Genomic DNA, 72,089 nt, shown 5'->3' with positions numbered 1-72,089 from the left:
TCCTTCAGAAAGCATTGTAGTGAACTATTATCGACTAGTCATGTCAGTTACCTGTCGAACATATTGTAAGTGACAGAATACATTGAAAATATTTGATATCTCTTACCTTCTGTTGCTTTCCTAGATATCCTCAAGTGTCTGAACCTCTGGCCATGGAGCCTGTCAAGAATAATTTAAACCTTTTTGCTATCTCTTGTGCTATGTGGGGCAGAGTGGTGGCTCTGGGGCTAGGGATCTGCTTCGTCAATCAGAACATTGCCGGTTCAAAGTGACTCTTGAGCAAGGCCGGCAATTACTTCATCCTGGGTATGACGTTAATCTGCGTCCAGCCATGTATGCAGGAAAAACTTGAGGGATTGTGGTAGGACTGGCACTCCAGCCACTGTAAAAAACCTCATACAGTTCCAATGTGGTGCTGAGGTGTCACCCTCTGCACTCGGGTCCCAATCCAGGTGGTGTGGTGGGTATGGGAATGCGCTATCAGTGCATGCTCCCAACCTCTTGGCCTACATATACTTTGGGCACCTTTCCTCTGTATTTGTGTGTGTGAACATCTCTCATCTGGCGCCATGTCTTTCGAGCACGTTCCTGTAAAACCAGCTTCTCAGATTCTGTCATTTTGAGGCATCTCACTCGCCCCCTGTCTGCTTTTAGACTTGCCATCTCTGTAGGCGACTCTTAGGTGTACCTCCTACACTTTTATTTCTAAACATGTGTCTCACACTTCCAATCACACCAAAGCTTAACTGACCAATCACATTACTCAGAGGAACCAGACACACATACACACACACACACACACACACACACACACACACAAACACAGACAGTACCATTTTATTATATAGTAGATCCATTTTTAAACCTGATTATCCCATTTAGGGTCAGGTGGACATTTTGATTAGCTGGGTACAAAGTGGAAACCAACACTAGACTAGTCAACAGCCAGTCATGGGGCACACTCATGCACACATCCGCATGGGGCCAAATTAGAACCAACAATTAGTTTTTCACATACAGCTTAGGGATTCTGAAGGACAACCAGAGTACCTGAAGGAAAACCCACATGAACATGAGGAGAACTTGCAAACTGCACAAGGACAGGGACCAGACCAAGAGTTAAATGTAAGACTACGGAGCTGTAAGGAAGCTCATCCACCATGAATTAGCAGTGAAAGTTTATTTTTAAACCCACATGACCCTGAACTGGATTAAATGGATCGAATAATGAATGAATTCACTAAGTCATTCAAAAACAGAGCCATCGATTGTTCAATAAAACGTTCACAGAGTGGCGTCTTTCATAGAAGTGCCTCCATATACTCCTTATACTTCAATATACTGTACAATGAAGTAAATTCAGATTCATTGTAATGGAAGGCTGACAACACTTTGATGACTGCTCTGCCAAGAACTACTGAGATATAACAGCAAAAAAAGAAAGATTTTTCTCAGGAGTGCTGAAGTGGAAGTGTTTCTTTCAGGGCCGACCTACTTAGTATGTCCTTTAACTGAGTTTTTTCAGAGGTCTCTAAAATGTTTTTTACCTATAGCATAGGGAGGAATAGCAATTCTTAATTTTTTGCAATTGTAATGCTAAAAATAAACTACTAATAAGCCTGTGGGACTCCATGACTCTAAATTGAATTAAGCAGGTTTGAGAAATGTTACAGTGTGGATTAAAATTCCTGTTGTGTAGTTCAAACCAATGCTGACACAATTCCATGATAAGGAGACCCCAAGATGGCCACACATCCATGCAGCCAAGATATTAGGCATGGTGCTGTGACCCAGATATGCTGTCCTTGGTGAGCAGACCCTGCATGGGTGGTTTGAGAGGGTCAGGAATCATCACTGCCATTTGAAGAGCCTTTTCTAAAGTTCCCCTTATTGACTTTTCTCTCACTTGTTTATTTATTTATTTTTTTACTGACACCTTTATCCAAGGCTATTTACAATATTTGAGACACAATCGGTTATACTTCTATTGCTTTTCCAACTGGAGCACAGGATGACGAAGTGACTTGCTTGTGGTCACACAATATTAATAGCGGGGTATGAACCCACACCCTCATGGTATGTGGTTCAAACCTTTACCCACTATGCCACACTGCCCACCTATGTGGGTGGCCCCTTTAGGAGGTGTGCACATTCTACATTTGTAGTCAGTGTGACTGGCAGCCATGGCCATTACCTGGCTGGGACGCCAATGGAATGGAAAGACCGGAGGAGAGAGCATGGGTGAGGCAATAGCTCCTCTGGGACGCTAGAGGGCAGCCCTCCTGGGTGGCTGTGGCACCATGGATTCCCGCAGGGCAAGCTGGTAGCTGGAGTTTGGTACAGCATGGGGTTCCATAGGGGCTGCCAGGGGGAGCTGCAGAACACGATAGTGGAATTCCACCACACCTGGGAGTGATTCCAAGTAATACTGATGAGCCACCTGGAACACTCCCAGGACCTGAATAAACGGGCCACCTCACTCCATTCGGAAGCCTGAGTCAGGAGGAAGTGGATGAAACTTGTGAGAAGAAGTGGAGGCGGAAGGACTGGCAAAGAGAATGGATTGTGGTGCTGTATGGACTGTGCTGTACTTTGGGGAGTGAAGAAGATACACTTCCCAAACTGTAAAGAAATCGTGTGCTGTTTGGTGAAACTTGTGCCCTGCCTGTCTGTTTCGGGTTAGGGCAGCTGTACGTGCCCCGTGGTTCACATCAGCTCATCAGTCACCCTTTGGGTTTGTCGTTACAAGTGCTGGCATAGGAGTGGACTGGTGAATCCTGTGGAAGCAGGGTTGGTCCTTTGGAGTGGAGTCTTCTGCTGGTTGAGGATAAATATTTTAAAATATAAAAAGAGGGGTTTCATCTTTGAGTGGAGTAAATGTGCATAACGTTATGATATGATTAGAGCACAGAGCAGAGCCAAGTACTAGCAAATAACTGAGCATGGAATGAAACATCCTGGAAATGTGAGACATGTTGTGTGGAAAGCCACTCCTAGGCATCTGAGTGAGGGTCCATCTAAGCAGAAATGGAGGGGCAGGTTCACACAATGGCAGTTTTTACTTTTTTAGATACTAAGGACTAGTAATGAGCAAAACAATTTGCACCGAATTGATTTTTATAGTGAAACTCTATGAATCACATCAGAAAAACCTTTGTGAAGCAAATTGCAGTTTGCTTCTAGCAAGACACATGCCATTCACACAAGAGGATAGTCCTGTCTGGAAGTGTTTAGATGTATTCATTTTGCACATGTCTTGCCTGTCATTTAGTATTTGGGTAAAGACTTTAGTGAAGAGATCACGTGTAGATATTTTGTTGACCCAACAGACGTGTTGACAATTATGATGACAGTCTTGACAATCACAATAATAAAGATGCAACAGAGACAGAAATAAAAGATAAAGCTCCTCGGTGTTTGGAAAGTGCAAATCCTCAACCTCTTCTGCTGTCATTAAGGCATCGTCCTAGATAGATAGCAAGGTACTTTATTGATTTATTTATTGATTTATTGACATTCTGAAGTACATACTTGTAGTTGCTTCTTTTCCAGGTTCCCACAATCGAGCAAGTACTGAGTTGGCAAGGAAGGATCCAGCATGAGTCAAACATGTAACAAAAGAAATTCCACAGTGCAATAAAGCTTGTTTTAAAAAAATGTTGTGAAAACAAATAGCAAATATTCAGAAAAAAAAATTATTATACATGCAGAATAAAAGGCAAAAAATGGAAAAAGTTTCTTCTCTGTTTTAGCTTTCTCATGTTAAACTTCAGTTACATTCTACACTTAAGTGTTACTTTTCTACAGTGAGCTTACATAGGCTTCTCTTTAGTACGTTCCATACGTTCAGTACGTTATAAAAGAGGACACAACCAAAGATAAAGAGTTGAGGCACCTCCTTGGTGACCCAGTATAATCAGATGAAAAATAAGCAAAGAAAACACTTAGTAAATGCGGAGTAGACTTTTCACACTACAGTTCTCAAATGAACTGAAACAACATGGCTGATTTCTGGATTAGTGGCAGGAAGGGAGACTCCAGGCGGGTGGGCACAGAAGTGGCGTCAGAGATGGAGTGGCTGTCAGTCTTCCATTCGGGAGAGGGAGGTGAAGAGAAGGCAATAGCACACAGTGCCAACCCCTGGTCCTGGCAAGGAAATTACCATCAGCAAAGCCCATAAGCTGTGTCCCATGTACACACGTGTGGCAGCGGTTTGAAAACTGTTGTAAGGTACATCATAGACTGAGCTTGTCTCTAATCAGAACGAGAAGAAATAATTAGAATATTCCAATGACAAGTTAGGTTTTAGAGATTATAATAAAATCTTCCATTAACTATGCACTAATATACAGTATAAGCAAACATTTTAACATAACAAGAAAAATACTTCAAATTAATAAAACCCAAGTAACAAACAATACTTTTAATGTGTTTTATAAAAAACTGTAAAATGTCAGTGTGACTTTCAATTACATGTGAGAAAGTGAGTCAGGTTGTTTGGTCGAGATGTAGCGGAGTGGCTACCTTTTTAATTAATTTATTTTTTTTACAAAGACTTACAACTTATAAACAGCTCCCTCTCCATCTCTGTATCTCTCTTTTTATTTTTTGCTTATGAGCACATACTGTAATCCTCAATGAAGGAATGGGACCCCCTTGGTTGTTCACCAGCATCTTGCTGTTGCTAATGGGGCAGCATGAAAACTTAACCCACCCCCCCAGGTTGTGCAATTCTTGTCATGGTTTATGATTTTTATTATTATTCCTTTCCTCATGAGTTTAAATGCTTGGGATCAACAGCACAGAATAACAGGGATTGTGGAAGAGAGGTGAAAAAGAGAATACAGGAAGGGGGGAATAGGTGGAGAAGAGTGTCAGGAGTGATTTGTGATAGACGGGTACCAGCAAGAGTGAAAGGGAAGGTCTAGTATGGTCTAGTATGGTAGTGAGACCAGCTATGTTATATGGGTTGGAGACGGTGGCACTGACCAGAAAGCAGGAGACAGAGGTGGAGGTAGCAGAATTAAAGATGCTAAGATTTGCATTGGGTGTGACGAGGATGGATAGGATTAGAAATGACGACATTAGAGGGTCAGGTCAGGTTGGACGGTTGGGAGACAAAATCAGAGAGGCGAGATTACGTTGGTTTGGACATGTGCAGAGGAAAGATGCTGGGTATATTGGGAGAAGGATGCTAAGGATAGAGCTGCCAGGGAAGAGGAAGAGAGGAAGGTCTAAGCGAAGGTTTATGGATGTGGTGAGAGGGACATGAAGGTGATGGGTGTGACAGAACAAGACGCAGAGGACAGAAACATATGGAAGAAGATGATCTGCTGTGTTTCCAGGTTTTTTTTCCCCCTGTAGAAAAATGTCTGAGGTCTTTTAATATCTCTTCAATTAAAAGTTTATTTTTTATTTTTGGTAGTTTTGCAACATAGTTATGTTTTTGCATTGGGCCTAGCATATTCTTAGTTCAACACTTTCCTTTGCTATGGCGCTTCTTCCGTTAGCCTAAAGTCTTTTCATCTTATTACTTTTGCGCCTGTACTTACTGGCTTTCTGATCTTGTGCTTCATGCTTTGGAACTTTGATTTTTGGTTAGTGATTAGGACTGACCAAAGATTGGCTAGAACTTTTTAGCATTTTGCTCACATCCCTGTCTCCCATTACTTTTGTTAAAATCCCTTCCCATCTCATTTGGAAAAAACAATTCTATGTATCAGTTTGTGTTTGCCGCTAATTGGTTTTGATGTAAATAAACAGTTTATAAGTGAATCCCTAAAGCCAGCGTCTCTGTCTACTAGCAGGCCAGTGTTATTCTTTATTATTTTAAAAGTTGAACTTGTTTTACTAAATCTGTTTTATTATTTGTTAATGGAGAATCTGATTTTGCCAGTTATTATGTGTTCTGCATCATTCTTAATAACATTAATTGATGCTGGCAGGTAGACACATGACCACTCATTGTGTATAAACATGGCTGCATTTTCACACAAAGTTATCCCTTGGTTGGATCAAGAAAGCATTTCATGGGCTCTCGGTAGCCTAGTTCTAAAATCTAAGCAGAGACGTTTGTCTTGGTTTTCAGTTTTGGCTTCTTGTCAAGATAAAATCTCTTTGGTACTCATAGTTTCCACCCAAAAACACCATTAAACCTTCTGAAAAAACTCTTTTTTGTGAGTGCTTTATTTTGTAATTGTGAAATCAGTTGCAGAGCAAATTTTAATGAGAGTTTTGTGAAGCAGTATGTTATTCTTAAAATGTCCGGTTCCCTTATTACTACTAAAGACATTGTCTTAATTCTGAAATTTACAGATTCTCGAACTTAACCCTGAAGCTTCAAAATTCGACTTCAATGATCTGATGTATCTGTACTGTAGCTCCATGACATTGTGGACATAAAGTTAGATCTGGACCTCCTTCTATCTGTTTGTCCTTCCATCCTGTCCTTCTCCCTGGACCTGGGATCTGTCACAATAGAATGGGTTAACACAGCGTTTCTCAACCTTTAAGTATTTGCGACCTGAGTTTTCATAACAGTTTTAATCGCGCCCCCCCTAACATTTTTTTGAAATGTAGATACATATTTTATTATACCTACTTAACTCTTATCGACATTTATCTAACTCCATATTTATTGTTCTAGTATCAGAATGTAGTTTAACTTAATTTGTTTTGGTTTCAACAGATGTTTTTTTCATAGTTTTGATTCTTGTTTTCTTTTTTTCACATCTTCGCGTCCCCCTTTTTGTTACTTCATGCCCCCCTAGGGGGGCCTGCCCCACAGGTCAAGAACCACTGGCTTAACACCCAGGTGACAGCGCTCAAAGGCTTTCTATTGCATGGTCAGTCTTGTCTATTGACACTTCCACACCCCTCCATGCTCTGAGTCAATTTAAAGTTAAGAAAAAACTTAGCAAAATGTCTTTGGACAATGAGTGGAATCCAAAGTCCTTGGTGGGAATGGTGGGAAACATGCAGATCAGAAGTAATATCCGCTAAGGGAAAATCCTAAAATAAAGTTCAGATAGGATGTTTATTGGATTTTATTAATGAATGTTTTTTTTTAATTTTTTTTTCTGTCCTCCCACTTTATTCTTTGTTATTTAGTATTGCCTATTGCTATTTTTATGTTTAATAAATTTTTTTCTTTATCTTGTAAAGCACTTTGAGCCAGATAACTTGTATGCAAATCTGCTATAGAAATAAATGTTGTTGTTGTTGTCATTAGAAAGGGTCATTTCAAAAAATAACAAATCGTTTAGGGACAAAACCAAAATCAAAGTGGTAACAATACAAAAATCAAAATCTTTCCAAGTGTTGTTTGTGTGGATTGTACAAATATTGAAGGCCATTCCTTTAGTAAGTTTTGATGTTGTGAGGTGCTTTCAATATTTTTTTGTTATATCATTGTATTGTATGGACCAAAGCTTTAAAATTGCAGTGCCTATAAATACAAATGTACAACATAATGTATACATAAGAACACAAATGCAACAGCAAAAAATAACACATGGAAATAAAAATGAATGATACACACACAATAAACAGAATGCACAAATCAAGACACCTACCTGCTACACCACCTTGATGCCCTCAGTTACACACATCAGCATGAGTTATGAAAACAAAGGAAGCAGCCTTACGCGCTTCTTGCCCTTTCCGGTGCCTCCTTAAACCTACTTAAACAAAGCCATTGCCTTTTTGTTTATGCTTGTCTTTGTGGATTGAAAAATCAAAGGGTCTTAATGTCTGCACACCTACTCACTTTGTTCATCCAGAGATTAAGCCTTTTAAGCAGTCAGATGAGAAACTGTTCATCATCATTTGCATAACATTTGAGGCATGTCTGGATATTTTACCTGTATTTACCTTTTTTACAGAAATGTATCAGGCTGGACAAGCCTCCTAATTCTGTAGGGGGTTCTCCTAAAACTGAGACACATATCCCAAAGCCAGAGCAAAAAAAAAAAAAAAAAATCCAAATTAGTACTTAGAAAAGCTCCAAATTCTCCAACACTCAATGACTCTGTGAGGGTCCTGAGTCATCAGTCTCAGTATAAAAGCTGTGGGACAGACCCTCAGTAATAATGTCACAGTGGCCCTCCCTCCTGGGGTTTCAACCATAAGGCATAAGGACAATAACCATACAACAAATACATAAATACTAAAGAACATTTAAACTATGCAAGATGAACAAAACATACAAAATAACAGTGAATATAAGAGAAAGAATAATTAAAAAACAACATAAATGGCAACAAAAAGGAAAATATACAGGGACATTCACTCGAGACACCTTGAATATTATGTTGTAACTCCCGTTAGGAGGAAGCAATCTGAACCAAAAAAATACGCTCTATACCTTGACTTACGTGTAATCGATTGCATTACATGCGATGATGGAAGTGGTTTCCGTTTTCTGCCAGACACATTTTAACGCGGCGCTCCATGTTCCTGAACGTATTGGTAAGCGTCTTGGGAATAGCAGCAATTTCACGTTGGATATTTTTCTTCAGATATTCCACTATGTGAGGCTTGTTCTGACAGACTTTTCCTTTGAGTATACCCCAAAAGAAGAAGTCTGGTGGTGTCAGATCCGGTGACCGTGGTGGCCAAAGCTCCTTTGAAATTACCCTCTTGCTGAAGAAGGACTGTTTCTGCCATGCTTCTTGGTGTGTGTGACACGTTGCTCCATCTTGGTTGAAGTAACCTTCCGTTAACTCACAATCCTCTAGTTGATTCTGACATCACTTAAACGAATTGGTGACCCAATAGGTTCACACCATGAAGACATGCTGCTCAATACTGTACACCACCATCCTGATGAAAAGTTGAGTGACTGAGTTAAGGGGTACATGCAGTATGCTGGTATGCACCCAGAAGTTGCAAATGGAGGGTAAATGTTGCGACGGCTGTCCAGCACCTACCTCATTGCTCTGATGCAGGGGCATCCTGACTTGTTTGAAGCTCCATATACTGAAGGGCACATTGTTTCATTGAGATTGCTTCATTAGGGTTATTACAGAGAGTTATTACAGAATATTCGGGGCCTCTTTCATGTGAATCTCACTGTAGTTACAACAGGGAACAAACCCTGGCTGAAACATAACAGGGTAGACTTCTTCCAATTCAGGATTGTGGTTGAAAAGACATATGGCAGGTTGGCCGGAGATTCCAATGAGAATTTTACTGTACTCTGAACATGTGCTGACAAACTTGGATTTGAAAATGGCAATGGGTGGGTGCGTAGTGTGCTATGGGGCCACTAGGGCCAATATTGTGTGCTAAATTGTGAACTTTCAAGGGAACGGACTAAAGCCTCACTACAGAAAACATTTGGTATTTACAGTTTAGCAGGAACTTGAAGGTGTTTAGAAAGGCGCCTACTGATGCAGGGTAAGGATGACACCACCATTGCATTGGAAGCCACTAAATTACTTTTTGACTGTAACACTGCTTTAATTCTTATGGTGAGTGTCATTTAAATAAACCTATTTATTATTCATGAAATGCCACTCTGTCACCAGTTTTAGTAGCTCTCTTCCTCGGCTTGTCTATTATAACGCATTTTGTGTCAAGACTAGCTGCGATAGTAATCCACCTGCTTCATTATGAATAGTGTTAATTGTTTCCAGACGAATGGAAATTGACCCCCAAATACAGATCCCAAGGGAGGATACATTAATTTACTCTTTTTCGCTGGAAATTGGGATCATAACACGCTCAGTGCAATGGTGAGTGCGCTGTATTTTAAACACACTGTGCTGCAATGGGTCATGATTGGAAGACAAAATAAATCGAAAGAATCTGCACTCTGTATACCACAGCGTTTGGGTGTTGTCATTTTGGCAAAATATACAGTAGGCTATCATTGGTAGAGCAGTCTTTTGTATCCATTGCTCACAAAATAGGTAGAAATTCTAATTAACATAAAGAATCGCTTTATTAGCAAAAGGACCATTTAAACTAAAATAAAGATCTGTTTAGCATTGTTATAATAACACTGGCAGAGATCAATTAAGGGTTCAAACCAACAAATCCATTATTTTTGGTATAAAGCGTTTAATTTGTGTGAATTGGGTGTCTAATTCCTCCATCTCTAAAGAAGGTACAGACTGGAAGGTACAGCATCATTCCCAATATAAATGACCATGGCCATCTTTCCACCTGCTATAGATTTGTCTTCCATGACCCACCTTTCCAATGTTGTTATTTTAATCCAAGTAAGCACTTCAATTAAATTTCTACTATTAAGGTGACAAAAATACCCACTTCCAAGGATGTGTTATTAGTAATTTTGATAATGAGGCACCTTCACAATTGATATGTACAGGAGATAGAATCTAGCATCTAAGTAAGCTTCATAACACTCTGTCAGGCTAGAGATCAGGACCAAGAATGTCCCACCTGGTGTATTGTGCTTTTCTGGCCCAGTGGCCCATGTATGGATTCTCTGAGGGGCATACCCCCTACACATCTGAAATGAAATATACACAAATGTCAAACTTGAGATGCTGTCAATTACTGCACCGGGTGGATGAGTGTAGGCTGCCTCCTCTTATGTTCCTTGGTGCCATCTTTCTGACGCTTGCATCAGCAGGGAAAGGCCTCAGAAGAGCACCATTCATGCTGAGTTGGCAACGGGAGCAGTATGAGCTGCCATCCCATATGAAAATGAACAGCTTCAGTGCCATCAACAGGGGAGACTAAAAAAAAAGGACCAACTGGTCACTGGCGCAAAGTCACTAACCTAATGTGGAAAAAGCCAGGACAGTGAACAACCTAAAAGAGCAACAGTAATCAGCAGAAAAAAGTAAGTAAACTTTATTTATAAAGCGTTTTTCTCAGACAGGCCTCACAAAGTGCTGTACATCCATCCATCCATTATCCAACTCGCTATATCCTAACTACAGGGTCACGGGGGTCTGTCGGAGACAATCCCAGCCAACGCAGGGCACAAGGCAGAAAACAAAACCCAGGCAGGGTGCCAGCCCACCACAGGGCACACACACATCAAGGCCAATTTAGAATCAGCAATGCACCTAACCTGCATGTCTTCGGACTGTGGGAGGAAACCAGACTACCCTGAGAAAACCCACACAGACAAGGGGAGAACATGCAAACTCCACGCAGGGAGGACCCGGGAAGCGAACCAGGTGCTCCTAACTGCGAGGCAGCAGCGCTACCCACTGTGCCACCATGCCGCCCAAGTGCTGTACAATGAAATTAAAGAACAAAAATGTTTTTATAAAAATATATAAAAAAATATACTAACAAAAACTACCCAAAAGCTTGTCTAAACAAGAAAGTCTTAAGCTGCACTTTAAACTGTTCAACCGATTGCACCAAACTCAGAGCAGAAGGAAGACCTCAGGGCTTGACTAGTGGTGTAGTGGTGCAGGAGATCCACAATGCATTGAGGAGCCTGACCATGCATGGCTCTATAAATGAGTATGAGAATTTTATACTGTATCCTGAATTCTACTGGAAGCCAATGCAAAGAGAATACAAAAGGAGTATAATGAGTCCATTTATGTGAGTGTGTTAAAAGCCTGGCAGCTACGTTATGAATGTTCTGAAGGCGAGTTAAACCAAATTTGCTTAGGTATAAAAAGATCAATATGTGATGAGATAAAAGCAAAAGCAAAATTCCAAGAGTTCTTAAAATTAACTTTTGTTATATAACTTTGAGTAATTTATTTTTATGCACCTTTAAAATACTGTCCTTGAGTTGCAGTACACTCCTTTTAGCTCTTCTTCCATTCTTGTTAACATTTCTGGTACTCATCTTTTTTTTTTTATAATGTCTAGAGCCTCCTGTATTTTGCTGTATTCCTAACATTGTAGCTGCTTTGTCTTTTATGTAGTGTGGAGACCAAAACTGCACACAGTACTCCAGATGAGACCTCACCAGTGTGTTACAAAGCTTGAGAATAACCTTCTTGGACTTGTACTCCACACACCAGGGCGAAATGTAACCTGACATTCTGTTAGCCTTCTTAATGGCTCCTGAACACTGACTGGAATTTGATAGTGACAAGTCCATGAGGACTCCTACATCTTCCTCATAAGGTGAACTTTTGATTTTGAGACCTCCCGTTGTGTATTCAAACCCCACATTTTTACTTCATATGTGTAATACTTTACATTTACTGACGTTAAATTTCATCTGTCACAAATCTGCCCAAGCCTATATGTTGTCCAAGTCCCTCCGTAATGATTCAACAGACTCTAGATCCAACTAGCTTGGTATCATCTACAAACATAACCACCTTCTTTTTATATTCCTATCCAAATCAATTATAAAAATGACAGCAGATCCAGCAGTGCCATCTAAGAGACAGAGAGACACCACTCTTGACATCACCCAATTTTCACTAGGGTCTCCTCATACCATAACCCTCTGCTTCCTCTGTTTCAGCCAAGTCTGTGCCCATCTACACACAACACAATGAACTTCCACCTCTTTTATCATATCATATGCTCCACTTTGTTCATATCCTTTTGTTGCTTCCTTATAGAATTCCAGCATGTTAGTAAAACATGACCTCCCTCTTCTGAACTCATGCTGACTGTTCAGTAAAACCCCTGCTCTTGCCATGTGTTTTTCAGTCTGCTCCTTAATAATTCCTTCCTTTAATTTACCTGTGATGCACATTAAGCTTACTGGCCTAAAGTTATTTGGATCTGCCTGATCGCCCTTTTTATATAACAGAATAATACTGGCTGTTTTCTAGTCCTCTGAATTTTCCCCAGTGTGAATTGACTTCCTAAAAAATATGCATCAAAGGTTTATATTTGCAACTTCCTTAAGCACTAAAAGATAAATATTATCTGGTCCTTGTGATTTGTTAGATTTCAGCCTATTTAATCTAAGCAGCACTTCTCCCTCTACTATTTCCAAATCACTAAGTAGTCCCTGTAGTTGCAGAGAGGTTATTCACTTCCTGACATGTTAAATCTTCAGAGAAATGCAAGTTTACAACATTTTCTGTTTGATGGCTTATAATATTAATTCCAATTTACTAATTCCTTATACTCTTCATCTCCTGATTGACTGTTCGTTTACTACTAAAATACTTCAAACAGGCTCCTAAAGCTACCTGCTGGCTTCAGCTGGAACAGGCCCAAAAATATGGAGATGGCAAAATAGATCTAACTATTTAAAAAATAAACTGAAAACCCCACAAGTAGGAAGATAACCTCCAGCTTGGGTTCAAATAGGGCAAGAAAGAATCTTTATTAACAAAAAATAGATAATTTAGCACAAAAGCTTAACAGAGCAAAATTAGGCAAAAAAGAAGCTGCCTAAAAGGCAATCCACAGCAAGCAAAGTTTTAATCACAGTCACACTAATCAGAATCTTTAATATATATACAAAACAATGAATCGAAAAACAGGAAATCATCCAACAAAAACACAGAGATGTTTAAAGAAACTCTTCCAACAAATGATTCCCACTTCCGAGCCTTCTCAGCCAGTTTAAATAGCCTGAGGAAGGTTTCAGAAGCTGTGATGTCAGGGTGGTTCTGCATCTTAGGATACCACTTACAAAGAACACAAGTAAGTTTAAATAAAATACAGTACACAAGAATAGACAACAAAAAATACATAAGAATAAAACACATAATTACTCAAAAACAGCAAAAATAATGAAATCATATAAACATACATTAATACGTGACATTGTTCATCCTTTGATCCTTTGGTTGCTCTCCCTGAACTCCTGGAATGTCACTTTTTGCCGGGTGGAGACCTAAACTTCAGCCATGATTTCAGATGCTGTCTCACTTGAACATTATGCAGTTTGAGTAGAATGTCTCATGGTTTCATTTCCTCCAGTTTTATTATTTGACCCCGTTAACCTCATTCATTACCTGCAAACTGAGAAGGCTGATATTAATATAAATGTTTAAATCCTTTTCATAGCTGATTTCTTCTAGATTGCTGCCACCTATCTTGTATTTATAATTAATGTTCCAATTACCTGCATCTCATCTACACTGCATTACAATGCTAAGTGTTTGCCCAGTTTTGAAGATTGGTCTTTCAGGTCTTTCTGAATTGCTTTTGCTGCCTCCTTTGTATAGTCTCAATGTAAAATCTACACGCTGCATGCCAGCATTCTGTGCAATGCTATAAAAGCCAACCAATAACTATTATACTCTGCTTATAGCTTATCTGAAACTCTGTGAGGTCCTGACCCTACACTTGGCAGCCTGTGCTGCAGAGTAAATGTAAAAAGTCCCATTAATTACTGTGTGTCAGCTGGGAGATACTAGATAAATTCTTACAAAGACGTGGGGAGTCTCCGTTTCTTTGAATTCTCTACATGTTTTTACTCACAAAGAAAAATCTCGCCTACTCAACAGAAGAATTTTAATTATCGTTTGAAGCGTTAACCAGCATAATCAATGTGAAAGGATGCATGACAAAATATTTCTTAGTTTTCTTACAATTCCTTTGTCTAAACATTAATTAACCTCTACCTGTGCTGAAACAGCATTCCTCCCTTAGTGCAAGTTGCGTCTTAAAGAGGTCTACCGAAATTGAATGCATAATAACTACAAATCAAAAGGCCTCCTATAGGGTGTGCTCGTGTTCATTATAACAGCAGCAGGGCGGATAATCAGACACTCCAATGAATGACTCTGAATTTCAACTGAAGTGTTTTAGTCAGGAAATAACAGTGCAAATGGAGACATTCATCCGTTTATTTTATAAATCCTTTAATTACAGTACTTAATCATGGATACCGGCTTACAGAATGTGGCTACAGTCCCCGTGAGACCCCCTCAAGGCCCCCATCATGAAGCCAGTCACAATAATATATGTAAGACCCATTTGCCAGTTATTTAGGTCATGTTATGTTATGATAGAAGTATTTTCTCAGTTATGTTAAATGTTTGCCTATATATTAGTGCATAGTCAATAGGAAGTTCTTATAAACCCCATAAGCTGAACTGAAATGGAATACTTTATTGTATTTCTTGTCCCTCTGATTGCAGATTTGTCTTAGTTAGTGACTTGTCTTGCCATGTGTAAGGCATGAAGGGCACACAGTTTCAAACCGCGCTTTGACGTGCTCAGTTGAATGAGCAGAGCCATAGGATTAGAACGTACTGAATGTGAAGTAGACCATAGAGAAGTAACCCACCCTTAAGTATACAAACAGTTCAGGTTTAATATGAAGAAACTTTTTTCCTTTTTTTTGACTTTTATTCCACATGTGTAACAACCTTTCTCTATCCTTGTGTGGACTGTTTGCTTTGAAATTTCACTAAACCTTTTTAAAACAAACATCTTTGGACTGAGAGATTACTTTAGTATACGTTTGGCTCATGCTTGATCCTGCCGTACCCTCTAGCTGCTACAATATATATTATTTTTTGAAAACAGAAATAAATACTGTATTGTGTGCATTTATAGGCTAACAAAAACAGGAAGAAACTGGATTGTCATATCATGTGACTTTATAAATCACTCAGTTCCCATTACTGTGTTTGCAAATGCACAGAGCGCTTTACAGGTGGGAGTGAAAGGAAGCATGGCCATCTTCATGAACAGAGTGAGATGGTTTTTCCTTTGCAAGTCTCAGTTCTCTCTGTTTATAAAGGACCTTGTCACTCCTCTTGCACCAGTGGGTGTAAAGTTTCCACTGACTCTGCTCATCCAGACTCGGACCCCATTTCACTCCTGCTGCTGGCCAGTTCTGATTGGATATTCCCAGCTCCAGGTTAAAGAAGTCTTACTGTGTCTTGATCTGGTAAGTCAGTGGTTCTCAACCTGTGGGGCGGTCCCTCCTAGGGGGGCACAAAGTAACAAAAAGGGGGGCGCGAAGATGTGAAACAAAGAAAACAAGAATCAAAAATATGAGAAAAAATCTGTTGAAACCAAAACTACATTCTGATACTAGAACAATAAATATAGAGTTAGATAAATGTCAATAAAAGTTAAGTAGGTATAATAAAATATGCATCTACATTTCAAAAAATGTTGGGGAGTGCGATTAAAACTGTTATGAAAACTCGGGTCGCAAATACTTAAAGGCTGAGAAACGCTGTGGTAAGTCATAATTGTTCCTAATACAGCTTCCTTGCATTTTAGCATTAGATAGTTAGAAATTAATTTCGCCACCAGGTTATATATGTTAAAATTTAATATTGTTAGAAATCATTAGAAAAAAATAAAAACATTATCAACCTACTGTATATGGTATTACTCTCCATTACAATGTGAATTGTTTTGGTTCTCTGTACTGTTCAGTGAATAGATGGATAGACTTTGAGGACCGCTGTAAGACATTGTACAAAATTAACCAATGCACTTATTATAAAGCATAACCAGACAGTAAAGTTCAAAAATAACAACAAAAATATATGTCTGAAAGAGCTACAAAAATACACTGTGGGTGTTATAGAATCATGTTGGCATAAAAAGGCTGGCATATTCCTTGAAGTTAATTAACAGGCCGCCTAAACTGACAGAACAGCAGCGTCCTTGTCTGCATGAACTGGTTGTAGAAGAAGTGCTGTGTATTCTAAGGCAGTACCAAGGTGAGGTAAAACATAAAGGTTACATAAGGATCTAGCATCCTGACAAGCAATGTGTGCAGCACATCATTATTATTAACAATCTTAGCGTAGCATCTTATTCCAAAAAAATATATATAAAAAGTGTTATAGTAATAGTAATTTTAATGATGACTTAAAATAATAATATGAAATGAACAATAATAACAACAATAATAATAACAGTAATAATAATAATACTACTAATGATGCCATATAGTATATGCCATATAGTATATATATATAATCTCAAAATGAGTCCTTTGTGTGGAAAATCTTAAAGCACAGTGAAAGACACAATCCAACGTCACAGTCAGGACAATAATAGCCTGTTTCCTTTCGGATTTTCTTTCCAGATTTATCAGTTTTTGCATAGCACACTGCAGAGGTATGAATTGGATTCTGCCCTGCAGTGTTCTTCATACCTGTGTATGTGTGTGCAATCTGAATTTTTCAGTTTAGCTGTGGGACTTCAAGTTTATTCCCTACATTAAAATAAGGACTGCCTGTTAATATTTTTATTTATGTACAGTACCTCTATTTTGAGCTTTTCCCAATCAAGGCCTTATAGTACATATAATACAATGCAATTTATTTTTCTATAGCCCAAAATCACACAAGAAGTGCCGCAATGGGCTTTAACAGGCCCTGCCTCTTGACATCCCCCAGTCTTGACTCTCTAAGAAGACAAGGAAAAACTGCCAAAAAAAAACCCCAGTACGGAAAAAATGGTAGAAACCTTGAGAAAGGCAGTTCAAAGAGAGACCCCTTTCCAGGTAGGTTGGGCGTGCAGTGGGTGTCAAAAACAAGGGGGTCAATACAATACAATACAATACAATATAATACACATAGTATACAAATAAAAATTTTAGAAGTACGCAGCAGAATTTAACAGTAGATGATATCACATAATATGCCAGCAAAGCGGTATAAACATCCCTTAAAGGCAATTACAGTAATTTCAAAAAAAGAAAATCTCTCAATTTGAGGAATATATCTTGATTTTCACTAACTGTTAAGAAAGAGGACCACATTAAATTTGGTAAAGGCAGCAATAAAGTCTGCATTCTACATGCATATTTTTGCCAAAAGGGCAAATGAGAGGACCGGGAGATAATCAAGAGTCAAAGCAAAGCAAACATCTTCAACAGAAGATCCTGAGAGTAAAGCATCAAAACTCAAACATATAGTCAAAAACTGAAGCGAGAAAAAGATCAGAGAAACCAGGAAACACAAACAAATTTTGAAATGACTTGTTTTTGTTTGAGAAATCCACGGACTCGGACAATTGATAACATTTTCAAGTCTAGTTTGTTTGGTACATTTTTTTTAAAGTCCTTTGTGATTTCCTTGAAAGTCTGGCTCTTTTGGGTAGATGTGAACGTGCCTATCACAGTCTGGAGTGGATCATAACAACTGGAAAAGGTGGTCTTGGTGCAGTACCAACTGAACTCTTCTCCATTCTGGGACTCTGGAGCGATACACATGAACTATGAATGTGATCAAACACAGAACCGATCTAACTACATGAAATGCTGCGCATCGTGGGTGAAATTCTGTGTGCTGTGGTAGTCATGCTAGGCATCTACTGTTTTGGAATTAGGGAATCTCCTTCACAGCATAATGGCTCAAGGGTTAACATGGAACAGTAAGAAGGCACAATGTCTTCTCAATGTTTGGGGTGACAAACAGAAATGCCAGCTACCAGAAAAAACATCTTAAAGTACCAAATGTTTTGTAAATTCTTAGTGACTACATGTAAGAGATGGGATTTAACTGGTGCATAGGACCGTGTGGTGAGAAAGTAAAAAAGCTTTGACAGAAGTACTGTACATCAAAGTGAAAGATTTGTTTGACCAAGGAGAACAACACATTTCCCTGGTTTAATGATCTTGACAGTATGCTAGGAAGAAGTCCACCAGTTTCTGCTGTGGATATTGTCGACTCCTATGAAGACACCTGTTTGTAACAAGCTTCCACTAGCTACTCTGCGGATGTGGAATCAGATGACAATGGTTGCTGTTCATATTTACTACAACTGCAAAGGTAATGCTGGCTCTCTCTGTTGTGCATAGTGACCCTGAAGGGTAAAATGCACAGCAGAAAGTGAGTAAATGAAGTTAAACAAAAAAATTGAGTTCATGAAATTAATAGAAAAAAGTGAGTGCTTGCATGAAATAATAATAGAAATAAATGGAGCTAAAGAAAAAAAATGAGTGTGTGAAATTAAGAAAAAAGTGGATTAAATTAGATGAATTGAATTGCATGAATTTACCAAACAAGTGCCCTCTCCTTTTAATGTTAATTTCACACTTTTTCTTCTGTCACATCCTTTCATGAACTCACATTTGAAGTTTATTTTGCTTTTGGTAAAGAATTATTGCTAATGAATGTTCGAGCTACTGAACCCTGTTGGCTATTCACATTCAAGCAATACATCTCTAAAATAATAATGAAGTGAAGTTTGAGAACATTTTTCATTTCTACTAACAGGGGATAAGACATCCACTGAAACAGAGAGAAGCCCCCACACAGATCACGTACAGCACAAGTCCACTGACACAGATCACAGTGAGCAAGAGCCATATTTGGGAGAAAGAAGGCAGCAAAGTGAGACCAGCCATTTAGGGGCTCAAGCTAGAAAATGGAAAGGCTGAATCTTATCTGGATGAGAGGCGGCTAGAGGACTTCATGGCTCAGCAGAGGAGGCAGCTGGAGAAAATGAAAGAAACTGAACAAAATATATGGTACCTTTATAAGTTATTTAAATGCACAACAGGAGACAAAGGAAAAGAAATTTCAGGTCATACAAGCCCAGCAACAGGCAAATAATCCACATTTTTTTCAGCTAATGGGCACTGATATCAGTGTTATCTGACCTGGTCAACCACACCATTCATCATCTGTATTTTGGATTTCTACTGCTACAAGTTCAGCATCTAATTAATGGTCCACAGCTCGGCTACCTGTGTCACAACAGCCCACATCATCACACACACCTCAACTAATGATGCCACAACAGCAGATGGGCAGCACGGGTGGAATTTGACATTCAGGCTTGGGTGTTTCCAAGAATCATAAAAGATAATTGCATTCTCAACTGTACTGGTACATGTTTACATCACATCCCATGTCAAATATGGTAAATTGTTTTTCTTCCTCTTCATCTTTTCCCACTTCTATGTGGTTAACCTTCTCCATACAACTTGGTCCTGAACCTCCTTGCAATCAGGCCCTTTTCCTTCAGATCTTCTTTTACTTTGTCCATCCATGTCCACTTTGGCCTCCCCGGCTTTCTCCTCTCCCATCACATATTTATTGCCTGTCATCATCACATGTCCACACCATGTTCCACTACTTTCCTAGATATCTCTCTGACATTTGTTGTACCTCTGACTGTCTCATTTCTTATTCTGTCATTTTCTGTAACTCCATACATCAATCTCCACATGGTCATTTCTGCCACATCGTCTTGTCCAGCATGTCTCAGCCCTATACATCATTGCCGGTCTTGCCCCAATCTTTAAAACTTCACCTTTAACTTTCACTTTAATTCTTCAATCACACAACACTCCTGATACCTTCTTCTACTTGTTGCACTCTGCATCTAATTATCCATCTCAGGCTATCACTGATCTTTTATATTTACACTTATCCACTCTTTTCAGTGGCTTCCCCTGCAGGCTATCCTGATCATCATTAAACCTCAGATATTCTGTCTTCTTCCTGTTTATCTACAACTCTCTATCTTCCAAAGCCCTTCTCCATTCTCCCAACTTTCTCCTCACTTCCTCTTTCCTGGTGCTACACAGCACCATATCATCATGTAAAAGCTTGCACTGGGGGACTGGACTTTAATTCCACAAGTCAACTCATCCATAGTCAGATAAAAGAGGTCAGGACTTCAAGAAGATCCCTGGTGAAGACCGATTTGAACTGGGATCTTGTCTGTTACCCCAAATCTGCTTTTATCCCAAGTCCTCACTCCCTCATGCATATCCTGGACAATCCTCACACACTTCTGTGGTCCTCCTTTCTGTCTCATGCTCCTCCAAACCTCTTAACGTGATGCTCTGTCATAAACCTTCTCCAAATCAATAAACACACAGTAATTTTGTTCATAATATAAATTTAGAATATGAAGTAAGTCTCACTTACATTACCACATTTAAAATTTTGAAATTATGTATCAGAGGTGGCTGGGGTGGCGACCCGGCTGGGACGCCCAGGAGGACCGTAGGAGGGCTTGCATCTTCCCCAGACCATCTGGGGGCGACCGCCCTGGTTCCTTTGGGGGCCACGGGTACAGAGCTTGGAAGCTCAACCCTGTAGGGGCCTGTGGTCACCACCAGGGGGCACCCCGATGCCATTGGAGCCCTGGACCTCAGCACTTCCACCACACCAGGAAGTGCTGGGGGGAAGAAGAGCAGGGACACCGGGGATGCAGCCGGCACTTCCGCCACACAGTGGTGTGTCGGCGGGTGATTGCCAGGGAACGCCTGGAGCATATCCGGGTGAGGATAAAAGGGGCCGCCTCCCTTCATTCGAGGCTGGAGTTGGGTGGAAGAAGGACTAAATAGAGGAGAGTGGAGGCGGCCTGAAGAGTGGAGGCATTGTGTGTTGGCCAGGACTTTGGGGACTTGGGGTTTGTGTGCACTTTTGAACATTGTAAATAATTGTAAATAAATGTGTGGTGGTGGAAAACAACATGTCCTCCTGTCTGTGCCCGGGTGACGTTCACAATGAAATCATACAGAAATACCATTAACAATATTTAAATGACTGAAAATGTTGTTTTTTTTAGTACATATCATAATTGCGGCAAAACAAGCCCTTTCTTATTTCAACAACTTGGAAAAGCACACACAGCATACCATTGGGGTGAGACTTAATGAACTGAGTTGAACGTTGATCCTTTTCTGTTATTGATTTGCTTCATCAAGGAGGCAGATACTACATGTTTGTTTTTTAAATATTTTGTAATGGGATGAGTGTGACATGTGATCGACATTTGCTCAGCATGCCATGCCATGGTTCTTACTGGTAGGCTTATGTACCTGGCACGCATACATGAATATACAGCTGTTTTTGTAAAGCATGGGCACATTTGCAGCTGTTGGAACCGGGCGTGCTACTATGTGTGCAGGCTGGAGAGACTGGCATACAGTCCATGAAATACAGAAGTGAAAAAGGATGCTTCTGGACTGTGCACGTTACATTGTAAGTAGCTCCACTTCCAATTTTATTTCCTCAAGAAAGTATTTGGCAACTATTGTATAATAATAGTGATAAGTAATTATTTTGTTTTTCATTTTTGAGCTTCCTAGACACCCCAAACGTAGAATATCTCACAAAATAATTTTTCCCATAAAAACAGAAAATCCAGGGCTGAAAGGGTTACTTGCTGTCTGTTGAAGCTCTGTATGCCAACAAGGGGCAGCTATCAGAGGTGCAAAAGAGTAAAATAATGTATTCAATATATTTAGGTTGAAATAACCACTCTCAAGTTAAATGTGAAACACTAAACGAATAAAGAATGTTTCTGTTTGTTTTAAAGATGGGTGGCATGCAAGAGAGAGTTGCTTTGACAGGAGAGAATTTGGTATTCATTGATCCATCCATCCTCCTAAACCGTCATATCCAGGCCAGGGCACAGTTGGAGCCTACCACAGCAAACAATGGGCACAGGTAAGGGAAAGAAAAATCAGTGGACAGCTGCCAGCCCATCACATGGTGTGCACACACACACACACACACGCACACACAGTGCCAGTGCTAGGTTATTTTGCACTCTAGGCCAAGCTTATTAGTGCACCAACTGACTGCTTGATAGCTAACCCATATGGCTGGGTTTCTGCCCCCCTTATGATCTGTGCCCTAGGTGAATGCTTAATTCACCTTAATGGTGGCGCCGGCACTGCACACATGCACACACACACACACACGGGCCAATTTAGCATCATTACTGCATGTCTTTGGACTATGGGAGCAACGTGGAGCAAACCCACACGGACCCTCATTCAGACTCCACACTGGGAGCACCTGGGGGATAAACCCCAGACTCCTTACTTGAAGGCACCGTGATCCTCAGTTGTTCATTATTAATATATTTACATTCACGGTGGCCTTAAAAAATCGAGGAAAAAATACCCATTATTTGAGATTATGCTAGTGTAATACTGCATTGGTTGGGGGGATTGACCTCCCAAAGCCAACCCTTTAATCCCATAGCTCACATAAGGTGAAGAAATTACAAATTCATCTGATGACTGTCATGGCAATGCTGTTCTTTCCCGTTTCTTTCTGTGATTTGTAGATAATGGCCCAGCTAAGTACACTTTGTAGTGCATTGTGTTCCGGGTGCGCTCTTTCGGTAATGTTCATAATTTATAATACATTTTCTTTGTATTTTGTAATGTGGTTAAGGTGATAATGCAGCAAAAATATTTCCCGTTGCACTTTTTTTGTATCAAGTACGGACAAAAACCATGCACTTTAAAAAAAAAACTGGTTACTATTCTATGAAAAAAAGACAAATGTTTCACTTCAAACGTTTTATTACATCAGCAGTAAACACTTAACAAGCTGACTTGTCTTGTTCTAATTTGTAAGCAGATCTTCAAGATATTAATCAATACAACATTAAATTGAAGAAACACTCTCTATGGAAATGCCTAATTGCTTAACTATAGCTAGACAAAGTGAAAACTGAAGCATTCAGGGAAAAAATTAACAAAACAAAAACATCTTCTTTGTAGCAGTAATCGTATTGACATATTCGGTTAATTTAAATTGAACATTAAGAGAAAACAGTTGGGTTTCCACACCTTTAATCAAACTCTGACCCCTGATGCTTAAAAAAAACCTGCATTCTTGAGAATTTTGCACATAATGCAATTCTAATTGCAATTCTAAGATCGTTTTCATGCTCATCTTCTTCATCCTCTTCGTGCTCCACGTGTCTTCATCTTCTTTATCATCATCTTCAAAAAAATATCTAAGTTGTGTAATGCACAAGATAATGAAATGACGAGACTGAGCAGTGCGACGTGTCCAGCACCTTTAAACTGTTTATGGAGACGCCTTCATCATCCTTTAAGGAGCCCCACTCTGCTGTTGTCTGAGGCTGACTGAGTTGGTGATTCAAGTTGATCTGTTGAGGTGTTATCTGAATTCTGGGAATGGCTTCATAAGTCAAGAGAGTAAAGGACAGGCAGAATCTCCTTAAAGAACCAGCGGCACATCCATTCCCTTAAATTCTTCAGTCCACCATGGCAAGAGTGTACCACTTTAACCTACACGGTAAAGGGCTGAAAGGGCAACAACACGGGCATCATGTGTTCTCCTTGGGTGGGAGCATGTGCTGATAGCATGTTGTGCAACAAACTACCTGGATTGGGACCCAAGTGCAGTTCATCACACTGTATGAGGTTTTATTTTTTTATGGTGGCTGGAGTGCCAGTCCTGCCACCAACCCCCAAGTTCTCCCAGTAATTTGGAGGACTTGCTTTCAGGGCTGGATTTAGATTAACGTCATACCCAGGAAGCAATTGCACGTTAAGGGCTTTGTTCAAGGGCCCAACAGAGTAGAGACAATTCTGGTGTTTATGGGATTCAAACTGGCAACCTTGTGATTGCTGGTGCTGATCCCAAGCCTCAGAGCCACGACTCCATCCCACGTTCTCCTTCCCCGACCAATGTTTACATCCCTGAACTTCAGTGTGTTGTCCACTACACCTTGCAGAACATCTGAATAGTGCAGCTACCTATAAAGGGAGTCTGCAGAACTGCCAGATGGAGCCTTGAATTTTAATGTATGTTACATCAATAACTTCTGCGACTTCTGAGAATCTCTATTTATTTCAAAAACCTTGCACAATTATTCTGAACTCTGCTGCAGATGGTGGTTTGATGTTAGCATTAATGGCTGTTACAGCTTTGTGCAATAATGCAGCAAGTAGATAAACCAACACCAAATACGGGAGATATTGATCTGTTGGTTAGAGTTAGACAAATTGCTCTCGAACGTCCACAGGGACAGTTTGTCTGTACCTGGTGGTCTGATGACTCAAGCAAGGTTGGGGGCATCACATAAATGCAGAAAAGAGTTTCTTCTCATTTGGATGTTCAACAGCCATTCTCCATCATCCACTTGTGATTAATATGATTCCACCATTCTGATACTATAGATGGGCTCAGATGCCCTTGTAGTCAAAACAGCCATGTAAGACACTTTATCAATCAATGAGATGTATTATTACCACACTAGGATTCACCAATGTTTAGATTAGCCAAAAAGCTGCAGACATCGCATCATCCGAACATAGACTTAAGGAGTAAGGTAGGTACAAATGTAACAGCCTACGCATAAAACAAACTGCAGGTTTAGCAGCCAATCAGAGCAAGCCCATCAGGTGTGTCCTAGACAGCAGTGATGGGTATAGGTGGGGTGGTCCTCTCAATGCAGTCAGTTTTTGGTTGCATTGCAGAGATGGGAGGTGTACTAACATTGACATTATGTAGTAAATGTTAATCAAACATTCTAAAATTATTAATACTAACATACTTTACAAGAGTGAAGGCAATGAACACATAATTTGAAAAACAACTGTAGCTGTGCTACCATGGGAAGAACTCCATTTCCCAGCAGCCCAAGGGAGGCTACATGCATAGGATGACTGAAACGGAAGTAGGGACTTCTGGGCAGGAAAGTTGAAAAGGGAGGCCTGGCGGAGCACCTGGAGATCGGTGTTTTTGTGTATCCTGTCCAACGTGACGTCTAAAAAGTCAATTGTGCCCTGGATCGTTTCCCATTAAGATAAATGAACTGTCTTGTGTCTGCCTGTCATGTGTATAGTGGTGGATTAATCGTTGTCCGTCTTCAAAAAGAACGCTTCTGCAATTCTCACCCCTCGCCACTCAGGACTACCAGTAGGACTGTTTCACTCATTTTCTATGGAAGCTGTTCTCAGGATTTTCATCTTCACACCATACCATTTCACCTGCTTTACATGCATTGGACTGTATTAGAACATTGTCATGAGTGTTTATTGTTGTGGTTCATTGTTATTTTACAACTGTATTGCTGTAGGGGGAAAGGAGAAGTTTGTCTGATTGTTGTTGTTGTGTGTTAGGTTTTCATTTAATATATTATTTATTCATTTGTGGGTTTTGTCTCTCTGCTTGTGATTGTGTGTGGGTCAGGCCAAGGCTGGGTGCGTCCCTGGAATCTCCACCAAATAAATAAATAAATCACCATCTCATTGACAGTGTGAATCTTAGTGGCACCGGACTGCTACACAATAAAGTGAGAGTTCTTTTATATAGTGCCCAACTGAGAGTAAATACACACCATTGATAAAAGAGATAGACTTCATCAGTGGTGATGACGAGATGGTCTAAAGACAGGAGGTCAAACAACTTGTTGAATGGTATAAGAACAATAACGCTTTTCTGAATGTGGGCAATCAATTTCAGGAAGAACTGTGCCACCCACCTTTCTCCTCTCTACCAACAGCTCCATTGTGGAGTCTGTTAGAAGCACGGGGTTCGTGGGAATGGAGATAACAAATGAACCCAACACACCTCCTCCCTCACTCATGACTGGACAAAGGTGACTGCAGCACAAGAGCAGAGCTGACCTCCTCCCTCCCACCCTCACCTCTTTCTACAGAGGCAGCACAGAGAGTGTATTGACCACCTGCATCACTGTCTGGTTTGAGCACTGTAATGCCTCAGACTGGATTTCCCTGCAGAAAGTGGGGAGAGTGACTGAGAAAATCCTTGGGACATTTCTTGCTCCCATACAGGAACTGTACAGTAAATGCTGTCAAAAGAGGGTCACCAACATTATCAGAGAGCACACTCACCCCAACAATGGACTGATTTCCCTTCTGCCCTCTGGCAAGCAGTGTCAAAGTACAGAACTGCCAGGTTTTATAAAAGTTTTGTCCCACAAGCCATTAATGGTTTTAAATAATCAGTCTGTTAATACAGTGCATTAAAAAACTCTTCTGTATAATGTCACTGATTCTCTTTTGTTTAATCTTGTTATTCTGACTGTTCTTCATGTTGTTCTTCCTGATTCTTTTTGATGTCCATGCCTGCTCATAAACAGGCTGGGTGGTGCAATTTCATTCTGCTGTGCACTGCTGTTTTCGAACACCTGCCAAGTTCACCCTGTACAACATCCACAAGATCAGATCTTATCGGACAGAGTATGCAGCACAACTTCTGGAGTTCTTTTCTTTTCTTCTTAGGGAGTCAAGGCTGGATCTTTGCAGTCAAAAAACAGCACCAGTTAAAGCCCATTGAGGCATTTCTTGTGTGATTTTGGGCTAAACAAGAAATAAATTGTTCTTGTTTAAATCTACTCTATATATAAAATCCTAAGTCTAAAAGTGCACCGATTTTGTGCAACGATCTTATGTGATGTTTTTATGTCACATTTTTTGTCATGCTTTAAATCAGGCTTATTTTAAAACCTACATATACTGTATATGTTTGCTATCATTCTTTTCAGAATTTATCAAACTTTAATAGGATCTTGTTAGATTTTTCAGATTCCTATTCCATTTTAAAATTATAAACTAAAAAATATCAAGAACTCACGTCCTGCGAGACAAGACTTTGTGCCAAGAGATTTAACCAGGCCCTGGGCCGGAAATAAAAGACAAAGAGCAGGACAGCTGCTGTTCAGGCTTTTAAATGTTTGAAGTGCTACGCGAGATGCAGATCACGCGGCATGGCAGCAGCAGCAAATCAGCAGCTGACTGAGCAGAGAGGAGGTAAAAAAAAAAATATTTGTTTCACATTGTATCACCGTTTAATAAGGGGTTTCGGAGTTGCAACTGCGTCTCCTTGGGGTGCATTCAGCCCCCCTCTTCACAACGTGAGCTGCAGAGACGCATAGTCGCTGGCGCATAATGTAGGCCCGGTGGGGCGGGGGGCATGGGTGGGGGGTTTTGATAAGGGGTGTTGACAAGTGGAATGAGCAGGGGGAAACCCCCTAGTTTAAATTAAAATGGTACCAATATTTGTTAAAAATCTGATTTATTTGGTCATTTTTAAATTGCACTACTGCCGGCATTTGAATTCATGCTGCCATCTGGACTTTGACCTTTTTTATTCCCCTGCTTCTCCGTGGGTGTATGTGTGTGTGTGTGTGTGTGTGTTTCATTTACCCAGGCACTTTGCAGGGTTGAACCCTTTAACAGACAGTGACAGATGTCTTGCTCAGGTTTCCAGAATCACCCAGGAGAGCTTCAGGCAGTACAGCCGTGTTAGTGTCTCATTATCAAGTGCAGATAGCTGTTAAATCTGATATATTCCAACATATTAATTTAATGACAAAGGTGGAGAAGTGTTTATAAACAGGCACCCTGATGAGATTAGGTTTTCAGGTGGGCTGTGCGGGTTTCTGCTGGATTTCAAGCGTACGTAAAGAAAAACAAATCTCTCCTGTCAATTCTAAAAAAAATATTTGACCCTTTTTGAGTATGATAACTATCAGTGGGCTTAGGGGTCACTACCTCACATTGCCAGACTCGTTGGTTAGGTTGATTGGCATCTCTAAATTGGCCCTCTGAAGGACTGGCACACTTCCTACAGTTGCCTCTTGGTAGCACCCCATGACCCCAAAGTGGTGATAAAGAATACTCACCCCCTTGGAAGTTTTCACATTTTATTCTTATACAATATATTGAATCACAGTGGATTTAATTTGTCGTTTTTGACATTGAGCACAAGAAAAGACACTTTAATTTCAAAGTGAAACCAATCTGTGCAAAGTGGCCTAAATTAATTACAAATATAAAACACAAAGGAATCGATGGTGTAAGTAATTCACCCCCATCCTGTCAGTATTTAGTAAACGCACCTTTTGTCAGCCGTGACAGCCTTGAGTCTGTGTGCACAGGGCTCTCTCTGTAAGCTTTGCACACCTGCACACTGCTGCTTGTCCGGACTGCTCAAGCTCTGTAGCTTGTCAGGGGGATTGTGGGTGAACAGCCACAAATTCTCAGTTGGATTGAGATTTACATTCTGCCTCGGACACTCCAGGGGTCTCATTAATAACACTTTGCATAGATTTGAGAGTAAAAATGTGAATATGACCAAAAAAAAAACATGAAAATGTATATGGCAACGTGAAAATCCTGATTTATGAAACCGGGCATCTGCGCATTTCTATGCAATTTACCCATATAAATCACAATCGTCTTATAAATGTGTGTATGTGAACGGGCCTTGAACCCTGCCATGTTTCCACCCTGAAACAACCACACGTGGACTATGCTAATCAACCTCGCACATATGCAGTCAGTCACAGAAGAGCAAACTCTCACCTGATGTATCGAGACCCCACCACCTTCATATCTGAGGAGACCTATGATGTGCTACGCACCTGAGGGTGGAAGAAAACACGTGGGATAGTAGCGCCTCTCCTCTGTGTTCTGGGACGTTGGGAAGGATGTAAGGCACCATCGTCTGAGCCGGTGGACACATAATGACGTGATTGCTGTTACAATCAATGGTACAGGCCATGTGAAATAGTCAGGGCTCAGCCAGTTCATTACCAACTAGCCATTCACCATATGCAGCACCATCACATCTGCCAAAGCTACTTTTCCTCAAAATAAATGAATCGCAGGTTGACCCAGACCACTGAAACACGATGTTTGCCAGTCTCATCTTGGGATCACAGATGACTTGTGTGATAATGGAATGTCAGTGCTTACGGTTAACAAAAGAGCTTTGCTAGGTTCCCTTATTGCAATGTGGACTCAGTAAATTGCTCTGATTACGATGGGAGAACTGGGCGCTGCTGCAAACTGCCTTTTTATGTTGCCAAGAATAGGTTTTGTTTAATGTATTATATGTGCACCCACACCATACAAAAACTGGCTGTAGTGCCTCACCGGTTGGTTAATGGCTTCCGGCATATAAGACATGATGGAATGAAGCTTGGCTCAGATATTTCAGACCTGTTGGCCAGATCCCTGAGAAGTGACAACAGGTAGCCGATATAACACATACACGTGGGTCAAAGTTGCCATAAATATAGTTGTTCTCCCATTAAATAGTTGTTCTCCCATTAAGATTTCTTTTATAAATCCCAACTTCTGTGTGGAAAGTTGCATATGCAACATTTCAGGCGTCTTTGTGTGTGTGTAAGTTTTATAAATCTGACTGAAGGACATTCTCATTTTTGTGCTGAAGCCATTCCTTTGCAGCTTTGCCAGAATACAAATCTTGTCCCAGGGTGCAGGTTTCATGCAGACTGCATCAGGCTTTCCTCCAGGATTTCTCTGGTGTTTTGCTGCTGAGAAGCATTGTGACGATGTGGGTTCGGCTCCACGCTCCCATCCGCTTTTTTTGGAGCCCTTGAACCCAACACCGTCAATAATGTCACCGAGATGAGCTAGACAGTGGAGGCAACAACATAGCAAGGGGATGGTTCAAAAAGTGCAAAAGTGCTTTTATTAAAATAGCTAAACAAAAACAAAGTGCAACAGTGCAGTGTCCATAATTCAATAAATCTTCATTAAATAAGTAATCCATTAAAACAAAAGGTGGAGGTTAAAAAAAAATCAATAAATAGAAAAAGCACAATCCTTAAAAACAACGGGGTTCAAATGATGCTGGAAGCAGTCTTCTAAAATCAATACAAGCCCGGTGTCTTCTTTTAACTGGTGACTCCCCTGCTTCTCCCTGTCCAGGCTTCGCAACAGGGGAGCCATTCTACCTGCAGCTGACCTTCTCTCCACTACTGATCTGATGGTGTCCCAATTCCTGGCTTCGGTTCTGCTTCCTCCAGACCAAGACTGGGCTTCCCTGACGACCAGGACGCTCACGCCAGGGAGTATACCACCCAAGCCTCCCGACTCCCGCAGCCTTCTCGGCCTTAAGCGGCCAGTCATCCTTCTTCCCGTCACTTCCGCTCTTCAAAACATGCTCAGCGGGAGCGACCACTAACTACGGCCCTCGGGTGTCGGCCAAACACCCCGCTAGGGCTCACTGTCCAGCTGCCTGTGAGCCTAACTCTCGCTTGCTCGCTCTCCTGCGCCGACTTGTGCGCACACTTCCTGCTTCCTGCAACCTCCGTCCTTTCTTTTTTCTTTCCATTTTGTTCTCTCAGATCTAACCGACCTGCGCTTCTTTTATACAGCGAGGGGCAATAGCAGCTGCAGCACATTAGCCACGGGAACAAACATGGATGTGGGCAGTCCCTCACCTGTGCACTAGGTGGGAAACGCCCACACCGCAGATCGCCCCGTGGCTTGCTATGGCCACCACCCCCCCTCACTAAGCCGCCACGAGTGCGGTGATTATTTATTTAAAAAACGGCCTTTGCTAAGCGAGCTGTGGACCCATAACACCACAAGCATCCCCACAGCCTGATGCTGCCACCGCCGTGCTTCATTGTGGGGATGGTGCGTCTTTGATAATGTGTAGTGTTTAAGGATGGTGTTTAGTTGGATGGCCAAAAAGTTCCATTTCTACTTTCTTGTATACGAAGTATAAGGAAAATATTTTAATTGTCCAAAAATTCAATGTTGAGATTTTGAAGAATCTCAACGTTTTAGACCTCCCTGACTTTCTTGTATGTGAAGTATAGGGAAAGTATTGAAATCCTCTAAAAATTCCACTTTGAGATTTTGATGAATCTTGACGTTTTAGACCTCCCTGATTCTGAAAATACCATTTTTGGAATTATGTCTGTGTGTCTGTGTGTGAATGTGTGTGTATGTAGACATGATATCTTGAGTACGGTTTCACTTAGGACAACCAAATTTTGCATTCAAGTATTAGGTACAAAACGTAATTTTCTATCAACTTTTTAGCTATTTCCAGAAGTGGTACTTTACCTGAACACATACTTGATTTGGTTTTTATTCATGCAGCAGCATGAGTCCGATTTATTAAACTTTACTTTTATATTAATTGTTTAAAATATTATTAATTTGATATGATTTGTTGTTGATGGTCCTTTCATGTACATAATATAAAAATATAATCATTGCCTTGTGGTTTGCTCCACAGATATCCATCCCCATATCAGAGTATATGAGAAAGTCTAGGGAGACCACTCCCAATTTTTGTCTCATCAGATAATAGAACTTTCTCCCAGCTCACTTTAGACTCTTCCATGTGCCTCCCATGTGTCGTGTTTGTTTTCTCTCTTTGCCATTTCAACTGAAAGCCACGAATGATGAAGCTCTCAAGCAACAGTTGTGGTCTGCACAGTCTCTCCAATGTCAGGCTCCATAGCTTTTAACTCTTTTACAGTCCTCAGACATCTCCTGGTGGCCTCCCTCGCTTGTCTTCTTCTTGCAAGATCACTTAGTGTTTGTGGATGGTCTGTTCTAGGCAGATTTACAGCTGTGCTGTACTGTTTTTCATGTCTTAATGATCGATTTAACTGGATATTCAGTGACTGGGATGTTTTCTTGACTCCATCTATCCTTTTCACAAAGTCTCTTGTTCTTTTGTCTTCATTGTGTAGGCTAGGCCACCACACTCACTCCTAACTTGACAGATTTAAATCCTTTGAGTTCAGGCAGATGTTCTCTTCCAGCTGACTTCAGAGCCTCCCATGTGCCTTCTTCTGCCATGTCATGTGCATTGTTTCTCTTTGCCACTATCCCATAAAGCTTCAACTCGTGAAGCACTCAGGCACATTTGTGGTCTGCACAGTCACTTCATTCTCAGCCACTGCAGCTTTCAACTCCTTCAGGTCTTGTGATGGTCTCCCTCAATCATTGTCTTGTGCATCATTCAGTATTAGTGGATGGCCTTCTCTATGCAGATGTACAGCTGTGCCAGACTCTTTCCATTTGTTAATGGCTGATTTAGCTGGGTATTTATTCGCTGGAATATTTTCTTACCTCCAGCCCCTGATTTGTGCTTTTCGGTCCTCTTTTCACCTATTTGCTCAGAGTGATCTTATGTCTCCATTGTGTAGGTTAGGCTACCATACTGAGTCCACCACAAGTTGGACCTTTCAGATAGGGTGCATTTAGACAACAATCAAATGAAACTCCAGACAGGTGGTCACCATTGAACTAACTTTGTGACCAATTGACTGAACCAGTGATGATTTAGGGTTGTCATAGAAAAGGAGATGAAGAGACCACCAATTGGGGAGGAGCAGTTTGGTTTTATGCCAGGGAGTAGAACAACTGATGCAGTCTTTGCATTGAGAGCTCATAGAGAAGCATCGAGAGAAGAAAGGAGTGCATGGGGTGTTTATGGATTTGGAGAAGGCTTGTGATAGAGTGCCACATCAAGAGTGTGTGAGGACTCGGGTTAAGAGCACTGTTGGGGTAACAGACGAGGTAACAGATGACATCACAGACCAAACATAGAAGTGGTAAAAGATGAAGAGGAAGAAGAAGATCTAAATAATTCAGAACACTTGGCAGAGATCTGTTTTCACTTTAACAATAAAGAGTCTTTTTTCTACTGATCAATGTAAAAAAAGGCCCAATTAAATCCACAGTGAGCCAACATGATAGAACAATTAAATGTGAAAACTTCCAAGGTGGTGAATACTTAATAGGCTTTGTATGTTTTCATGTTTGTATATTTCAGTAAATGTAATTCCTTAATTGGAATAATTTTCTGAACTGCTAGCTGCTTTCCAGGCAGCATTAAAGACAAAAGGAAAGAATCAACGGTGGGCAGCCTGCCAGTCCATTAGACAGAAGTGTGATAAACATAAACGTGAAGAACGATGAAGTGCCAGTCATAAAGGAATTCTTCTAAAAGGCAGAAGTGAGGTCTGAAGCAGGATGCGTTCTTATTTGGTGAGTTCATTAAGCTAAGACTGAAGTTCAAGTATCTGTGCAAACGCTGAGCACCAGGAGAGGCTCGATGATTTGTTTGGCAGACAAACATGTCTGATGGATGTGGACGGCTTTATTATACATTGAGTCTGGTCATAAACACCCCTGTGTGACTGGGATGTTGCAAAGGGATTTATATAACATAAATATATTCAATTAGTACAGTAAATGCATAGGTGCTATAATATAATTACTTAGGACTGTTATCCAGCACAAGTGGCACAGAGTCAGAATTCTCTTGAATTAGACCTCTTGAGTTAGACCTCTTATAACACTGCGAGATGCTGAGAAATTAATTCACACTTTTGTTTTCAGTCGACTAGATTACTGTAACACACTCCTCTCAGGACTACCCAAAAAAAAAAGACATAAATCGATTGTAACGAGTGCAGAATGCAGCTGCTAGAATCTTAACTAGGAAAAGAAAATCCGAGCACATCTCTCCAGTTTTGATGTCAGTACATTGGTTACCTGTGTCATTTAGAATTGACTTTAAAATCCTGCTTATAGTTTATAAAGCTTTAAATAATCTCACTCCATCTTATATATCGGAATGTCTTACACCTTACACTCCAAATTGTAACCTTAGTGTCTGCTTAGAATTCCAAGAGCTAAACTTAAAAGAAGTGGTGAGGCGGCCTTCTGCTGTTATGCACCGAAAATATGGAATAGTTTACTGATAGAAATAATACAGTGGAGCCCTTTAAAAAACTGCTGAAAACACATTACTTTAACATGGCTTTCTCATAACTTCATCTTAGTTTAATCCTGATACTCTGTATATGCATTTAATTATCATTATTATTCATGGTACAGTGATCCCTCGCTATAACGTGCTTCGACTTTCGTGGCTTCACTCCATCGCGGATTTTAAATGTAAGCATATCTAAATATATATCACGGATTTTTGCTGGTTTGCGGATTTCTGCGGACAATGGGTCTTTTAATTTATGGTACATGCTTCCTCAGTTTGTTTGCCCAGTTGATTTCATACAAGGGACGCTATTGGTGGATGGCTTAGAAGCTACCCAATCAGAGCATGTATTACGTATTAACTAAAACTCCTCAATGATATACGATATGCTTCCCTTGCAGTACTTGATTGTTTGCTTTTCTCCTCTCTCTCACTCTCTCTGACATTCTCTGCGCCTGACGGAGGGGGTATGAGCAGAGGGGCTGTTTGCACAGAGGCTCTTTGCCTAGAGCAGGGGTTCCCAAACAATTCAGCTCACGACCCCCAAAATAACTGTGCCAGTGACTCATGACCCCCACTATCCTCGGAAGTGGTTAAAATATACAAATGTTGTGTGCAACGGTGCACATGCACCAATAGGCCTATCCAAACATGAGCATGACAACACGAAAGAACACAATAGTCTAACAACCATATAATTTTTTAATAGTAATTTATTCATTTGTTTAATTTCAACAAAATATCCTATCCAAACAAGAGCATGACAACAAAAAAGAACATAACGCTCTAACAACCATATAACTTTTTAAAAAATTGTTATTTACTCATTCGTTTAATTTCAACAAAATACCTCACCTAATGAGATGGGTGGGCACAATGCTTGGAGCACAGAAAGTCCATTCTTGGGTTAATTTTGGAGACCGCGACTCGGAGATCATCCTCCAAGTTCAGTCGTGACCTGTATTTATTTTTAATGTACGTGAGTGCCGAAAAGGTCTTTTTGCACAAGTAGGTAGTGCAAAACGGCATCAGTACATCCATAGCCATGTCGGAGATACGGCCGGGCAACAGTCCTGTTAGACAGCGGCACTGATTCTAGCTCACGGGCTAGTTTATCCCCATGCATAGCCTGACTTATAGCTATAGCAGTGGGTTTAATGAGGGTTTCCCCAATCGTGTGTGGCTTTTTTGCCTGTGCAATTAAATATGCCACCTCATATGATGCCTGTTGAGCTTATGTGGGGATTGTTGTTTGTTTAGTTAGGACTTTCTTTTGGCCTTGTAACTCTCGCTCCTTTCGCCGGAAAAAATCTACTGGTTTAGTAGCAAGAGAGGGGTGCTTAGTCTTCAAGTGTCGTAGCATTTTTACAGGCTTTAGGCTTTCATGTGCAAGCACCTTAGTGCACACCACACATTGGGGATGCTGTAGCGTTATTGACGATGATGCATGTGAATCCATACTGGATAAATTCTTCTGGATGTTTTTGCCTCTTGGATTAATTCTGAGCCGACTGTTTATGGATGTCCTCTTTATGCACACTCCGGTGTCTTTCCGCACCTGAGGACGATGGGCTTTCTGACGGTGGTGCTTCTCCGCTTTCCTCCGCTGGCCTATCTGCGTTGTCATTGGTCGATATTAACCAACGTTTCATTTCAACAAAAATAATATCCTAAGCATAAAGCGATGAAAATTACCTACACGTTACGTGCACATGTCGGAATGTTTAACATGGTGCTGTAAATGAATCTGCTGCAACGGACGCCATTGATGTGTCGTTAAACTGTTGTAATCACCTCAGGGGTCGCGATCGAACGGAAAGAAATTTGAAAGGCTGATGGCTTTTTAATTTGCATGTTTTTTTAAATGTAACTATTAACTACTAGTTTTTATCTTTTGTTAGTTATGGATAAAATGTTATTTCTAAAAAATTTAATTAATTTCTAAAAAGTTTAAAAAGTATTTGATTTCTTGGAAATCATCTCGCGACCCCCCAGAGGGTCACGACCCCTACTTTGGGAACCACTGGCCTAGCCTAGAGGATACGGACGCTCCTCTAAAAAATGTCACTTTATCACGGTGTTTCTGCATACTTAAAAGCCCAGAAGCACGTATTGATTTTTTGATTGTTTGCTTTTCTCTCTTTCTCTCTCTCTGACATTCTCTGCTCCTGACATGCATTCCTTTGAAGAGAAGATATGTTTGCATTCTTTTAATTGTGAGAAAGAACTGTCATCTCTGTCTTGTCATGGAGCACAGTTTAAACTTTTGACTAAAGGGTGTTATTTCATGTCTAGATGGCTCTAATAATGTTAACAGTGTGGGAGAGTTTATAAGGGCTTAAAATATATAAAAATAACCATACAAACATATGGTTTCTACTTTGCGGATTTTCATCTATAGCGGGGAGTTCTGGAACGCAGCCCCTGTGATCGAGGAGGGATTACTGTATTCATATTCAAAATCCATACTAACTTCTACTTTCTATTCTGTTCTTCTGGGCCATCATCACCTGATCAAAACACAGTGATGTCCCTACATTGATGGATTAAAGGCCAGAAGTCCACATGACCGTCACCACCAAGTTCTTCCATTAGAACCCTTAATACAATGAGGACTGATTGAGGTCCTGAGGTTTTGTTAGGTAGAATGCCTAGAGTGGGTTGGGTGGTCTCATGGCCCGGGACCCCTGCAGATTTTATTTTTTCTCCAGCCCTCTGGAGTTTTTGTTTTTTTCTGTCCTCCATGGCCATCGGACCTTACTTTTATTCTATGTTAATTAGTGTTCCCTTATTTTAATTCTTATTTATTTTGTCTTTTTTCTCTTTCTTCATCATGTAAAGCACTTTGAGCTACATTATTTATATGAAAATGTGCTACAGAAATAAATGTTGTTGTTGAATGAAAAAAAGTATATTTATTTTAAGTGTAAATATGTTTTTAAAACATGTCTGCAGCATTGCAGTTATTGGAAAATGATAATACTAGCCAGGTCAGGGGATAATGCATCTTATTTGTCTTTTACAGGAATTGCATGTGAGAGAAGACCATGTGGTCCATGCCGGCATTCCCAGGGTGTGCCAGTACCAGTGCAACTCAGGGCACACTTGTGCATGTGGCAGCCTTCACCCACACTGAACAGGTTAAGACTTGGAAATTAACACAATGCACACATCTTTGGGTACCCAAAAAAAAAATACACAGGCACTGGAAAAACCGGCAGACTCAACACAGTTATCATCTTGGCTTGAAAATCTGAAGCAGCAACATTTATTTACTACATTACACATTTTCATTCACTAAATTAAAAATTAAATTGTGTCATTTGTTCACCACAAGCCACATAATAAATTATTCACTGATACTCTATGACAGTTTCCTAAAATTTAGGGCATTTTGGGTTTGAGCAGCATCAGATATGAGGCAGGAAACAACCCCAGATGGGCTGCCAGGGCATCACCGGGCATGCTCACACAGATACCTGTATTTGCTTCCACCAGCTCTGTTACCATTCAGGCAAAGGGAAAATAGGACTGGGCCAGGGTTCAAGAGAATGCTCTTAGAATTGTGAGGCAGCAGTGCTAATGGCTGCACCACCAAGAGGCCTATCTTAATAATATAGAATAAAATTTGTCTGTGTACAGTGTCACACATGCATGTCAGAGGGTCACCCTTCAGGTTCTTCCCAGGTATGTAGTTCCACCTGGGAATGAGAGGGGTTGCTGCCACCTACTGTACCGAGAAACCGGCCATTGAGGGCAACTGACTCCTCCCCTTTCGATCCCTGAGCCATAAAAGCACGACCACCTAGAAGGAGGCGTCAGTTCAGGACTGAGTGACCTGAGAATAGGAGCTCAATAACCTAGAAGGAACATTCAGAATGAGGCAGCCCATGTTATTTGGGGGCTATCTTTTTGTTCTGTTTTGATGCCATCAAGTGTTTGTTTTTGTTTTCCCATTAAAGTAAATAAGGATGGCCGGGTTTGTGATCCAAAATTTATTTTTGTGAAGCCTGTCATCCCCTTGGACATCCACAATAGTCATGTAAAACATTAAGCACACCCCTCTACCTGCTTTATGTCTTTACATGTAAGGCATAGTCTGCAATCACCTAGTTCTCGTTAAGATTTGAAATGTAATAAATCTGGCACCATTTAGAGAGGAGATCCAAGAACTAGCCATTCTGAACATGTTACAAACCAAGAAATAAGAGACACACGTCCAGATGCAAGGAAAAATGTTTTGTCTGACCTCATCAAGGAGACCAGAACCTGCCCTAGGCATCCTTAAAGGGAAAAAAATTAATACAGTCCAGCTGGTTTGGGGCAGGGGGACAACCATGAAAGGGGCTGAGTGCTCAGGTAGATGAAGAGAGGATAAATAGCTCAATTGTATTGGGATGAGTCGCCATCAGTATGAGCTGGCATTCCATCAAGCAAACAAGCAGCTTCAGTGGCAACTACAGGGGAGTCTAAAAAAATGGCAAGGCTGCCAAAGTCTCATCTGGATTTCCATCTTGTGCTGCAACAGCAAGACATTTAAAAGAGCGATGCAAGGAATGAGAATCCACTGGCACTCGGTGCCTGCAAGCTACAATGTAATCAATATGCCTTGTTTTAAAAAGCTGTTCCATGGTCTTGCATTTTAATGGTTGAGCATTCCTGAGTGGTCCCACATGTTTAAATAAATTTTGTTTTTCCGTTACAGTACATGCTAAGTCCTTTTTTTGAACGTAATTGGAGTAGAAATATGTGTAACCAAATTCAAGCACAATTCACAATACAGTAACAGTGGGTTATTTTACAACACCTACTAGCTGGCATCAGCATACGTGCCAACCTAACAACTCCTACAAGTGGGAAAATGGTAGCTGAGGCAGTGAAAGCTGGCAATCAGAGGAATAGTAATGGTGGTCTTTTAATGTCAAAGCAGGAGGCACTGCATTGCACAGTCTAGTGGCAGGTATTCAGTTATTATATTTCATTGAGGTTTTTTTTAAATAATTGGTAGATGTGAATGCACCAATCGCACTCTGGTGTGGATGATAACACCCGTATTAAGATTTTTTAGAAACAGTGGAGTTGGTGAAGTACCAAGTGAACCCTGGAGTGGCCTGCATGAGTTACAAATGTGAGCCGACACAAGACTGTTCTAACTACAGGAAATAATTCTGCATTATGGGAAACATTTCTACCAGTAATTAGCCAAATCCAACATAAAAAAAATCCACAAATGCACACAAGGCTACATAAAACAACTCTGTGTATTCAGCCACACATAGGGGGCTGAAGTGGCGAAAAACCTCAAAGAACACAACACAGAGTCACAAATTATCCCAAATGCCCACTAGAGAAAGTAAAAACTGTCAAAATCCTCAGCTGGTCACATAAGGACAAATGGAGAATCTTTATAAATAAAAAATGAGAAAAATTCTCCGTAAAAAGAAGTACAGAGGATTAAATAAAGTGTAAAAGGCAACAACATCGAATAAGGCAATCCCAATAGCTAACACAGTCCCAATATGAAATCAGAGAAGAGTTGAAAAAGAGAGTGAAAGAGGAAAAAAATCCAGAAAATCAGTAATAATCAAAAAAAGTAAAACTCACCAACCATCTAGCATATTCAATGAACTGCAAGGGACTTTGTGTTTTTCCTCTGCCTTTATAGGGCTGAGGTCAGTCCCTTGATGGTGATGGGAAGATGACCTCACCTCATGGGGGACAAAACACATGGCACATAGTAAAAAAAAACAGAGACACATAGAAACTAAATGATGAACAACATTACCATTAAAAATAAACAAAACAGATATCAAATAGGAATTTGACCTCAGTCGGGAAGGGAAACTCACACAAATACCTGTAAATCAGGGGTGCGTATCCCCAAAGCTTCATAATGGCAAATGTATTGTTATCGTATACTTAAGATCAGTTGTTTATTAAAGAGTAGAGAGTACTTTACCTCATTCATAAATTAATGAGTGATGCGACACACTTGTCATTTTTAATGTTGTTCTTGCCTGCGATTCAATCACACAGGTTGCCTTAAGTGGTTGCCTTAACTGAAACACAAAAAAACGCTCTGACACTCATATTTGGACAACATAATAATAATAATAATAATAATAATAAATGATAGTAATAGTTCAATACCTTACATGACTCTAAAATTAGTTTTCATGCCATTACATTACAACCCTAACCCTGGAATTGTAGGTGCAGTGGATAGAACGCTCATCCAGATTCACAATCCCAGACTCTTGAATCCCATCCATACCTGTCGATAAGGGGTCTCGGTGCTAATTGTTCCGGTGATACCAACCAGCCATCAAGGACTTTTTGCAGACCTTCTAGCCAAGCCGCCTGGGAGTGCATATGATGATTATATCTGGCTCAACTCTGGAGTGTGTTAGATGGAGAGGGATGGTGCGTTTTCTGGTTCGTCTTCGTGAATACCTGCTAACTTCAGTGTTAAATCCCCAAACTGTGACAGAGGAGAACTTTAATGCTGCATACCAAGGCACACACACTATTGCAGAGTGCGCTCTGGGCAGGTGGAAGATGTAATCTCGGTGCCTGCACAGGTTCTCCACAAGCTTTGGAAAACAAGACTTTCTTCATTTTTTTGTCACCTCCCTCATAATGTTGTTTTAGCTTCTCTGTTGTGAAGTTTTTCTTCTTGCTTCCCAGTTACTGTTCACCATTGTTCTTTTTTGCATAGAAACCATGTCATGTTTTTGGGCCCTTTTTATAAATTTTCAACTAATTGGTTAAATTAATTTTACCTATTTAGTCAAAATTTTAATTTCTTTGTGTTGAGCTTTTTTGCGTGTTGATTTTTCTGTTTTTTTTTTCTTTCTACATTTGCACATGTCCAGTGTGACAATATAATATGTTTTGACAACTGAAATACGATATTCCTGTTATTGATAGTCTGCTTTTCTGACATGGTCGTTTAGGAGGAAACCCAGTAAAGAAGTCCTTTCAACTCATTTGTTAAATGTCGAAGGGCTTTGGGAGACACATGTGTAGAACCTAGTCGTTCTTCACCTACACTTGTAGCGGTGCTACATAATAATAGTTATTTTTTTATGTGTCTGTGCGGAGTTGCGTTTTGTTTTCATCGTCCCATTTACTATCATACATATGTGTATAAGTAAATGTTGTCCCCGTAAGTTGAACTGGGGAAGAACGATGAAGGGAGACCGTAACCCCGTGACGGGAATATCCTGCTTAATCATCCAATGACATCCGAGACATTCAGTTTTAAATGAGAGGAACAGAAAAGAAGAGAGAGGTGAGGATCGAACAAAGGAGCTGATTTACACATTCATTTTCTAACTCAACATTTCCGTTCATTGTACAATTCCACTGCTTGCTTTTTCTGTATCCGGATCATCATCACGACAGCCAGTGCAGAGAAACCCCAGAGTTTGGATTCATATCAGCCATTGCCAAGGACTTTCACAGTGAAGTCGTTTTATATTTCAGGAAGGAGCACAATATCACTTTAGCCAATATTCACTTTATTAGCTTTGGACTCATTTACCATATACATTTCTACTGCCATTTATCATGAATCTGTGTTTGTGTTTATTAATTTATTGTTTAGGGGCAAGGGAGGGTTTTTTTAATATTATTATTATTTATTTGTGTGTTCATATAAATAATTTATATATATAATCATTCACTGGTGTGTTTGGTGTGCACATACAGTATAGTATTACGTATTTGTCTGTCCTTGTATATTTTTATCCACTGTCAATATATCTGCACTTAATATTAGATTTCTGTCTTATAGTGTCTGTTATTTCGTCATTTGGGGAAAAAGGACTATTTGTAAGGAGTACGGCTTGTAATAATCTTGAGAAGCCTCAGGTTAGCCAAGGCAATAGTCTTGGTAGTGTAGTTGCCGGTCTGGGTAAAGGGGTCGGCCATTACACGCTGTTCATTATCCCGTTCATTACTCACTAACTCACCTCAGATCAAGCCTAGCACTTGATTCAGCCTCGGAGTCTGAAGTGCGGATTCACTTGTATCTCAAACCGACCACTTGCAATGCTTGAGAGAAACGAATGCCCTTTGGTGCCACCTAATGTTACATCTCAAGGGTGACACACACAGGAGGGGTGTCCTCTCTAAAGAGATCACACTTTCTAACATGATGTGAACATTTTGATTATCATGTAGTAAGTGTAAATCAGACTATCCCAAGTAAACACTATTAACAAATATTGACAGGCCTACGGACAGTAGACATGTGATTTGAGGTAAACGTTCAGGCTACTGAATAATAAATACACAAAATCATACAGTGTAATTAAATTCACCCAATACGTCTATTGTCTGGGTAGTATGGTGGCACAGGGGTGGTGCTGTTGCCACACAGTAAGGAGATCAGGATTCGTGCACTGGGTCCTCCCTGTGTGGAGTTTGCATGTTCTCCCCATATCTGCATGGGTTTCCTCCCAAAGACATGCTGGTTAGATGAATGGATGACACTAAAGTGTATGTTTGGTGGGTATGTGTGCGTTCACCCTGCAATGAAGTGGCACCCTGCAAAAGGTTTGTGCCTGCCTTGCACCCTGTGCTAGGTAAAATAGGCTCCAACACCCCCAAAGTGGGTTAGAAAATGACATGACATCTATTGTCTAATTCAGAGGTAGGCAAAGGCGATCCTGGAGAGCCACAGTGGCTGCAGGTTTTTGTTCCAACCCAGTCAATTGTTGCTATTTAAGCACTTATTGCTCAAGTGACATTTTTCTGCTTCATTTTAGTGGTTTTGCATGTTAAGGTTCCCCACCCTTAATTGCTTAACTGCATTCAGCAGTTTTAACGACTTCTTATTAGCAATAAGATGCAAATGACAATGGAGCCAGCAGTTCTCCATCTAACTTATTTCCATATACACCTGTGTGGATTCATCGTGGACTATTTGGTTTAATCAAACACTTAAGAGTAAAATGTGACAGATTAATCTGTTTTAGGCTTCAAATCATAAATGATCAATTGCCATTTGCATCTTATTGCTAATAAGAAGCCATTAAAACAGTAAATGCAGCTGTTTAAGACTGAAATAAGCAATTAAGGGTGGAGAACCTTAACAAGAGAGACCACTATAATGAAGCAGAAAATGTCACTTGAGCAGCAAGTGGTTCATCAGCAATAATTGACTTCTCATTAAAAAACTGGGTTGGAACAAAAACCTGCAGCCACTGTGGCTCTCCAGGATCGACTTTGCCTACCTCTGGTCTAATTGAATATGAAGTACATCCATGGAGGCTGTCACCAGAGCAGGCCACAGAGTCACCCGGATGAGATGTGTCCTTTGTGTTGCATGCCATGAAATGCATTTTCGTGTGTTCCTCCAACTGTTAGATAAAAGACCTTCTGCTCACTGAGCTTGGCTTGTTAATCCAAACCACAGAATTGTCCTCAGCACACCCACAGGGCATTTAGCATCACTTCTTTTTCGCTTAAAAGTTTGCTGTGTGAAACTTTGACAAATTAAATGGAGATTAAACAAAGTAACTAATAATCTGCCTTTAGAAGTTTTTTAATCTGGAACTCTGAGTAAGAATGGGGCACTAGAGAAGGAGTTTCAAGTCATCAGTGTCAGGACATTTATCATATTAACTAGCTGTGTCAGCTCATGCTGTAAAAAGCACAGGGTCCTAGAAACTATCGAAATCATCAGAAAAAAATTGAAAGGTAGAGATGTCAGGTAATTGAAAGGAACTACTCTGGGCGTCTTTCTCCTAGGAGGTTTTGTTTTGCCAACATGCTGGTGTCAGGTGTGCATTAGCGCCTAAGCGACTGTCTTACTTCAGAGGTTTCATTTTGCTGACGTGCTTTTGTCGTTTGTGCATTAGTGGCTAAGTGACTGACTTTCTTCGGAGGCTTTTTCTTGCTGACGTGCTTGCCTCGCTTGTGTATTAGTGGCGGGAGGAAAAGTAAAAGGGATACCGTTTTGCCGATGTGCTCGCCTCGCTTCTGTAGTAGCCGCTAAGCGAGTGATTCTTTGGATGTTTCGTTCTCCAGTCATGCTGGCCTCGCTTGTGTATCCTCGGAGGTGAAGCTCTTATCCCGACTCCACTTCTCACTTCCGGGCCGGGCCGGGCCGGGCCGGGCAGACAGACACACACACTTCCACGTGTAAACGTTTATATATAAGATTATTGTGAAGATCACTTATTGTATACGGTGTTGTCTGTTTGACGTGACTCTTGTTAGAATAGAAATGTAAAGCAGCTATGCTGCATGGGCTACTAGTGCCACACCCAGGGTTCAGTTTCTGCTGTTAGTGTCATGGAGGACGCCATGACCTCTTGCCAAGTTGGAAGGTGCTAGGTGGATGGATGAACAGAAGCCGAAGGCCAGGAGCAGTCCCATCCCCTGTATGTTATGTGGCAGTGGTCCACTTTATAACATCCCAGCTCATACACTTGCATGGGCTTATGGGAAGTGAAGTCAGGAAGTTCAACCCTCTTGGGGTCCCTGGGTGTTGCAAGGGGGCGGTGTCAGGGGAGGACCTCCTTGATTCCCAAAGAACTCAGAAGTGGTCTCACAAGTCATGCCAGATCACTGGAAGCCATTACTGGTCAGGTTTAAAAGTACCCCACTACCTTACCTCAGGGGGCAGAGGGAAACACTCAGCTAGAGGCGGAAGGAGAGGGCAGATTTTGTTTTACTGTTTGTATAGTTATTGTGTTTTTTTCCTTTGTAAGAAGTGCATGGTGGATTTAAAAGTATATTATTTGAACCCTTGACTGTGTGGCATTATTGGGTTGGTGGCGCCCCCTACTGGTTACACCACTTCTTACATAATATCGCCAGGAGAGAATCTGGACCTGGTGAAAACCCCAAACTGGATAAAGCGGGTCTAAATATGCTATATGTTTTAGCAAAAGAGTTTAAATCATTCATTCATCCATTCGTTCGTTAATATAACTGAAGAATTGCAGCATAAATGTTTCCAAAGGAGTTCAGCCAAGGGAAGCCCTCACTTAATCACAAAATCTACCTTCAAATGTGCCATTACACCAGAACCTGACAAAAGAGACTCCAACTCAGATTAAGACAACAAAATAGGCACACTTAGCCAGGGACATGTAATAAATAAGGCTGCCTGTTTTTTAATTACAGACGTCACGTTGGCTGACTTTGCATGCTTTCAAAATGTAATCTGAAAATCTCCAGCTGCAGAATGTCCTTTGGATTTATCGGTGGGAATCATCACTTGCACTGACTCTCTCCAGCCCCCCGTGATTATTTAGAGCTTTAATCAGCAGCTCAACTGCCTGTTGGCTAATGAACTCGAAGGGAATTTATAAAGTACTGAAATTTATTTATTATCCTAACAAGTTTCAAAATTGATGTGTCTTTTTAGACAGGATGACATTTTTAATTTAAGTGATATGAAATGGCTAATTTACTGTACTTGCAAGATAATGCAGATAAATTCAGTTCTTATGTAACAGCGGCTGCCTAGGGAGCTCTAAAATATTATTTGTAATCTAATATTGCCTTCTAGGATAGATCATCATTAAGGGCATATTGTTTCAGATTTACAACTTGTCGAAGAAATATTTATCAATATCAGTTTATTGCTTTGTTTTTCTCTTCCAGCCAATACACCAGGCAATGCCACATTAGAAAAAGAACGACTCGCATATCTGGAGACCCCGATGAGTCAGCGTTTGGATGACATCATGGTTTCCTGCTTGACCTCCGATATGAGGGGATCCATAAATTTGTAAACGTTTCTGAAAACAAGTTTTCATTTCGTCATTATGGGTTATTGAGTGTAGACTGATGGGCAAAAATAGCAAATCCATCCACTTAAAATGAAATCTGCAACATAATGAAGTGCACAGCATGTGAAGGGGTCTGAAGACTTGCTGAACCCACTGGATGTGTTTGTAATTTTTTTTTTTCACCGTTCAGATCAACCAGCAAAGAAAAGCAACCCACCCACTATACTAGACGACATCATCTCATCTGTAGCAACTCTGGGAAATAACAGGGCAAAGAACAGGCTGCCAATTGTCCTGTACTATCTGCCAGAATTCAAGATGGAGAGGAGTGACTGTGAGGGGGGCTAAGGTCTTTAATAATACTGATGGCTATTCCGAGACTGTGTTTTGTACAGAAGATAACTGCCAGCAATACTCTGTGCCCACTTTGCCACCCTCTGCAGTAGTTTGCAGCCCATATGGCTGTCCGTCCAAGGAGGTAATGCAGCCATTAAATTTGAACTCCACTGTGCACCTGTAGAAGTTGCTTGACATAAATTGGGGCATCCAGATGTCTCTCAGGTATGTGAAGAAGCAAGTGGTCATCAGACAGGTCATCAGATAGTGATAGTCTCGTACTCGTTACCAAGTTGATGACCCTTTCCATAGTCTTCCCTCCAGTGCAGTTCTCCTCCTCCTTCTTCATGCATTTTATAGATCAGAAGTTCTACAGATATCCAAGGAGAGATTGTTGTCCTGGTACCACCAAGTCAGAAGCCAAACCCCTTCCCCATAAGCCATCTCATCATTGTTGGCTATCAGGCCTTCTGCATGATGGTGATATCTTTGGCAAACTTAATGATGGATGAACAAGTAGCACGGCAAGGCACTCAATGTGGGGTGCCCGTGTGATGCTGCCATTCTGCATATGTTTGGATCTGATAGGTCAAACACCCAAAGATCCAGCTGTAGAAGGTTCCCCTATGCCATGTCTAGATGCTTGGTATTCAGTTTAATGATATAACAGCTGTAACAAAGATAGCCAAGCAAAGGTTTGGGGCAGCCACCTGTATAATATGCCCTGGCTGAAAATGATTATTATTATTGAGTTGTGTTCATGCTGAAGTCCAAAAGTGACTGGGAAAATATGGTGGCTTTAAAGAGCTGTGACAGGAAGTGATGTCAACAGTGGTGCCGGTACCTGAAGTGACATCATCAGTCACACCGGAACTGGAAGTGACATCTTTGGGAGCGGAAGTGGCATCATCAGTGGCACCGATACTGGAAGTGGCATCACAGTGGCACCGGTACCGGAAGTAAAGTCATCAGTGGCACCTAGTGGGATTACCCATGGATGGTGTGCAGAGGATTGAGAGAGAAAATTAGTGCAGCTCACCACCAGCCTGGTCTGGCGTGACTGTTATTCAGGCCCTCTAACTACCTCCCAATCGCACGTGTGTGACACAGTGCTTAAAACGGGGTTGTAGTCTAAAAAAGACAACTCTGACGTAGCCGTGTTTAATTATCCAGGTACGTCAGGATGGTGCGAGCTACCAGTTTTGTTGATAAGCAAAGTGGAGGCAATCCAAAATACATAAAATGCTGAGATGATGCCACAATGACAACAACATTTCAAAAATAATAGAAACAGTTGACTTGGTCTTAGTAAGTACTGTCTCAGAACTGGGTGGACAACAGTTCTAGTGTTGCCGTACCACTCTGGTAAGTCCCGTGCAACTGTGATCAAACAAAAATAAAGGTCACAGCCATGTTCTTAGTCAAATGAGTGTGGCGAAGGACAGGAGCTCTGTTTATCTAACAAGCAAGGTCCTAAAAGAGTGAGTGGGCAAAATATTTAGGAGCAGTACTTAGCAACAGTGCCCCCTCTCATCCCGGAGTTAAATTTAATACCTCAGCTTTGAAGATGCCCCCTAAGCACATATGTGTCACAGTATTAATAGCAAGCTTGATACTAGGACTTTTTAGAATTTTATAGAATTTATTAGGGATCCTGTTCTAAGTCTCTTTTCACAGGACGTTTCTCTTAATTTTCCCTGTAAACTCAATCCCATTGCAAGAAAATGTGCCACTCATCAATGGGTGGCGTTCATAAGTTCGGCTCTAGCCAGTCTTTTCTGGCAGCTCCTTTTTAAGAGTCTCTCTCAGGGCATGAGCCCAGACGAGTTGGTCCTAAAATGGCTTCTTGTAGACCTGAAGGGGCATGTCCTCTTAGCTGAAATCATCAGACCCTTCCAGGGTGAGGGGTATCTCCTCTCAGCTGACGTCATCAGACCCTTCCAAGGAGAAGGGCTTGTCCTCTCACTTGACATCATCAGACCTTGCAGGAGGAGAACAACTTGTGGACCATATCCTAAAAGAAAAAGAGCCAACATGTTTTGAGGCATATAGCATTTGCTGTGATATGCCTTGAAGCATTTCATGACATCTGGAGTGAGTGCCGCTAATCTGTAATCCCTAAAACAGTCAATGTTTTTTGTCTTTGACAGAAAGGACATCATTGTTTCAGTCACCATGCTAAGCATATCACCATATGGGAGGATGGGGATGCAGACAAGCAAAAAATTTAAAAGCTTTGTCTGATGACTTAGCCCTGCTTGTCCACCATGGTCAAGTACAACAATCGTAACTCTGCTGCCACTTCACCAATTCATTTTTGGAGGTTATTACAATGAAAGACAAGCAGCCGTCAATTCTGGCAATTCATAGAACAAATCTAGGATGTAAGTGGAGTGTTACCTGCTGAGCCATGGGCGACTTTTCTTTATTTTGCCCTGTAAAATGTCAGCGTGTTCTGAATTCTGTGTCTGTATTCTGTCACTTTATAGCAGCAGCAGCAGGTTTGTCAATCTAACCACAGTCGATAATGGGCTTAAACAGAGTACTTCATGCTTTCAAATTTCCGCCTTCTCCTTTGAGAAACAGCTTTTAGGGTCTTATGAATAGGTCTTACTGGAAAATATTTGACAGTTTATTATAAAAAATACCTAATCTACAAACACTGCAGCATACATGTACAGGTAATAGGAAATAATAGTCAGTTGGTGCAAGAGAATTCTTTATGCAATTATAATAATCTGTATTAATTTTGAATTATTACATATATGAATGTCTTATAAAATAGAAATAGACACTTTGTGAAACTACACTATTCCAAAACATTACCACACATATAATATCTAGAATGAGAGAACAGTGAAGAGAGAAGAGTGGATGAATTTTACATGAGAAAATTAAAAATGAGTGTGTAGTCATATTTTACACAGTGGAAGAAAATATGTAGACTGTTAGCGTGAAGTATCAAAATTATTAAGAGGGGAGAATGAGGATTGAGACAAGCAGGAGTCACACTTAGAAATGGATGAAGAAAAAGACAAGAACACGACCTTATCACAGGCTGCAGAAAATGAAGTGTGGCGAGAGACCAAGAGGGAGCAATGAAACAGAGGAGGAATTAAGCAGCCATTTGACTCTACAAATGGTGGGAGGAAAAAATGACAAAGCATTAGGTAAGTACCATGCTAAAAACGAGAGGGAGAGGAGATTGTTTTTATTTATTTATTTATTTATTTTAAGTTACAGATCATGAATTTTCAATTAAGAAATGTGTGTTGGAGATTAAAACATGCTCAGAAATGACAATATGCAGAGGAGAAATTAACTGTGTTAAAGGACTGCACAAAATTGCATTTGCTTTCTTAAATCTTGTTTTGCTAATGTTTCTGTTGCAGTGGCTTGTCCACTGTGCATTTGTAATAGCTCACAATATGATAGTGGTATATTCTAATACAAGTTAAGGATGACTTTAAATTGGTTGCTGTGGACACCAGGGGCTGCACCAGCTTCCCAAACCTGACACACACAGACACAATGCACAAGCTCAGCAACACACACAGGTTTTTATTGAGCTGTGGCACAGCCCTTGTTGGTTCCGTGGGTGCCGCCAGAAAGTGCCGCAGGAGTGATAGAGCCCTACTATGCTGGGCTTCCCCCACACCTAGAAGCATTTCCCATCAATTCACAGTACAATAAAGCACCCAGCATAGATAAACCAAAACACAGTATATTTACTTCTTCCTCTCTCTGTCGCCTCCGCCTTCACTCCTCCTCCTGGTAAGCGTCATCTTCTCCCTCCCAACTCTGACTCCCTGAATGAAGTGAGGCGGCCCCTTTTATGCTGCACCCGGAAGCACTTCAGGTGGCCCATCAGTATTACCTGGAAGTACTTCCAGGTGTGGGGGAAGCCCAGTGTTGTAGGGCTCTGTCACTCCTGCGGCACTCCCTGACAGCATCCACGGAGCCAAAATGGGCTGTGCCACACTCCAACTCCCTTGTAGTCTTGAGACCTGAGGTTCTGCTGCAATGCAGGGAGACTGCCATCTAGTGTTCCAGAGGGGGTAGTGCCCTGTGTCTGGTCCTTCCAGTAAGGAGGCACCCCAGCCAGGATAGAGTCTTGTCCGTCTGTCACTTTGCATATAAAGGAAGAAGCAACCTTCTGAACGTAAGCCATTGTAATTTCCTCCCCAAGAGTTATTGGAACAGGATGATTGTTAAGGAGAACACCATCTCTTACATGAGTGTGAGACTGTGTGGACATGACAGAGGCATTGTTTTAGTTTGTATGATCTTTAACTGTCAAAAACAGGAATGCTTTGCATCATATTAGGCCATCCTCTCAAGAGGAAAGCCTGGAAGAAAGCAGGGTTAAGAAGGCAGTTTACGACCTAATTACCTGTGTATTCTTTTGTTCCTTCTTCTTTGTCTAAAATGACAAGGGATGCTTACATGTGGAAACAAAGCATCAACCAGAATGGGGGGCTGAGTTATGCTGAACCAGAGAAGCTGGCCCTACACTAGAACATTTCATTGGTCCAGTAGGTACATCGAGTAAGCTGGATTAGCAAAACTTTAGGCTAACAAACTCTCTCTCTCTCTCTCCTTCTCTCTGCCATTTTCCAACCTGACGAGAGGCCATTCCCCTCTGTATCTCTCTAGTGTCCCATCGATGGAGGAGGTCAGGCCATCTCTCTCTCTATTCTAAAGATACACAGTAACACAAGACCAAGCCATACCAGAAACCAATCTCCACACTAAGACAGAGAGCTACTTGGTAGTATGGAAATGGACACAAAATTAACTGCTTATTATCAGGTTGTATTATTTTACCAACACTCATTCTACTCTATTTTGGGAAAAAATTGGAAATCTCAAATGAATAAAAATATAAAAAGGAAAGTAACTTTCTCGCCTGCCTGTTCTGGTACTCTGTCTAATTGCCTGGGGTTACAGATATAAAACAAAGGAGGAAGTATTGGACTAGCAGCAGTTTGATCATGACAGTGTGGTAAGAGTGTAAGATTGAATTTGCCAGGCTTAATGGCTTCATGATGCTGGATGCTGATACATTTCATTAGTTCAATTGAGCTCAAACTGTTTTGCTGCAGATTTTCGTTTGTAGTCCACATCTGATGCTTCTTGTTCAGTCGGCCAGCATTAATGGATTCTGCTTGCTCCGATGCTGCTTTTCCATTTTTGTAATATCCTAATGAAACCTTTCACCATGTTAATCACTGACTGCATCAATATTAGCAGGGAAGAAGTCCTAGTGTGAATGCAGAAAATGTACCTTTAGCGGCATGCCGTACTTCATGGTTTTGGTTGCTTGAAACAATTTGTCAACCAGCTGGATGTAGCTTGGTGCCCTGCAGTTGCCAAGAAAATCCTCAACAACATTACTGAATGCTTTCCCTGTGAATTCCTCCTGCCCCACCAGCACATTTTCAAACCGCTTGTCACTGATAGATTTGTGAACCAACAAAAATAACTTCCTTCATCTTGGCATCAATTATTCATGGAAACATCTGTCTCATATATCGAATCTTTCAACTTCCTTGTTCATTGCTCTCAAGACATTTTTCATCATTTATATGAAGAGGAGGCAAAAATATCTTTGTTAGGTTAGGTTTTCTGCCCTTACATAGTGGCCAGTTCTTTGTAATATAATAAGACTCTTAGCATGGCTGTCTCATTCACAGCACTTGGAATATCTGAGCTGCATTCCAGGTAGCTGTGGCACTGCTTTTAGATCATCACAGATGTTCCAGTTGTTGTTGTTGAACTGTGTGTGTATTCTAATAATTTGAGAGGAAATCACAAAAAGAGGCAATTGCAATAAAACAGTACTTGATGTAAAAATTTGAAGGTGATGTCACGTAAAAGTGTTCAGGAAACAAAATCTTAATTGTCCAATGGTGATCCACAAGACAAAAGACAAACAGGAAGAAAGGAATAGGAGCTCTGGACAACTTAACCTCATGTCACATTATGCAACCTTTTCATCTGATTTGCCGACCGCAGTTGCTGATTTTGTCACTGCACCTTGTCAATTTACCAGACTGAAAATCAAGCCCATGTCACATTTACTGACCGAGTGCCGATCTTCTAGCACAGTTGTACTTCCCCCTTATTCTGATATCCAATAGCATGCTCCCTGAAAGAGCCTGTGCCTACCAGCTGTAGCAAGTTTGGATGAAATTTTATGATGTCCAAAACCCTTAAATTTCCAGATCGAGCAGGCACTGTGCTGGCACTGTGCAAAGGTTTAACAGTTGCAGCAAACTGAGCAATAGTCTCTCCCATTTTTTCCTTTTGTCCATTTTGTTATAGCAGGTAAAACATGAGACCATCAGAAAAACGAACCTCTCTTCTGTTTGTGGGGTTTAAATCATGCATGTCACATTAGGCAACTTTTCCATCGAAGTTGTGGCCTTCACTTACATAATCTAAGCCAGTCGGAGGCACTTGGCAGCATGGTATCTATATGGGGTAAGTTGCCATAATTTTTAACACTAGAATCCCTGAATCCTATGAAAAAACTCGTACTCCTGGGCTACCTTAAATCCCTTCACACCTCTCCATCAGTGTCTTTTGTTTTATAAATGTGTCGATCAGCACAAGGAGCAAGCAGCCTGCTATCCCATCCCCCCCACCACCGCAGTTCGACTCGGGGGAGAAAGTTTTCGCAGTTCAAGGCTCTTCATCTGGGTGTGAGGTGGAATTCCAAATGCTTAAGATTACATCTTATAGTACAGACAAGTGCTTCAAATGAGAGAATTCCAGTAAAAGTAACATGTGGTGAGTCCTGCTGACACAGTGATCGGCCCTGTCACCTCACAGATGCAGCCTGAGCCTGAGCCTGGTCACTGTCTGCCTTTGGCCTGCGTCTCCCGCCAGTTGTCACCCCAAAGATGACCATGCTGAGTTATGGCTTTCTGTTGAAAATTGCTTGAGCACGGGGGCCTCAGTAGGTCCTTTATATGGAGCGTAGCCCCATCCATAGTTGGTCCAACCTTCCACCAGATGCTCTATCCCTTCATGACTCTGGATTAGATTAAGCAGATCTGAAATTATGTTATGTTATTTATTTCAGAAAACAGCATGTATTAGATGATCCGAGTGAAGTCAACTGCTTAAGGCAGAGGAATGTTTATCCCTATGTACATTATATACAAACAGTGGAGGTGTAGGATTTTGTTTAAAAAAGTGTAATTATTATGCAAGCAGAATTCATTTGTTTGCAGTTTGAAGTGTATTCAATATGATTAAGCATTTTCATTAATATTAATATTATGGTCTCAATAACTTCTACTAGCAAAAAAAAAAAAATCTATAATTGAATTGGAGGCGGATCCCTTATTGCTTTTCTGCAAGGAGGTCAAAAGTATGGAACATGAAGCATTTATTGAAAATAAGAGCAAAAGGAAGGAAGACCAGAAACTGAAAATAAGCAGAAGCAAAATCAAAACCATAATCATACTTGGGGTCTACCTGCACTGAATTAATGTCTTCTAGGTGTGGCCATCTTTTAAGTGGCATAGTCAAGCTTCTCTGCTTCTTCTCATAACTCTGATTTCTTCTTCTCACTGGTGTGCTCCAAATTCCAGGGTCGGTCCACCCCTTTGACTTTAAGTAACTTAAATTCACCACCTTTAGATCACTTCCCATAAAACCCTGCACACCTACATTAACAGGCATCACGATCAGATGGCATTTGACTGCAATAAAGAAACAGGTGTAAAGACGCTGGTGATGGCTTACACTGATCACATTCAGGCCCGACACCTGCGCAGCCTTTAAAAGTCGAGCTACCACTTCCATCATGAGGCTGTCACATCTTTGGCATCATGCTAAACACATGTTCTTTTTTTTTTTTATTATTTTATTGATTTTATTTGAAGAAAATAACATTAGTATAATCAGGTCTAACTTTAGCAACTAAGAAAACAGAATTACTGCACATACAATCAAGTCAAACATAACAAACCAGAATTCTGCTCCCTCCCGAAAGAAAAAGAGGAGAGCCAACAGCATGAGCAAATCTTCAAAAACAAAGAAAGGAGAATGTCCTTTTCCACAATATAAAAGTATTTTCTAAACTTTTATTAATTAGGTCTTGCCATATTTTAAAAAGGTTTTGAACAGATCCGCTAAGTGAGAATTAAATTTTTTCTAACTTCAAATAGTATAGAACATCAGATGTGTTAGTAGTGAGGTAAAGGCAATTACAGTTTGTTTGTCCTTCTCAAACTTTAAGCCCATCCGGAGGTACACTAAACACAGTTGTAAATGGATTAGGAGAGATTGTGGCACTAAAGCTGTGTGACAGCCTTCAAAGACTTTTGTCTGCAATGATGTTAATTTCGTGCCCGTCCAGAACATGTGGCCGAGTGAGGCTGGAGCTCGATTGCAATGTTCACAGGATGAATCTTGGTCTAGCCACATTTTGGACAATTTTAAATGAGATAAATGTGCTCAATAAAATATTTTAAGTTGAATAATTGAATGCTTTGTGCATATGGAGCAGGGGTGTATTCTTTGCATGGCTGCCTTCCACTCCTTTTCTGAGATGTTAAGTGAAAGATCCTTTCCCCATCATACCCTGGGATCTTTAAAAGGAAGAAACTTTAAAATGTTTTTGTATATTGTAGAAATGTTACTGAGCCTTCCAGACTGATCAGTATTGCCTGTGAAATAGAAATGGGTGAGAGTTGCGGAAAATTGGGCAGGTTCTTTCAATGAAGTTTCTAATTTAAAAAAACACTGGAAACATTGTGTTGATGGGAATTTGAAATTGGTCATAAAATGCAAAGACATTAACTATATACAGGTCTCTCAGTGCTTTAATGCCAGATGTTTTCCAAGCATTTAATACTGCGTAGGCGGGAGAGGGTAGGAAAAGGTGGTTATCATGTTGAGGTGCAACAGATAAAAGCTTCTCTGCCTTAAAGTGCTCCCTATAAACACGTGTGTTTTTTATGGAATGTCACCTTAGTTTCCATTTTTTCTTGTTGAGTTGTTACACGTGGCCTTTTCTATTCTAACTACCCGTTAGAAGCTGGAGTGCTCTGTGCTGTACAGAGGAATGCAAATACTGTAGATGCTGGAGATGCATTTTATTGCCAAGTGTAAATATATTGTGGCTAAATCATATATGAATACAATCGATATATCAAGCACATGCTAAGGGGGTCTTTGAGAGCACATTGTGACCCGTAGGTAGCATGTCTTGAATATTGATAAATCAAACCACTTTTAAAAGGTCCAATTACTTTGTAGTTTGACACCACTGATAAGTTATTTTTGGTAGGCAAGGAATTAGCCTTTTGTCCTTTTTTCATTGAATATTTGACAGTAAAAAATTTCATGTAATTATCAACACTGTTATTAATAATAATGGGATATGTCGTTTTCAAAGTACCTAATCCAAGACAGAGTAGTGGCGGGTTGGTGTCTGTCCTAACGGTACTGGGGACAAGGTAGGAGCCAAGCCCAGCAAGGCTGCCAGTGCTGTTCTCGCACACACTTACTTTCATGGAATCACCAGTTCAGGTAAGCATCATGTGTTTGGGGATGTGGCTGGAAGGGCAGAGATCCTGGAGAAAAGATCATGCAGACACGAGAAAAATGTGCAAATCCCACAAGAACATGTTATGAAAGCCCAGGATGATGGATCTGTGAAGCAGCAGTGCTGATCACTTTGCTACTAGATCACCAATTTTTAATAAGAAGAAATCTTTCAGATGATTAAGTTTACTATTTTCATCATTTCATAGAAGACCATCCTATTCTTACTTTTATGCAGCCCACGGAGTTAACATTGCTTTACCGGCTTCTTTTTAAAAGGTCGTTGACTGCTAATTCTTTGTGAGTTTTGTTTGAACTGTAAGCACAAAACATTGTGTTAAATTTACATGGAGCATCAGTGATGTGTCTTCATATTGTGGGTGTAAAGGACCCTTAGAACACATGCTTTATGTACAGTAGGTGCCTGTGGACACAGCAACCACAGCCATTCAGGCTGAGAAATGTGACTAATGTAGCATTTGATTGCTTGTGGAGGAGTTCATTTCTTAGGTATCAACTGGAGTTTCTGTGTTTTATTTTATTTTTCATATTTTTATGTCATATCCCTTCTATTTGTATCTATTTATTGTCTCTTTAAATGTTTTGATATTGTGCTTAGTGCATGGAACCTAAGGAGATGGGGGCTCCCTGATGTCACCACCACTATTTAAGCAAAGACGACTCAGGAGGAGGAAGAGGTCTTTGTGTTTGGGGTGGATACTTGTGAGTATTGCTATTTTTGCTTTTTTTCTTGACTGATTTTGATTTTGTCATTGGATCTTGCTAACAGATTTTGATTTTGGACTTGGATTGCCTTTTAGGCAACTCCTTTTGTCTATTTTTGCTTTTTTGTGCTTTTCCTTAAATTTGTTTTTTCTATTTTTATGAATAATCAGGTCAAATGCTCCATCGTAGATAAGGGATGCTCTTACGATAAAGGTGTATGAAGGTACGAGATACAAAAAGCACAAATCAGTGCAAACGTTGCTTCAGAATAGTTTGGGTATTACCGTGTGGTCACGTAGGCACAATAAATAGAAAAAAAAGGCAGAGTGCTCCATGGTTACTCTTTCAGGTGGGCGTTAGGATATCGTAATCTCTTGGACCAATAGCATACGTTTTCCTTATTCGACTTATACGAACAACATTATAAAATACCAGAAATTATACGGTAAAATCAAGTCCTGACTTATCCACGGGAGAACTTATCTGTGAGTATATACAGTATATACGTGAACACACTGTAAAACAGTACAGATTTCAATCGAATTCACACACAATTATGACAAAGAAAGGCTGTTATAATGAGAGTCGTGACATAGGCAGTAAAGAATATAAGAGAGAAAAACATAAACTCCAGTTAGAGTTGTACATCTCAGACTGCACTGGCATAGACCAGTGTTTATTACTTTCTCGTATACATAGATTGTGAAAAAATTTGATTTCAGGATTTTGATGAATCTTGATGTTTCAGACCTTCATGACTCTGAAAATACTATTTTTAAAATTATGTGTGTCTGTGTGAAAACATGATAACTGGAAAATGCTTTGACCTCGATCAGTGAGATTTTCTACACCTGCTTTATATCAAAAATAAGGAATCCTGTCAACTTTTGGACCACTTCTGGTGGTATTTTACCTGAACACATTTCAGATTTTCCAATTATGGGTCAGGTAAGGTCTATAATAGGGTCACGGTGAGTCATGAATTCCATTTCCAATCTGCAGCCTGCAGATCAGTTCACTCTATTTGTCAGGTTGCCATGAGGAACATGTCTGAATATGGGGGAATCAGCTGTGGAAATAACCGAGAATGGGGTTGCACATCACCAGCATCAAGCCCTGTCCTTATACATCCAGCTCTGCCCCATTCTACAGAATGCAGCAAGGTGTTCTTGGAATGGCAGCATAGATGGGCAGGTTTTAGCTCTGGTGGAGCACATTTGAATATCGTTCCAGATTGTTCATATACATGAATTATCCTAAAACAGGGTAGTCCCGTATTTTAGATATTTGACTGAGTAAAACTTTCTGTAACCATTTTGATTTCTCGTTTAATATTACAGTACTTAATGCATCCAGCAAAAAGTAAACATTTGCATTGGAAAATGTACTAAAGTAAAACTAAAAGTAGACAGAAAAGTTTATATTCAAGTAAACATGAACATTGAAAATAGCAAACATTTTCCTGTTATATAAAAAGAGTCAGATTCAAGCAGCTGTAGGCCAGTAAGCCTAACATCACAGTATTTTCAAAATTAATGGAAGGGATTATTAAGGATAAGACTGAGCAGCACAGGACAAGAACATGAGTTTTACTGAACATCAGCATGGGTTTAGAAGAGGGAGGTCGTGTTTTACTAACATGCTGGAATTTGAGGAAGCAACATGATGTATATGTATATGATCAGAGTGGTGCATATGATGTTATTTATTTGGACTTTCAGAAAGCATTTGATAAGGTGCCACATGAGAGGTTGGGCATCAAACTAAAATAAGTGGGAGTTCAGGGTGATGTTTTTAGATGGGTGCAGAATTGGCTCAGACACAGGAAGCACAGGGTGGTGGTGCGAGGAACCTCATCAGAACTGGCTGATATTAAGAGTGATGTCCAGCAGGGGTCAGTGCTAGGGCTGCTGTTATCTATACTAATAAAAGTCAAAGCCCTCACTGACTGACTGACTCACTCACTGACTCATCACTAATTCTCTAAGTTCCAGTGTAGGTAGAAGGCTGAAATTTGGCAGGCTCATTTCTGACAGCTTCCTTACAAAAGTTGGGCAGGTTTCATTTCGAAATTCTATGCGTAATGGTCATAACTGGAAGCTATTTTTCTCCATTTACTGTAATGGAGTTGAGCTCGAAAGCCGTGGGGGCTTAGTTTCGTGTGACATCATCACGCCTCCCACGTAATCAAGTGAACTGACTGTTAATGCAGTGCTTAGAAAACCAGGAAGAGCTCAAAAAAGCGCTGAAGAAAACATGCATTATATAATTGAGAAGGCAGCGAAACAATAAGAAGTGAGCGAGTGACATATACAACCATATTCATGAGTGCTGCTACTTCGGAAACAAAGCAAGGTGTAAACCTAAAGTTTAAATTAAGTTCATAGACAGGCCACCGCTGGCATTTGTCATGCCCACGGGTAATGCGGGATACAAGTTTAATGAGAGGACGCAGAATAGAAACGAGTTTTGATCACTTTGTAACTAAGTTAAAATTGCATGTGAAGGGCTGTGCTTATGCAAATTCCGAGACTGTGTTTGTGGGGGATTGACAGTTAAGGCGGGGGGAGTCACGTCATCATCTCCCCTCCCATACACCTCATTTTGCTCTGAGCTGAGCTCCGCGGCTAACGCACGCAGTGTTATGGAAGCGACTTTGTGACGCTGCCATCAAATACTCACAGAAAAATCCACAAGTTAATACACACACTGTTAATATACACACTGAATCCTCCAGGCACTACTTACAAAAGGTTACATTGACAATCGTGTTACGTTATTTTTAAAATGTTTCCTTTTCTTAGCACAAGCACAGCTGAGAAGCTTTGATGCATATGCTCCATAACGCGTTAAAAATCACGCATTTAATCACACTTTGCAATACAAGGAAAGGGGAACTTCTGTCAATGCATGATTTCATGGTACACCGATTACATTGATCAGCGCTTCCCGATTCATTTTACCCTCGCACACCCTTGGTTTGAGAAGAAGTATGAAAAATATGAGGTTAACACAGAAAAACAGATCACCAATTGAAGCTTTATGAATAATCGATTCGCCATCAATAATTGTTTTGGTAAAGCCATACTCAGTGTATTCATTAGATGAACGGTAAAAAAGTAAGAGCGAGGGGAGGGTGACTTATTGAGGCATGCAGGCAAAACCACAATAGCACGCGGGCTCGATGTAGTGCGCGTCAACTCGATCTGAATTGCGCGATCACATTCGAAAAAATATATCTTTTCAAGTTCTATTTAGTCCATATGTGTCAAACTCAAGGCCCTCGGGCCACATCCGGCCTAGCGTGTAATTATATCCGGCCTGCGAGATCATTTTATATATTATTGTTATTAATGGCCCAAGGATATGAAGCGCAGGTAACACAATAAACTACAGATCCCATAATGCAGCGCTTCAGCTGCCTTGCCGAACACTTACGCATTAATCAAGTCTAGCTTATGATGCTGCAAGTTATTGCGAAGCTAGCCCACACGATGCCAAAGAGAAAAGTTGATTCTGAAAATAGAGCCTTTAAAAACCGATGGGAGGCTGAGTATATGTTTACTGACATTGCCGGTAAACCCGTGTGTCTCATTTGTGGAGCTAATGTGGCTGTAATTACAGAATTTAATCTAAGACGGCACTATGAGACAAAACATCAGGATAACCTGAAAGACCTGAATGCAATGCAGAAGATACAGAAAGCAGAAGAGTTAAAGAAGAATCTGACACTTCAGCAGACGTTTTACCATGCAAAATCACAAAGTGATTTCAAGTGAAGCTACTTTTATGGGAGACACAAATGCACCAGTGCAACTTGCCCCACTTTCCCTGTTGCCAAGTAATGTTGAACCAAGTCGGCACAACGGTGTTCCCAAATACGCACTTTGCTGATAAACTGAGCGCACTGCGCACTGAGTTCGCACGGCGCTTTGGTGACTTTGAAGAACAAAAAAAGAATTTTGAGTTGTTTCAACCCATTTGCCGTCGATGTGGAAACTGCACCTGTGCAGATTCAGATGGAGGTGATTGAGCTGCAGTGTAATGGCACACTGAAGGCAAAGTACGATACTGCAGGGCCCGCACAGTTTATTCACTCCATTCCCGCAGAAATGCTCCAGCTCCGTCTACATGCGGCTCGAACCTTGTGCATGTTTGGTAGCACATATCTGTGTGAGAAGCTCTTCTCAGTGATGAAGACTAACAAAACAGCACACAGGAGTCGCCTCACTGATGAGCACCTGCAGTCCATCCTGAGAATCTCCACAACACAGAACCTCACACCAAACATAAATGAACTTGTTGCCAAAAAAAGATGCCAGGCGTCCAGCTCTGATAAAATGACATATGAGCAAAGACAACTGAATGATTTGATTTGTTATTGCTGAAAAGAACACATTTTATTTATATTTCCAGGTTTTGTTATGCAGCATGTTCATATTTGAATTTGTATAATTTTGACAGGATATATTTTTATGGAGAGCAAAATCTTTTGGGATATTTAAAATTTAAGTTTATTTTTATATAAAATTACATAAGAGTAAAGAAATTTGAATGTTTGTTCTTTTAACGCTTACTTTATTTCTAACTTGTATAATTTAGACAGGATATATTTTTATGGAGAGCAAAATATTATAAGTTATTTAAGGTTTGAGTTGATTTATTCGAATAATATTCCTGTCTGTTTTTATTCATATTTATGTTCAAAAAAGTTAAGTTGTAAAAGTTTTAAAGTTTTTAAAAGTTTAGTTTTAGTGTGTTCAATAAATGTTTATCCTGTTCGGCCCACGACCTAAAGTGTGTTTTGGATTTTGGCCCCTGTGCAATTGAGTTTGACACCCTGATTTAGTCGACACAAATATCTTTGGTTGGAATGTAAGGCTAATTTACTCTTTACATTTGTATGGTGAAGAAAAATGTATGCAATGATGCCTACATTTAACTTCCATTCCTACCAAAGATATTTCTGTCGACTAAATAAAAATTCCTTCTATTTAAAATTTAAATAGAACTTGAACAGATATGATAGTTCATAATATCCACGCAGACTTGCACGTAAGAGCGGGAGTCATCCGTTTTAACAAACAGCATATTGCACTGATACGAAATAGCCTGCCCATTTAATTATTTAGGAATGGATAAATAAATTAAGATTTTGTACAAATAATGTTTTTCATTTTTCTTCCTTGATGGATTCTGCCACCCCCAGCAACAGTTGCTCGCACCCCAAAGAGTGTATGTATGTGTGTATATGTAGATATGTATATATATGTATATATATGTGGATGTATGTGTATATATATATGTATATATATATATTTATATATATATATATATATGTATGTATATATGTGTCTGTGTATATATATATATATATGTTTATATGTGTGTGTGTATATATATATATATATGCCAGCAACACTCATGACAATGAAAACACAATTACATTGTCAATCATGTTACGTTATTATTAAAATGTTTCCTTTTCTTTTTCATTACTTCTTTAACACACTACTCCGCTGCGAAGCACGGGTATTTTGCTAGTTTTTAATAAATATAAATGATTTGGATAGGAATATAAGTGACAAGCTGGTTACGTTTGCAGAAGATACTAAGATAGCTAGATTGGCAGATAATAGAGAATTACAGAGGGACATGGACATGCTCTGGCAGATTTGTGGCAGATGAAATTTAATGTCAGTAAATGTAAAGTGTAACGTGTAAGAAGGAAAAATATTAGGTTTGAATACACAATGTAGAGGTCTGAAAATCAAAAGTATAACTTATGGGAAGGATTTAGGAGTCATAGTGGACTCTAAACTATCACCCCTTCCGACAGTTTTCAGAAGCCATTAAGAAGGCTAACAGAATGTCAGGTTATATAGCGCCTTGATGTGTAGAGTACAAGTCACAGGAGGTTATGCCAAAGCTTTATAACGCCTGGGGTGAGGCCTCATCTGGAGCACTGTGTGCAGTTTTGGTCTCCAGGCTACAAATAGGACACAGCAGCACAGAGAAGAGCAACTGGGCTGACTCCCCTGAGGAGTACAGGGGATGAGCTATGAGGAAAGATGAAAAGAGCCTTTATAGTTAAAACAAATGAAGATTAATAGGAGACATGACTGAAGTGTTTCAAATTATGAAATGAATTAGTCCAGTGGATTGAGATGAGATTGTTATTTTAAAATGAGTTCAACAAGAACACGTGGACACAGATGGTTGTTAAGGGTAAACTTTGTCCAAACATGAGGAAGTTTTTCTTCACACAGAGAATCACAAACATTTGGAATAAGCTGTCATGTAGCATAGTAAACAGTAGGACTTCAAGGACTTTCAAAACTTGACCTGATGTTACTTAAGAAGACTTAAGTGGACAGGACTGGAAAGTGTTGTTGTGCAGAATGGCCTTGTTTCCTCTAGGCTCTTCTAATGTTCTAAAGCAGAAATATTCTCAACATATACTCCAATTGTTCCCAGACTTGAAAAACAGTTAATTGATATTTGTGATTTGTGAGACTAATTATGTTTAGCATCCATGCATGCAGCAGAAGCAAAGGCAATTCTCTCCGGCAGGGACCTTAATGGATTACAACAGATGCCCTGCTTACAGATAGTCCAAAGAATGTGCTGTGTTGGGGTCTTAGAAGACCACAGTCCACATATTGCATATTCAAATAGCTCTGTTGGTATTTACATAGATCTGGCACTTGTCACAAAGCGCTCGTTGACTATGCTAAACGTGTGGGTATTGATGGCTTGTCATGGTACTTCTAGCTGGGGCCTGTATGCAAGATGAATGCCTGCTGCTTTCCGCCGAGACGAAACTGCAATGGTCAACGAACCCCACTGAAGAAATGAACAACAACTGCACTGTTCCAGTGGCTCCTCTTGGACCATATTTGTATGTATAAATGATTTTACTACAATGTATATTGAGAGTGAATTGTGGATTTTAAAGCAACTAAAGCAAATTCTTTCTTTTGTACATATGTCTCTTGTCTTAACATTTCCGCCATGGTTACTGACAGGGTTATATACAGTATACAGGTTCACACTATGAGCCACATTTCTAAAAAGAGCACAGGTTCCCAGAGAGCAAGCACCCCCTGCTGACCATACAAGTCAGTAATGGAGTGTTTTTACATTGTTAGTGTACAACACCGCTGTTCGTAAATATCCATTCAAATGCTGCTTCCTTCTTTTTCGTACTGTACACTAGTGTGATTACCCAGTGGAGAGTTCAAAGTAATTAAAAGGTGTATTTTTTCAGGGCCATCCATCACCCTGGCATGCTGACAGATGCCTAGGAACTTGTCGAATACAGAATGTGAATGCCATTGATTTTGTAACTCAGCATCAGGAGGACCAAAGGGTACATCAAAAGGGTATTACCTCATTTCTCAAATGGCAGTCTGCATTATGGACTGCTCTTATAACAAGGAGCAAAGTGACATGCAGACGAGTGACAAGGAGAACTAAATAAATGAGAACAAAATCAGAAAGGAGAAATCGACTCCCTACACCGTCGTGCTCAGCAATGACAGATTGATTAAGATTATTGTCTTCTCCCACAAGAAATATGGCAGAGATAAGAGAGACCCAAAAAGAAACAAATTGATGGTGACCTCCATAGGACTGCCATTGTTTACTGAAATCAGAGTCAATCCGTAAGTTCACAATGAGAAGCTACTTTCCTTCTGTTGTTCCAGTACTTACAGCTAAACCTGAAACAAAATGAAAAATGTGACCAGTGCAAGCCATGATTAGACCTACTAGGTAGCCAAGTGACAATAAAATAGTGGGAAACTGATTAAGTCCACTTCACAGATAAAACTAGTTCAGAAAATGATTAAATGTGTGGGATCAACTGGTCAGTCATAAATCAGCTCACCCACCCATTTACGGGACCTTCAGAGAGTATTCAGGCCCCCCCACTTTTTTCACATTTTGTTATGTTGCGGCCTTACACCATAAGCGTTTCTGTTCATTTTTTTCTCATCAATCAACCCTCAATACTCCAGAATGTGAAAATGAAAACTGGATTTTACGAATTTTGATATTGGAATTGGGCTCAGATGTGTCCCATTCTATTGATTGATGGTGAGATGATTCAACACCCTGTTAAGAGTCCACCGGTGGTCAATACAAATGATTGTACATGATTAGGAAAGGCTCAAACCTCTCTGTAAATGGTCCAACAGTTGAGATAAATCTAAGCCATGAGGTTCAAAGAAATTGCCTGCAGAGTTTAGAGACAAGATGGTGTCAAGGTACAGATTTGGCTGAAGGATACCAAAGGTTCACAGTGGACTCCTTAATTCTTAAATGAAACAAGTTTGAAACAGTCTTGACTATTCCTGAGCAATCAGGGGAGAAGAGGAGACCAAAAAACTCAGTGGTCGCTCTTTTTGAACTTCAGAGAACATTGACTCTGCAATGTGGTGTTCACTGGATTTTTAAACTGTTCTTTATACAGCCTCCAGTTAATCCAAAATGCTGCTGCAAGAATTATTACAAGAACAAGAAAATATGAACACATAACTCCAGTTCTTAAATCCTTACACTGGCTCCCGGTTAAGTTTAGGGCAGATTTCAAAATCCTCCTTTTAACATATAAAGCATTAAATGGCCAAGGTCCGGCTTACTTGTGTGAACTTATCATGACTTACAAACCTGAGCGCACATTAAGATCTCAAGATGCCGGTCTACTAATGATTCCAAGGATTAATAAAATAACAGTGGGAGGTCGAGCTTTTAGTTACAGGGCCCCTAAACTGTGGACTGGTCTGCCTGCTACTATAAGAGATGCCCCTTCGGTCTCAGCTTTTAAATCCTGACTGAAGACTCACTACTTCAGTTTAACATATCCTGACTAGAGCTGCTGATTTACTGTACAGACTACATCTCTGTTGTCAATCATTAGCACTAAAACATGATAGTTATAATTGGATACTAACCCTCACCTATTCTGTTTCTCTCCTCGGTACTCAAATGTGGCACTTGGTGCCACGGCCCACCTGCCAAGTTGTTTTGCCAGCCTAAGGTAAAGTCATCCCTGATGGGGGATCGCAGGACTCAATGAGTAGAGGGGTCCTTTCATCGGATTGGCTGGCCCAGCACTGTTTCAGCTGTGGAAGGACCAAATGGGGGAGGCAGATTATTGGATGAGGTCTCCAGGACTATAAACAAATCCAAATCGTATTATGTGATGTCATTCATTGTTAAATTCTGCTACGTACTTCTAAAGTGTTTATTTTTATACTGTATTGAGGATTTGTTCTGTTCTGTGTATTGTATTGTATTGTATGGACTCCCTTCTTTTTGACACCCACTGCACACCCAACCTACCTGGAAAGGGGTCTCTCTTTGAATTGTCTTTCCCAAGTTTTCTTCCATTTTTTCCCTCCTGGGGTTTTTTTTGGGAGTTGTTCCTTGTCTTCTTAGAGAGTCAAGGCTGGGGGGCTGTCAAGAGGCAGGGCCTGTTAAAGCCCATTGCGGCACTCCTTGTGTGATTTTGGGCTATACAAAAATAAATTGTATTGTATTGTATTGTATTGTATGTGTACAGATAGGAGAAACTTCTAGAAGGACAGCCACCTCCGCTACACTCCACTAATCTGGGCTTTATGGCAGAGTGTCCAGGCAACACATGAATGTCTACTCTGAGTTTGCAAAAAGGAACCTAAAAGACTCAGAGACTGTGAGAAACAGGATTCTCTGGCCTGACGAAACCAAGAGTGAACTGTTTCTTCCCTCAGTTTTAAGTGCCGTGTCTGGAGAAAAGCAGGCAATACCATTACCAGTGGTGAAGCACGGTGGTCGCAGCATCATGCCATGGGGCTGTTTTTCCAGTGAGAGACTAGTCAGGGTTGAGGGATTGCAAATGTAAAGGGTGTTTGTAAAGCACACTTACTTATTCTTGTTGCACATTTTGAACACTGCCCTGTCCTTTGGATCATTTTAGACCTGCTGTTGATATTTCTGCTGCATTTAAGGTGCTTTGTTTGTTCACAATCCACAAGAGCATGCTAAAGTTCTAAAAGTTGTGATCATTGGTACTACAGGTGAAGATGGTCAATCAATATAAAATTAGGTTTAGGATGAGCATTTTGATATCCAGGAAGAGTCCAGATTATTCCATGTGTCTATAGTTCTCTGTGTAAAGAAAACCTCCTAAGGTTTGTGTGAAATTTCCCCTCAACAAGTTTTCAGCTGTGCCCTGGAGTTCTTGATGAACTCATTTTAAAGTCACAGACCTCGATCCACTGTACTGATATACTGTATTATATTACTACATGTCATAATAAAAGCAAGTAGTTTTTAAAGAAGCATTGTGGGCTGTATACTATAGATATATATTTGAGGTCTCCACTGAGATCCTCAGTAATTTCAATGATGCTAATAAACCAAAGGAAAAATGAACAAAAAAACAGCAAATACTGTAAAGTCGTTTGGTATCATTTCAGCATTCTGGTTTCAATTGGTTCTGTGGGCTGTCTGGCTTTGACAGATGAGGTCCAATGGCTGAATGAAGACTTTTGGTTGCATTGTTTCTTATATGGCAGGATGACGAGTGGGCAGGGCCTATGGGGCGGACAGGCCCTCCACATCACGGCTCTCATCCACTCGAGGGCTGGAAGAACGCTAAGAAACTGTGTTTCACTCAAAGCCTTCCCCCAGTTTGCCTCAGCAGAGCAGAGCCTCCAACACACATTCCCCAGAGCACATATGTAACAATATGTGTATTTTAACCCTTAAACCGCCACATACTTGGGGGGGTTAATGCACTCCTGGACGGCAAATTATTTTTTGCTGCATTTTTTAAGGACACATCACAATTCGGCAAGAAAAAGTTAATTTTTAATGGAACACGTATTTTTTTCATGCAAAGAGCATCACAATTACTGCAACATTGATCATTTTACACACTGCCAATGATCTGTAAAAACTTAAAAAAAAAACTACTGTAACAATCTATTATTATATGGACAAGGTGCAACTGATGTCATTGATGAAATTCAGTAAATCACCGAGCCAACTGCACTTGAACTGGCTGCACGGAAGCACACAGAGGCCAACTCTGGTGCGTGCAGTCTAGTCTAGTGCAACGGCTGAATCCCAGGGACAATGATGCTGATTTGCTAGGGGGTTGCAGTGGTCACAAGCTGGCTGCTCAACGAATGTACGGAACTGACTGATCAGCTCCGGCGTGCTAGCAAATTGCACTGGGAACAGACTCTAGCCGGTTGCAGCAGTTTAAGCGGTTAACAGTGTATAGGTGCCACGTGTTAAAACGCTATGACTACATGCTGGTATGGCACATTTGACATTTCCAATTAGGCGTCTGTGGTCTGCTGGAGTCGTGTCAGTGTTTTTAGGCATATTTAGTATTGCAGGCATCGTGTGAACTGAAAACAAAATCTCCTGTGGCTCTTGATTTCTGACTCATTTAACAGGAGTTCTTTTCACCTTCATTTTACTGGGCGTGACGGCACACTGTTTAGTTCAAATTCATATTTTACAGTTCATCTTTATTGGGAACGCAACTAAATATTTTTCCTACTTCACATGGATTCCAACTGTTTGATTGTAACTGAGAACAATACAGACAACCAACAGGTGTCTGTGCCCAGTGATGTCTTCGAATACTAAAGTAAATTTTGATTTACAGAATGATTTTTCCTGTGCAATGGTTATGGTTATGTTTATTTTTTACACATGTAATTTGTCCTCTGCATACACACCACACATGTATATGTTTAACAGATTATTCAGCCATAGAAGGCTTATCCATCATGACCACAGGCCTGCTGTCTGTTAAGCCTGGTTATGAAGCACACCGTCACTCTTTACTGTTTAAATCCCCGCCCCCTACTCTGAGCTCCGCCTCCACAACACATTGGATTGGTTTAGAAATTTCAACCTGATTGATCACATCCACTTTTAAGCAAAATTCTCTCATATTTTATATGTCTGGTTCTGCAAGAATAATGTTCACCTAACTCTTGTAAAAACATACCAAATCAGCTATGTCTAAAATAAAATTCAAGTCAATTACATATAAATTACATTTCATTCATCTATAGAAACCTAACTCTTTCAAAAAATATAAAGTAGTCATGTTTATAATACAGAAAAAATAAAAGATTTTTTGAAAAAGTCAAGGCATATCAATTGGGACTCAATGTGCTACATATGGCCAAGAAATGTCATGGTTTGCTCTATGACCCATAGGAAAATTTAATTCTCAGAGGTTGATCTTTGATGGCTCACCAAACTTAAAAGAAATTTTCATTTAAGAATCAACATTCTCACAGAAACGTCTCCTATTAAATTCCTTAAGAAAAAGACAAAAAGGAGACATAAGATACAACTGAGGTAAAAGAAGTCAAACTTGAGAATTTGGTTTGAAGAGCATGGAATATTTTGTGAAATCTCCTTCAAATTTTGTTTTAATCTCTTTCAAGGCTTTATTATTGGACTGATTGATGCCTTTATCCAAGGTGTCTTAGAACATCTGAGATCCAATCACTTATATTTCTTTTGTTTTTCCAGTTGGAGTACAGGCTAAGTGACAAGTGACTTTCTTGTGGTCACACAGTGGTGTCAGTAGTGGGATTTGAATCCACAACCTCAGGATTTGAAATCCAAAGTCTTAACTACTGGGCCACAGTACCTGCTCTTTTGATTTTCCAGAATGCATCTGATCTGTCTGGAGCACAGCAATATAAATTAGAGTAACTAGTAGTATGATTCAGAAGCAAGAAATACAGCTCTGTTATCATAATAAAGTGTTTTATTACTACCGTCCATGCATTTCACCAGATATCACGGAACATACAATGCAAATTCTTTCAAATTGCAAAAATAATGTCAAGACATTACTTGGTAGATCAGAGCCATTTGTGAAACTTTCCTGAGACCTCCACTGAAACTCAAGAGGAGACCCTTCTGAGAATAACATATTTTTTTGAGAAAAAAATCTGAGAACCTTAATTGAGATAAAAGACAATGTATCCATTTTATTTCTTTCAGATCTCATTGTTGTCTCAGAGAAACCAAAAAGACCTCTGTTTTGATTTTTTCATTCCAATGGGGAAGCTCTTGGAAAAATTGAATTGAAAAGAAAACCTTAGGCTAACTAAAAAAAAAATTAAAATGGGGGCACCCTAAAGCCTTTGGAAAGCCCCTAAATTCCACCAGTGTGTCTGCTATTGCTAATCCAGACGTTTCCACTTTGCATTTCATTTATAACATGATAAACAGAGAGATGAGAGGTATTATGAATCATAGCACTTCACATTATATATAATGTGCTTACGAAAATGGGGTTATAAAGCATCCATCATGTGGTATTTAACATTTCTTACAATTATAACTATACTTACCCAGCTAAAACATCCTAAATAAATCTGTGCCAAAGATATTAAGGCAAAGCTGATGCTTATTCCCTCTAAATACACTACACGTACTGTTGTTAAAACCTTTGGCATGATAATTAGTGACATAACCACATTAATTATGGTTAAATTATTTTTTCATTACCTTATGCATAAACATAATTCATATTCATCGCACATTGATTTTACAGGATACGAATGCACCTTGTTTGTTGATTAGATAACATCGACAAAATCTCGCTCCGTTTTTGCAGCAGACCATAGGCAAACAATAGCCATGAAATTATAGTTAATAAGTCGCCTCTGCTGTGGTTGTGTGGACGCGTATGGCTTTCAGATTAGAAGCAATCAAAGTTGTTATGATTAGCTGGAATACATAAGACCACATCGGGACTCTAGCTATGGTGAAAGCAATTTTTTTGAAGAGTTGTTCTGTGGAAAGCTATTTTGTCATAAGAAATGAGGAGCACCGGGTGGAAAGAGGGGGAGAGAGCAGAGAGGAAGAGCGAAGGCTTCAATTAGTGCCTTACGGTTGGAATCAATATTTAAATCGGATGGCTGCATCAGATTGAAAACAACCATAAATAATTTAAAAAAAGAGAAACTTTCTCTTACTCCTGCAAATAAATACACTAAGCAGTAGTGACTACAAAACATGTGGCATATTGTTGTTTCTTTTGTCTGTGATGGCGGAAAAGAGACACTTGGTTTTTTTCCCCCAGATTTTTCTATAGTTTTGTATTGCTTGGGGCCTTTTCCTGGTGTGTTTCCTACTTTTCTTGTTCACTTTCTGCTTTCTAAGTTTGCATTGAGTGGTTCCCCAGTGTGAAAGAGAAGTGGAAAAGAGACCTGGGGCCTCAGGTTTAAAATTTTGCTTAGATTCCATGTTTATGCTCGAAAGGCAAAAATGGTGTATGCAACAAAACAAAAATCAGATTTATAAAACTACGTACGTTATGTGCCGTGTGTGGTTGTCTGACCGGCTGAAGCTTCAACAAATTTTTGAGGTGCAAACCCGGCCATCCCTGTTTACTTGAAGATTTAACAAAAATAATACATGATGGCATTCAAAAAGGAAACATAACTACTGCCACCATAATATAGAGGTAGGCTGTGGCACTCTTCTTCTTAGGTTACTTGGACGAGAACTGACGCCTCCTTCCCAGTGGTCTCACTTTTATGGGTCAGGAAATGGAAGGGGTCTAGTCAGTAGCTCTTACTGGGCGGGTTCTGTACACTGTAGAAGAAGAAGACGAAGATAAGACAGTTAGCGGCAGCGTCCCCTCTTGGCTTGGGGTGGTAGTGCTTGCCCTGGAAGAACTCAGAAGGTGACCCTCTGACACACATGTGTGACACAGGTCAACTTCCTTTAAAAATCTTAAATCAGCTTAAACTTATGCATGCACTTTTAACCAATCCTCATCACCTCCTGCCAGTAACCATATTTGGTTTAAAAAAAAAACCTTTCTGAATATTCATGAGCTAATCACCATATAAAGTTGGGTATCTTCCGGATTTACAGTACAACAAAGTATGGAGGAACGCAGAAAATTAAATTTCAGTGATTGTCATCTTGAGGTTTTACTGACTGAACAGGAGAACCACAAAAACATTCTTTTTGTAGGAGAGTTGGAAAAAGTGACAGCAGTTGAGTAGAAAGACCAAAAAAAAGTAATATATTTCGCCAAGTAAAGGTCATTGTTTCACTACATCCAAGTCTCTTTACATTTGACATACAACATCTAAACATCTTTGAATTGCCATTGCATTGATGTTATGGGGCATGGTATCTGGGTCATCTGTGCACTCATCCTGGCATAACTCAAGAGGCAGTGGCACTTTGTGGGGCACAACAGTGTGCCAGGATGTGCAAGGAGTGAGGTTTTAGGGATCACAATGATTATTTTTGTATCGTAATGATGACTAGTCTTGCTGAAGGCAGATGTATGACATGCATGTCTGGAGACAACAATGAGTGACATTTGCTTAAAACTGACTGTCACATTTCTAAACCAATCCAATGGGTCATAAAGGCGGCCCTCAAAGTAGGAGCGATGATTTTGAACTACAATCATCAGAGATGCTCTCATTAACCTGGTCTGACAGGGAGCAAGCTTTGATTTACGATGAATCATCTGCAGTCGAAAAGACTACTAAAAAAAACTTCTTAGACATTGTAAATGTCACACGGGCTG

Source organism: Polypterus senegalus, chromosome 17 (assembly GCF_016835505.1).
Source record: "Polypterus senegalus isolate Bchr_013 chromosome 17, ASM1683550v1, whole genome shotgun sequence".
Taxonomy (NCBI): Eukaryota; Metazoa; Chordata; class Cladistia; order Polypteriformes; family Polypteridae; genus Polypterus; species Polypterus senegalus.
This window is presented reverse-complemented; position numbering follows the sequence as displayed.